Source organism: Lolium perenne, chromosome 5, assembly GCF_019359855.2.
Source record: "Lolium perenne isolate Kyuss_39 chromosome 5, Kyuss_2.0, whole genome shotgun sequence".
In the NCBI taxonomy this organism is placed as follows: domain Eukaryota; kingdom Viridiplantae; phylum Streptophyta; class Magnoliopsida; order Poales; family Poaceae; genus Lolium; species Lolium perenne.
Window position 1 is genome coordinate 26,370,708 of NC_067248.2, and position 71,243 is coordinate 26,441,950.

Genomic DNA, 71,243 nt, shown 5'->3' on the forward strand with positions numbered 1-71,243 from the left:
GTTGTTCCATGCTTGTTTTATGACAATACTTACATGTTTTGCTTGCACTTTATAATGTTTTCATGCATTTTCCGGAACTAACCTATTAACGAGATGCCACAGTGCCAGTTCCTGTTTTCTGCTGTTTTTGGTTCCAGAAAGGCTGTTCGGGCAATATTCTCGGAATTGGACGAAATCAACGCCAAACCTCCTATTTTTCCCGGAAGCATCCAGAACACCGAAGAAGAGTCGGAGAGGGGCCAGAGGGCCACCACACCCTAAGGCGGCGCGGCCAAGCCTGGGCCCGCGCCAGCCTAGGGTGAGGCGCCCCCAGGTGCCCCCCTGCACCGCCTCTTCGCCTATAAAACCCCTTTCGACCTAAAAACACCGTACCAATTGACGAAACTCTAGAAAGACTCCAGGGGCGCCGCCACCGTCGCGAAACTCCAATTCGGGGGACAGAACTCTCTGTTTCGGCACCCTGCCGGGACGGGGAAGTGCCCCCGGAAGCCATCTCCATCAACGCCACCGCCTCCGCCATGCTCCGTGAGTAGTTCCCCCATGGACTACGGGTTCTAGCAGTAGCTATGTCGGTATACTCTCCCCCATGTACTTCAATACAATGGTCTCATGAGCTGCCTTACATGATTGAGATTCATCTGATGTAATCGATGTTGTGTTTGTTGGGATCCGATGGATGATACATTATGATTAGTCTATCTATAAAGTTTGTGAAGTTATTGTTGCTGTAATCTTGTTATGCTTAATGCTTGTCACTAGGGCCCGAGTGGCATGATCTTAGATTTGAGCTCTATAATTATTGCTTTGATTGTATCTACAAGTTGTATGCACATGTCACTGTCCGGAACCAAAGGCCCCGAAGTGACAAGAATCGGGACAACCGGAGGGGATGGTAGTGATGTGAGGATCACATGTTTTCACGGAGTGTTAATGCTTTGCTCCGGTGCTCTATTAAAAGGAGTACCTTAATATCCAGTAGTTTCCCTTGAGGCCCGGCTGCCACCGGCTGGTAGGACAAAAGATGTTGTGCAAGTTTCTCATTGCGAGCACGTACGACTATATTGGAAAACATGCCTACATAATTAATAAGCCTGATGTTCTTTCTTAATGCTTTGATTCCTATCAATTGCCCAATTGTAATTTGTTCACCCAACACTTGTCACTTATTGGAGAGTTATCACTAGTGTAGATCGCTGGGAACCCCGGTCCATCTTTCATCATAATATACTTGTTCTACATGTCATTGGAAGTAGTATCAACTATTTTTCGGTGCCATTGCTCCTGTGTTACTATTACTGCTGCTGTGTTACTGTTACTACTGCTCTCATATTACTGCTACTTTCACATCACCCCTCTTACTAGTGCTTTTCCAGGTGCAGCTGAATTGACAACTCAGTTGTTAAGGCTTATAAGTATTCTTTACCTCCCCTTGTGTCGAATCAATAAATTTGGGTTATACTACCCTCGAAAACTGCCGCGATCCCCTATACTTGTGGGTTATCAAGACTGTTTTCTGGCACCGTTGCCGGGGAGGCATAGCTCTACTCATAAGTTCACCTGGGGAGTACACTCTACCACTCTCTCTGTCTTATTTTATTTTGTTTTGCTTAGTTTACTTTTGTCTAGTTTATTTGTGCTTAGTTTATTTCTGTCTAGTATTAGTTTGCGTAGTTTACTTCTGCTTAGTTTATTTTTGTCTTATTTTATTTGTCTCATATACCCAAAAATCCATAAAAATTTGAAAAACCAAAAAATTAATAACTGCTATTATGGGAGAACCAACAACCTACTTGGAGCTTATGGAATGTTATAATTGTTATAGAGAATCAAGAACTGGTAAAATAATGAGTGCTATGATAGAAAAATTGAATACAATGGCTAGAATCTTGCTTAGACGCCATGATATAAACTGTTGCTCTCAACAGGATAAACATTTTAAATTTCAATGTGGCTTTAGTGAGGAATATTTTATTAAGAGCTATAATCGGAATTGCTATATTCATTATGGGTTCGAAGAGGTAGAACAATTTGTCTTATTTATGGGAGCCTCCGAGATAGAATCCTTCATGGTTGAGAATTATGAAACTTGTGCTATTTGTAAGGACCTTAAAGATTATGTCTCTACTATCCTTAATTCTTGCATAGAATGCTACAGTAGGAATCCTTATATCCTTGATTATAAAGAGAGACACATTAATGCGCAAGAATGCACTCACAATTTGCAGGAACCGGTGGAAGAAGAAATTGATGAACTTGAAAGCTCATTGGATGAAAAAGAAGAGGAGAGCGACGAACAAAAGGAGGAAGAATGGATTAGCTACCCATGCCAACCTTCTAATGAGAGTAACTCTTTATCTCTTACACTATTTGATTGTCCTCCATGCTTACCGAAAGTGGTTGAATGTTATGTTCCTGTGGATTCTCTTGAAATAGTACCTATGAGTAAAACTTGTGAGAATAATTATGCTACTGTTATATATGATAATCCATGCTACTTTGATAAATCTTATGATAATGCTTTGTTTGTGCCTGATGTCGAAATGCATGGTACTAAAGAATTTTGCGTAGCAAATGTTTATGATAAAGCTCTAGATGATGGTCCTATGTTACTTGATACTATTAATTGTACTACTAATGAAAATGGGATTGGAGAGCTATTGACTTTATCTATGAGTCCCATATCTATTGAGATTGACCAACTACCTTGTTATATTATTAATAAAAGTAAGTTTGAAAGTTTTAATTCCACTATTCTTGAACTTGATAAAAATTATGTGTTTGGAAATCATGAAAAGTATGTTGCATGTGATAGTTATATTGTTGAGTTTGTTCATGAAGCTACTGAAAATTATTATGAGAGAGGGAAATATGGTTGTAGAAATTTGCATGGTAATGAAACACCTCTCTATGTGCTTAAAATTTTGAAGTTACACTTGTTCTATCTTCCTATGCTTGTTACTTTGCTTTTCATGAACTTGTTTATTTACAAGATTCCTTTGCATAGGAACCATGTTAGACTTAATTTTTTTTTGGATTTGCCTTTTGATGCTCTCTTTTGCTTCAAATACTATTTCTTGCGAGTGCATCATCAAAACTGCTGAGCCCATCTTAATGGCTATAAAGAAAGAACTTCTTGGGAGATAACCCATGTGTTATTTTGCTACAGTACTTTGTTTTATATTTGTATCTTGGAAGTTGTTTACTACTGTAGCAACCTCTCCTTATCTTAGTTTTGTGTTTTGTTGTGCCAAGTGAAGCCTCTAATCGAAGGTTGATGCTAGATTTGGATTTCTGCGCAGAAACAGATTTCTATCTGTCACGAATCTGGGCTCTTTTCTCTGTAGAAAAATCAGAAAAATATGCCAATTTACGTGCGTGTTCCTCAGATATGTACGCAACTTTCGTTAGTTTTGAGTTTTCTGATTTGAGCAACGGAAGTATTTCTTTTAAATTCGTCTTTACTGGCTGTTCTGTTTTGGCAGATTCTGTCTCTGTTTTTTGCATTGTCTCTTGTGGACTTTAAGCGAGCTTTTCTAGACGTAGAGAGCTGTAGCTAATGTTTTATTGAGTTCTTGCAATGTGCCACTACAGGACCAAGGTGGATTCAAATTTTTTGAGTACTAACCCCTCTAATGAAATTTATGAGAAGTTTGATGTGAAGGAAGTTTTCAAGGGTCAAGAGAGGAGGATGATATATGATCAAGAAGAGTGAAAAGTCTAAGCTTGGGGATGCCCCCGTGGTTCATCCCTGCATATTTCAAGAAGACTCAAGCGTCTAAGCTTGGGGATGCCCAAGGCATTCCCTTCTTCATCAACTTATCAGGTTCCTCCCCTGAAACTATATTTTTATTCGGTCACATCATATGTGCTTTACTTGGAGCGTCTGTGTGCTTTTATTTTTGTTTGTGTTTGAATAAATTCGGATCCTAGCAATCCTTGTTTGGGAGAGAGACATGCTCCGCTTTTTCATATGAACACTTGTTCTTCGTTTTACTTTTAAGGTTCAATGATAAAAGTTGGAAGCTACAATACTTATCTTTATTTGGTTGGAAAAAGAAAATGCCTCATATGTCTTGGATAATTTGACACTTGGCAATTGTTTTGAGCTCTCAAGTAGATTAAGTTTTTTCATGTAGTTTAAACCTATTAATGGAGAACTACTGTAGAGCTTGTTAAAATTGGTTTGCATAATTGATCTCTCTTAAGGTCTAGATATTTTCTGGTAAAAGTGTTTGAGCAACAAGGAAGACAGTGTAGAGTATTATAATGCTTGCAATATGTTCTTATGTAAGTTTTGCTGTACCGGTTTATACTTGTGCTTGCTTCAAACAACCTTGCTAGCCAAAAACCTTGTACTGAGAGGGAATGCTTCTCGTGCATCCAAAATCTTGAGCCAAAACCTATGCCATTTGTGTCCACCATACCTACCTACTGTGTGGTATTTCCTGCCATTCCAAAGTAAATTGCTTGAGTGCTACCTTTAAACAATTCAAAATGCTTCTCAATTTGTGTTAATGTTTTATAGCTCATGAGGAAGTATGTGGTGTTTATCTTTCAATCTTGTTGGGCAACTTTCACCAATGGACTAGTGGCTTCATCCGCTTATCCAATAATTTTGCAAAAAGAGCTGACAATGGGATTCCCAGTCCCAAATTAATTAACAAAAATAGACACTCCTCCATGGTATGTGATTGTTGGACGGCACCCGAAGGATTCGGTTAGCCATGGCTTGTGTAAGCAAAGGTTGGGAGGAGTGTCATCATAATAAAACTAAAATAAAAAGGCACTCCTTCATGGTATGAGATTGTTGGCAGGCACCCGAGGATTCGGTTAGCCATGGTTTGTGAAAGAAAGGTTGGAAGGAGTGCCACCCAAAAATAAAAATAATTCATGGGAGCCGCTCTTTGAAGGTTTGTCTGGCAAGGGGTTTAGAGTGCCCACTACCATTCGTTGACAACAACAAACACCTCTCAAAATTTTACTTTTTATGCTCTCTTTATGTTTTCAAAACCAAAGCTCTAGCACAAATATAGCAATCCATGCTTCCCTCTGTGAAGGGCCATTCTTTTACTTTTATGTTGAGTCAGTTTACCTACTTTCTTCCACCTTAGAAGCAAACACTTGTGTCAACTGTGCATTGATTCTTACATACTTGCGTATTTGCATTCATTATATTTCTTTATGTTGACAATATCCATGAGATATGCATGTTGAAAGTTGAAAGCAACCGCTGAAACTTTAATCTTCCTTTGTGTTGCTTCGATGCCTTTACTTTGAATTTATTGCTTTATGAGTTAACTCTTGTGCAAGACTTTTGATGCTTGTCTTGAAAGTACTCTTCATGAAAAGTTTTGCTATATGTTATCTATTTGTTAGCAACTATAGATCATTGCCTTGAGTCACTTCATTCATTTCATATGCTTTGTAATAGTATGATCAAGGTTATGTAAGTAGCATGTCACTACAGAAATTATTCTTTTTTATCGTTTACCTGCTCGGGACGAGCAGGAACTAAGCTTGGGGATGCTGATACGTCCCCGACGTATCCATAAATTTTGTTGTTCCATGCTTGTTTTATGACAATACTTACATGTTTTGCTTGCACTTTATAATGTTTTCATGCATTTTCCGGAACTAACCTATTAACGAGATGCCACAGTGCCAGTTCCTGTTTTCTGCTGTTTTTGGTTCCAGAAAGGCTGTTCGGGCAATATTCTCGGAATTGGACGAAATCAACGCCAAACCTCCTATTTTTCCCGGAAGCATCCAGAACACCGAAGAAGAGTCGGAGAGGGGCCAGAGGGCCACCACACCCTAAGGCGGTGCGACCAAGCCTGGGCCCGCGCCAGCCTAGGGTGAGGCGCCCCCAGGTGCCCCCCTGCGCCGCCTCTTCGCCTATAAAACCCCTTTCGACCTAAAAACACCGTACCAATTGACGAAACTCCAGAAAGACTCCAGGGGCGCGGCCACCGTCGCGAAACTCCAATTCGGGGGACAGAACTCTCTGTTCCGGCACCCTGCCGGGACGGGGAAGTGCCCCCGGAAGCCATCTCCATCAACGCCACCGCCTCCGCCATGCTCCGTGAGTAGTTCCCCCATGGACTACGGGTTCTAGCAGTAGCTATGTCGGTATACTCTCCCCCATGTACTTCAATACAATGGTCTCATGAGCTGCCTTACATGATTGAGATTCATCTGATGTAATCGGTGTTGTGTTTGTTGGGATCCGATGGATGATACATTATGATTAGTCTATCTATAAAGTTTGTGAAGTTATTGTTGCTGCAATCTTGTTATGCTTAATGCTTGTCACTAGGGCCCGAGTGGCATGATCTTAGATTTGAGCTCTATAATTATTGCTTAGATTGTATCTACAAGTTGTATGCACATGTCACTGTCCGGAACCAAATGCCCCGAAGTGACAAGAATCGGGACAACCGGAGGGGATGGTAGTGATGTGAGGATCACATGTTTTCACGGAGTGTTAATGCTTTGCTCCGGTGCTCTATTAAAAGGAGTACCTTAATATCCAGTAGTTTCCCTTGAGGCCCGGCTGCCACCGGCTGGTAGGACAAAAGATGTTGTGCAAGTTTCTCATTGCGAGCACGTACGACTATATTGGAAAACATGCCTACATAATTAATAAGCCTGATGTTCTTTCTTAATGCTTTGATTCCTATCAATTGCCCAATTGTAATTTGTTCACCCAACACTTGTCACTTATTGGAGAGTTACCACTAGTGTAGATCGCAGGGAACCCCGGTCCATCTTTCATCATAATATACTTGTTCTACATGTCATTGGAAGTAGTATCAACTATTTTCCGGTGCCATTGCTCCTGTGTTACTATTACTGCTGCTGTGTTACTGTTACTACTGCTCTCATATTACTGCTACTTTCACATCACCCCTGTTACTAGTGCTTTTCCAGGTGCAGCTGAATTGACAACTCAGTTGTTAAGGCTTATAAGTATTCTTTACCTCCCCTTGTGTCGAATCAATAAATTTGGGTTATACTACCCTCGAAGACTGTCGCGATCCCTTATACTTGTGGGTTATCAGTGGTGTCGGTGGAGATGCCTTCTGGGGGCAATTCCCCGTCCTAGCGGCGTGCCGGAACAGAGACTTCTGTCCCCCGAATCTTGGCTTCACGATGGCGGAGGCTCTGGAACTTTTCTCGTATCGTGGCTTATTCGTGTCGAAGTTTTAGGTCACGGGGGATCTTATAGGCGAAGAGTCGGAGTCGGAGGGGCCCTGGGGGGGCCCACACAGTAGGGGGGCGCGCCCCCACTGATGGCGTGTAACTCAGACGTTCGTTGGGAACCCCAAGAGGAAGGTATGATGCGCACAGCAGCAAGTTTTCCCTCAGAAAGAAACCAAGGTTTATCGAACCAGGAGGAGCCAAGAAGCACGTTGAAGGTTGATGGCGGCGGGATGTAGTGCGGCGCAACACCAGGGATTCCGGCGCCAACGTGGAACCTGCACAACACAACCAAAGTACTTTGCCCCAACGAAACAGTGAGGTTGTCAATCTCACCGGCTTGCTGTAACAAAGGATTAACCGTATTGTGTGGAAGATGATTGTTTGCGTAAAACAAGAAACAAAGTATTGCAGTAGATTGTATTTCAGTAAAGAGAATTGGACCGGGGTCCACAGTTCACTAGAGGTGTCTCTCCCATAAGATGAAAGCATGTTGGGTGAACAAATTACAGTCGGGCAATTGACAAATAGAGAGGGCATAACAATGCACATACATGTCATGATAAGTATAGTGAGATTTAATTGGGCATTACGACAAAGTACATAGACCGCTATCCAGCATGCATCTATGCCTAAAAAGTCCACCTTCAGGTTATCATCCGAACCCCCTCCAGTATTAAGTTGAAAACAACAGACAATTGCATTAAGTATTGCGCGTAATGTAATCAGTGACTACATCCTCGAACATAGCACCAATGTTTTATCCCTAGTGGCAACAGCACATCCATAATCTTAGAGATTTCTGTCACTTCCCCAGATTCATGGAGACATGAACCCACTATCGAGCATAAATACTCCCTCTTGGAGTTACAAGCATCTACTTGGCCAGAGCATCTACTAGTAACGGAGAGCATGCAAGATCATAAACAACACACAGACATGAATTGATAATCAACATAACAAGTATTCTCTATTCATCGGATCCCAACAAACACAACATATAGTATTACAGATAGATGATCTTGATCATGTTAGGCAGCTCACAAGATCCAACAATGAAGCACAATGAGGAGGAGACAACCATCTAGCTACTGCTATGGACCCATAGTCCAGGGGTGAACTACTCACTCATCACTCCGGAGGCGACCATGGCGGTGTAGAGTCCTCCGGGAGATGAATCCCCTCTCCGGCAGGGTGCCGGAGGAGATCTCCAGAATCCCCCGAGATGGGATTGGCGGCGGCGGCGTCTCAGTGAGGTTTTCCGTATCGTGGCTCTCGGTACTGGGGGTTTCGCGACGGAGGCTATTTGTAGGCGGAAGGGCAGGTCAAGAGGCGGCACGAGGGGCCCATACTATAGGTCGGCGCGGCCAGGGCTTGGGCCGCGCCGCCCTATAGTCTGGCCACCTCGTGGCCCCACTTCGTCTCCTCTTCGGTCTTCTGGAAGCTTCGTGGCAAAATAGGACCCTGGGCGTTGATTTCGTCCAATTCCGAGAATATTTCTTTACTAGGATTTCTGAAACCAAAAACAGCAGAAAATGGTGGCACTTCGGCATCTTGTTAATAGGTTAGTTCCAGAAAATGCACGAATATGACATAAAGTGTGCATAAAACATGTAGATATCATCAATAATGTGGCATGGAACACAAGAAATTATCGATACGTCGGAGACGTATCAGCATCCCCAAGCTTAGTTCTGCTCGTCCCGAGCAGGTAAAATGATAACAAAGATAATTTCTGGAGTGACATGCCATCATAACCTTGATCATACTATTTGTAAGCATATGTAGTGAATGCAGCGATCAAAACAATGGTAATGACATGAGTAAACAAGTGAATCATGTAGCAAAGACTTTTCATGAATAGTACTTCAAGACAAGCATCAATAAGTCTTGCATAAGAGTTAACTCATAAAGCAATAATTCAAAGTAAAGGCGTTGAAGCAACACAAAGGAAGATTAAGTTTCAGCGGTTGCTTTCAACTTGTAACATGTATATCTCATGGATAATTGTCAACATAGAGTAATATAATAAGTGCAATATGCAAGTATGTAGGAATCAATGCACAGTTCACACAAGTGTTTGCTTCTTGAGGTGGAGAGAGATAGGTGAACTGACTCAACATAAAAGTAAAAAGAATGGTCCTTCAAAGAGGAAAAGCATCGATTGCTATATTTGTGCTAGAGCTTTTATTTTGGAAACATGAAACAATTTTGTCAACGGTAGTAATAAAGCATATGAGTTATGTAAATTATATCTTACAAGTTGCAAGCCTCATGCATAGTATACTAATAGTGCCCGCACCTTGTCCTAATTAGCTTGGACTACCGGATCATCGCAATACACATGTTTTAACCAAGTGTCACAATGGGGTACCTCCATGCCGCCTGTACAAAGGTCTAAGGAGAAAGCTCGCATTTTGGATTTCTCGCTTTTGATTATTCTCAACTTAGACATCCATACCGGGACAACATGGACAACAGATAATGGACTCCTCTTTAATGCATAAGCATGTGGCAACAATTATTATTCTCATATGAGATTGAGGATATATGTCCAAAACTGAAACTTCCACCATGAATCATGGCTTTAGTTAGCGGCCCAATGTTCTTCTCTAACAATATGCATGCTTAACCATAAGGTGGTAGATCTCCCTTACTTCAGACAAGACGAACATGCATAGCAACTCACATGATATTCAACAAAGAATAGTTGATGGCGTCCCCAGAAACATGGTTATCGCACAACAAGCAACTTAATAAGAGATAAAGTGCATAAGTACATATTCAATACCACAATAGTTTTTAAGCTATTTGTCCCATGAGCTATATATTGCAAAGGTGAATGATGGAATTTTAAAGGTAGCACTCAAGCAATTTACTTTGGAATGGCGGAGAAATACCATGTAGTAGGTAGGTATGGTGGACACAAATGGCATAGTGGTTGGCTCAAGGATTTTGGATGCATGAGAAGTATTCCCTCTCGATACAAGGTTTAGGCTAGCAAGGTTATTTGAAACAAACACAAGGATGAACGGCGCAGCAAAACTCACATAAAAGACATATTGTAAACATTATAAGAATCTACACCGTCTTCCTTGTTGTTCAAACTCAATACTAGATATTATCTAGACTTTAGAGAGACCAAATATGCAAACCAAATTAGCAAGCTCTAGGTGTTTCTTCATTAATGGGTGCAAAGTATATGATGCAAGAGCTTAAACATGAGCACAACAATTGCCAAGTATCAAATTATTCAAGACATTTTAGAATTACTACATGTATCATTTTCCAATTCCAACCATATAACAATTTAACGAAGAAGAAACTTCGCCATGAATATTATGAGTAAAGCCTAAGGACATACTTGTCCATATGCTACAGCGGAGCGTGTCTCTCTCCCATACAGTGAATGCTAGGATCCATTTTATTCAGACAAAACAAAAACAAAAACAAACCGACGCTCCAAGCAAAGCACATAAGATGTGACGGAATAAAAATATAGTTTCAGGGGAGGAACCTGATAATGTTGTCGATGAAGAAGGGGATGCCTTGGGCATCCCCAAGCTTAGACGCTTGAGTCTTCTTAGAATATGCAGGGGTGAACCACCGGGGCATCCCCAAGCTTAGAGCTTTCACTCTCCTTGATCATATTGCATCATACTCCTCTCTTGATCCTTGAAAACTTCCTCCACACCAAACTCGAAACAACTCATAGAGGGTTAGTGCACAATAAAAATTAACATGTTCAGAGGTGACACAATCATTCTTAACACTTCTGAACATTGCATAAAGCTACTGGACATTAATGGATCAAACAAATTCATCCAACATAGCAAAAGAGGCAATGCGAAATAAAAGGCAGAATCTGTCAAAACAGAACAGTTCGTATTGACGAATTTTAAAATGGCACCAGACTTGCTCAAATGAAAATGCCCAAATTGAATGAAAGTTGCGTACATATCTGAGGATCATGCACGTAAATTGGCATATTTTTCTGAGCTACCTACAGGGAGGCAGGTCGAAATTCGTGACAGCAAAGAAATCTGAAACTGCGCAGTAATCCAAATCTAGTATGAACTTTTCTATCAACGACTTTACTTGGCACAATAAAACACAAAACTAAGATAAGGAGAGGTTGTTACAGTAGTAAACAACTTCCAAGACACAAAATAAAAACAAAGTACTGAAGTAAAAACATGGGTTGTCTCCCATAAGCGCTTTTCTTTAACGCCTTTCAGCTAGGCGCAGAAAGTGTAAATCAAGTAACATCAAGAGACGAAGCATCAACATCATAATTTGTTCTAATAATAGAATCATAAGGTAACTTCATTCTCTTTCTAGGGAAGTGTTCCATACCTTTCTTGAGAGGAAATTGATATTTAATATTACCTTCCTTCATATCAATAGTAGCACCAACGGTTCGAAGAAAAGGTCTTCCCAATATAATGGGGCAAGATGCATTGCATTCAATATCCAAGACAACAAAATCAACGGGGACAAGGTTATTGTTAACCATAATATGAACATTATCAACTCTTCCCAAAGGTTTCTTTTTAGCATTATCAGCGAGATTAACATCCAAATAACAATTTTTCAATGGTGGCAAGTCAAGCATATCATAGACTTTCTTAGGCATCACAGAAATACTTGCACCAAGATCACATAAAGCATTACAATCAAAATCACTGACCCTCATTTTAATGATGGGTTCCCAACCATCCTCTAACTTTCTAGGAATAGAAGTTTCAAGTTTTAGTTTCTCTTCTCTAGCTTTTATGAGAGCATTTGTAATATGTTTTGTGAAAGCCAAGTTTATAGCACTAACATTAGGACTTTTAGCAAGTTTTTGCAAGAACTTTATAACTTCAGAGATGTGGCAATCATCAAAATCTAAATCATTATGAGCTACAGCAATGGGATCATCATCCCCAAGGTTGGAAAAAATTTCAGCAGTTTTATCACAAGCAGTTTCAGCAGTTTTAGCAATTTCAGGTAATTTTGCGCGCTTTGCACTAGGAGTAGAAACATTACCAACACCAATTATTTTACCATTGTTAGTAGGAGATGCAGCAACATGTGAGGAATCAACATTACTTGTGGTGGTAATAGTCCAAACTTTAGCTACATTTTTCTCTTTAGCTAGTTTTTCATTTTCTTCTCTATCCCACCTAGCACGCAATTCAGCCATTAATCTTATATTCTCATTAATTCTAACTTGGATCGCATTTGCTGTAGTAACAATTTTATTTTCAATGTCCCTATTAGGCATAACTTTTGATTTCAAAAGATCAACATCAGAGGCAAGACTATCAACCTTAGAAGCGAGAATATCAATTTTATTGAGTTTTTCCTCAACAGATTTGTTAAAGGCAGTTTGTGTACTAATAAATTCTTTAAGCATAGCTTCAAGTCCAGGGGGTGTATTCCTATTATTATTGTAAGAATTCCCATAAGAATTAGCATAACCGTTACCATTATTATAAGGATATGGCCTATAGTTATTACTAGAATTGTTCCGATAAGCATTGTTGTTGAAATTATTATTTTTAATGAAGTTTACATCAACATGTTTTTCTTGGGCAACCAATGAAGCTAATGGAACATTATTAGGATCAACATTAGTCCTATCATTCACAAGCATGGACATAATAGCATCAATCTTATCATTCAAGGAAGAGGATTCTTCAACAGAATTTACCTTCTTACCTTGTGGAGCTCTTTCCGTGTGCCATTCAGAGTAATTAATCATCATATTATCAAGGAGCTTTGTTGCTTCACCAAGAGTGATGGACATAAAGGTACCTCCAGCAGCTGAATCCAATAAGTTCCGCGAAGAAAAATTCAGTCCTGCATAAAAGGTTTGGATGATCATCCAAGTAGTCAGTCCATGGGTTGGGCAATTTTTAACCAGAGATTTCATTCTTTCCCATGCTTGTGCAACATGTTCAGTATCTAATTGTTTAAAATTCATTATGCTACTCCTCAAAGATATAATTTTAGCAGGGGGATAATATCTACCAATAAAAGCATCCTTGCATTTAGTCCATGAATCAATACTATTCTTAGGCAGAGATAGCAACCAATCTTTAGCTCTTCCTCTTAATGAGAAAGGGAACAATTTTAGTTTTATAATGTCACCATGTACATCTTTATATTTTTGCATTTCACACAATTCAACAAAATTATTGAGATGGGCAGCAGCATCATCAGAACTAATACCAGAAAATTGCTCTCGCATAACAAGATTCAGTAAAGCAGGTTTAATTTCAAAGAATTCTGCTGTAGTAGCAGGTGGAGCAATAGGTGTGCATAAGAAATCATTATTATTTGTGGTTGTGAAGTCACACAACTTAGTATTTTCAGGAGTATTCATTTTAGCAACAGTAAATAAAGCAAACTAGATAAAGTAAATGCAAGTAACTATTTTTTGTGTGTTTTTGATATAGCAAACGAGATAGCAAATAAAGTAAAACTAGCAACTAATTTTTTTTGTATTTTGATATAGTGCAGCAAACAAAGTAGTAAATAAAATAAAGCAAGACTAAAACAAAGTAAAGAGATTGGGAAGTGGAGACTCCCCTTGCAGCGTGTCTTGATCTCACCGGCAACGGCGCCAGAAAAAGAGCTTGATGGCGTGTAACTCACACGTTCGTTGGGAACCCCAAGAGGAAGGTATGATGCGCACAACAGCAAGTTTTCCCTCAGAAAGAAACCAAGGTTTATCGAACCAGGAGGAGCCAAGAAGCACGTTGAAGGTTGATGGCGGCGGGATGTAGTGCGGCGCAACACCAGGGATTCCGGCGCCAACGTGGAACCTGCACAACACAACCAAAGTACTTTGCCCCAACGAAACAGTGAGGTTGTCAATCTCACCGGCTTGCTGTAACAAAGGATTAACCGTATTGTGTGGAAGATGATTGTTTGCAGAAAACAGTAAAACAGTATTGCAGTAGATTGTATTTCAGTAAAGAGAATTGGACCGGGGTCCACAGTTCACTAGAGGTGTCTCTCCCATAAGATGAAAGCATGTTGGGTGAACAAATTACAGTCGGGCAATTGACAAATAGAGAGGGCATAACAATGCACATACATGTCATGATAAGTATAGTGAGATTTAATTGGGCATTACGACAAAGTACATAGACCGCTATCCAGCATGCATCTATGCCTAAAAAGTCCACCTTCAGGTTATCATCCGAACCCCCTCCAGTATTAAGTTGAAAACAACAGACAATTGCATTAAGTATTGCGCGTAATGTAATCAGTGACTACATCCTCGAACATAGCACCAATGTTTTATCCCTAGTGGCAACAGCACATCCATAATCTTAGAGATTTCTGTCACTTCCCCAGATTCACGGAGACATGAACCCACTATCGAGCATAAATACTCCCTCTTGGAGTTACAAGCATCTACTTGGCCAGAGCATCTACTAGTAACGGAGAGCATGCAAGATCATAAACAACACATAGACATGAATTGATAATCAACATAACAAGTATTCTCTATTCATCGGATCCCAACAAACACAACATATAGTATTACAGATAGATGATCTTGATCATGTTAGGCAGCTCACAAGATCCAACAATGAAGCACAATGAGGAGAAGACAACCATCTAGCTACTGCTATGGACCCATAGTCCAGGGGTGAACTACTCACTCATCACTCCGGAGGCGACCATGGCGGTGTAGAGTCCTCCGGGAGATGAATCCCCTCTCCGGCAGGGTGCCGGAGGAGATCTCCAGAATCCCCCGAGATGGGATTGGCGGCGGCGGCGTCTCGATGGGTTTTCCGTATCGTGGCTCTCGGTACTGGGGGTTTCGCGACGGAGGCTATTTGTAGGCGGAAGGGCAGGTCAAGAGGCGGCACGAGGGGCCCACACTATAGGTCGGCGCGGCCAGGGCATGGGCCGCGCCGCCCTATAGTCTGGCCACCTCGTGGCCCCACTTCGTCTCCTCTTCGGTCTTCTGGAAGCTTCGTGGCAAAATAGGACCCTGGGCGTTTATTTCGTCCAATTCCGAGAATATTTCTTTACTAGGATTTCTGAAACCAAAAACAGCAGAAAACAGCAGCTGGCACTTCGGCATCTTGTTAATAGGTTAGTTCCAGAAAATGCACGAATATGACATAAAGTGTGCATAAAACATGTAGATATCATCAATAATGTGGCATGGAACACAAGAAATTATCGATACGTCGGAGACGTATCACCCACCTCTGGCCGCGCCGCCATGTTGTGTGGGGGCCCTGGGCCTCCCCTCTGGTCCCTCTTCGGTGCTCTGGAAGCTTCCGTGAAATATAAGATCGTGGGCCTTGATTTCATCCAATTCCAAGAATATTTCCTGTGTAAGATTTCTAGAACCAAAAACAGCAGAAAACAGGAACTGGCACTTCGACATCTCGTCAATAGGTTAGTTCCGGAAAATGCATCAAAACGATATAAAGTGTGAGCAAAACATGTAGGTATTGTCATAAAACTAGCATGGAACATCAGAAATTATAGATACGTTGGAGACGTATCAAGTACTTAATGCAATTGTCTGTTGTTTGCAACTTAATACTGGAAGTGGCGTGGATGCTAACCCGAAGGTGTACTTTTTAGGCATAGATGCATGCTGGATAGCGGTCTATGTTCTTTGTCGTAATGCCCTAAGTAAATCTCATAGTAGTCATCATGATATGTATGTGCATTGTTATGCCCTCTCTATTTGTCAATTGCCCAACTGTAATTTGTTCACCCAACATCTTATTTATCTTATTGGAGAGACACCACTAGTGAACTGTGGACTCCGTTCCATTCTTTTACATTTGAAATACAACCTACTGCAATCATTGTTCTCTATTGTTCTTTGCAAGCAAACATCATTCTCCACACCATACGTTTAATCCTTTGTTTACAGCAAGCCGGTGAGATTGACAACCTCACTGTTAAGTTGGGGCAAAGTATTTTGATTGTGTTGTGCAGATTCCACGTTGGCACCGGAATCCCTGGTGCTGCGCCGCACTACACTCCGTCACCAACAACCTTCACGTGCCCTTCATCTCCTACTGGTTCGATAAACCTTGGTTTCTTACTGAGGGAAAACTTGCTGCTGTACGCATCACACCTTCCTCTTGGGGTTTCCAACGGACGTGTGCTTTATCGTCACAAGGAGCTACCTTCTGGCACCGTTGCAAGCACGTCAACTGCACGCCAGCACTAACCTCTCTGATGTCATCAGAGGAGTAGGAGCTGAATTACAATTCTCCATATTGACTCGATGAAGAAGGTCAAGTGCATACTTCCGCTGAGTCAATGTCACGCCCCTTGAATTGTATGATGCTTCTAATCCAAGAAAATAATCCAGCTTGCCCATATCCTTAATGGGAAACGAAGCAGCAAGAGCATGCACCAAGCGATCCACCGCCTCAGATGTAGAGCCAGAGATAACAATGTCGTCAACATAAACCAGCATGTTAATCTCAACACCATCTTGAGAGAAGATAAACAGAGATGTATCGGCCTTGGACGCCGAAAAACCAAGCTCATACAAATGCTGACTCAGACGAGCATACAAGGCACGTGGCGACTGCTTCAGACCATAAATAGACCGCTGGAGCTTGCATACATGTGAAGGGTATCGTGCATCCTCAAAACCTGGGGGCTGCTGCATATAAACATATTCATTCAGAAAACCATGAAGAAAGGCATTGCTAACATCAACTTGACGAAGGAACCTGCCGCGAGATACTGCAAGAGAGAGCACAAGACGGACTGTCGCGGGCTTCACAACCGGACTAAATGTTTCACCATAGTCGATGCCATGCTGCTGAATGAAACCACGCGCGACCAAACGGGCCTTGTGTTTGTCAATGCTACTATCAGGACGGTGTTTAGTTTTAAAAATCCACTTACTGCCAACAAGGTTAACTCCAGGAGGGCGCGGGACCAATTTCCACGTGCCTGTCTGTGTGAGTGCAGCGAACTCATCTGCCAGAATCGTGAATAGTCATCGACAAAGCTAACATAATACTTGTACCCCCCCTGAAGAAGCACGCGCTGGACCCCAAACATCAGTGTGTATCAACTCAAGAGGCATAGTAGTAACATGAGATGACAAAGAATAAGGCAACTGATGACTTTTAGCACGCTGACAAGCATCACACACAAGAGATAAATTGTCTGACGATGAACAGGGGAGTTCATTTGTTCTAATGATGGATTGAACTACATTATTGGATGGATGACCGAGGAGTTGGTGCCATTGTGATGGGGTGACCTTGACACTAGCGAAGGCATGGCGAGTGGAGGCTGACGTCGCTTTGGCGAATGGGATAGGATAGAGCCCTCCATGACTTCTACCTTGCAGGACGATTCTCCTCGTGACCTTGTCCTTTACAAAGAAAGCATGACGGTGAAATTCAACGAACACGTCATTATTGGAAACAAGGCGAAAAACGGAAAGGAGATTTTTGCTAATGTAAGGGACACGGAGAATGTTTTTAAGATGAAGTGATGAACCAGCTAGATTCGAATAGCCAATATGCGAAATTGACAGACCTGAGCCATTTGCCACTTGCACTTGATCCTTGCCACCATATCGTTCATAGAACTGAAGGCGCTCAAGTTCACTCGTCAGGTGGTCAGTGGCACCGCTGTCCAGGTGCCACTGAGGATTGCCGCCACCACTAGTCGAGGCTGCGTTGCCGGAGCGCTGGTTGGTGAAGTTGTTGTTGGCGCGTTGGTCCTCCGCAGCACGACGGCAATCGGTGGCAAGGTGCCCCCAATAGCCGCAATAGTCACAGCGTGGACGCCAGCGCTGGCGTCCTCCTCCGCCGTTGCGTCCACCTCCGCCGCGACCACCGGTGCGACCGTTGCGGCCACCGCCGCCGTTCCCGCCTCCACGGTTGTCGAAGGTGTTGCCGCCTCCATAGGCGTTGTTACCCCCGTAGGAGTTTTGCCCCCTGTAGGGGTTGTGCCCCCCGTAGGGGTTGCCCCCGCCATTGGGGCGATATGCACCCGGAGCGGGCTGTGCGTAGTAGTCTGGCGCACGAGGGCGATGATCGGCCGGAGGTGCTGGTCTTGAGGCGGCGTTGGCCGACGAGGTCCATCCTTTGACTTGGGCCTGCTGCGCCTGGAGTGCCTCGAAGGAGAGGATGTGAGCATAGAAATCAACATAGGGCACAGACTTTTTACCAACGGTGAGTGATGCTGCGATGCCGTTGTACGCGGAGCCAAGTCCGGTGATGATGTAATCGACGAGGTCGTCGTCGGAGATGGGTGAGCCGGCGGCGGCCGTGGAGTCCGCCAGAGACTTCATCATGTGCATGTATTCAGCTGCGGATCGATCCTCCTTCCGCAGGCTCTGAAGTTGACGTCGGATATTCCGGACGTTGGCGCGGCTGTGGGCGCCGAACATGGCGTGAACGGATGTCCACGCTGCGGCCGCCGTCTTGCAGCCAATCAGCTGGCACGAGATGGATGGCTCCATAGCTCCGAGAAGAAAGCCCAGAACCTTCTGATCCTGAGTCCACCAGTGGTGGTAAGCGGAGTTAGGGATGGTCACCGCCTTGTCTCCCTCCCCCGTGGTGATCTCCTTCGCCGGCGCGGGCTTGGTCCCATCGAGATGACCGTGAAGATCGGCGCCGGAGAGGTTGGGCAGGAGGAGGCCCTTCCACAGCAGGAAGTTGCCATGGTCGAGACGAACGGGAACGGAGAGCGAGATCGCGGCAGGAGTTGAGGCCGTCGATGAAGAGGTGAGGGCGCCGAGGTCCGTCGTCGTGAGTGCAGGCGACGACATGATGATGCCGCGGAGAGGTGCTCGCGGTGAGAGTGGAGCGGAGGCAGGCTCCGATCGGATCTACAGCCGCGCGACGCGGAGAGGTGCTCGCGGCGGCGGCGCTCTGATACCAAGATAAACGAAGTGGTTTTAGGGTTTGCGTGGGGTGAACAGCCCTCACGTCTTTCCACTATATATAAGGATCAGTACAGGTACAATATACGTATACACATATTTGTACAATAGGCTAGACTACTTAACATGTTGTTGCAGCGAGAGACTGAGCAGGGAGGATATGTTTTGCTTTGATGTGTGTGCTTGCTACGGATAATGATTTCTAGCTTGATTATGTGAGGGAATTGGTGCAGTCAACATGATGCTTCGCTGATTGTTGTTAGTTGCTCCATTTTATTTTGTACAAAAGGCCCAACCAGTACTTCTGAAACTATGACGCGATTGGAGCCGTTCATTTATGCTGCTACTGCTCCTTTGATTTGCTCCTATGAATTGACTACATGATCGGGATTACCTCTACATTTTTCCATAAAGGGAATATATTAGTATCAATAAGATATACATTACACCCAGCCTCTGCAACAACGCACCACCCTAATGGCACTACGGATGCACACAGTCAAAAAAAAGGAAAAAGAAAACTTAGAAACGAAAGTCCCGCTACAGTATCTCGGGCCTAACAACAGCAATACATCCACCGCCAAAACAACACCTGATTTACAGACTTTCCAAAAAATGACGCCTCCAAGAAGGGAACAGTGCTCAAACACCGTCGTCGCCTGATCAAAGATCTTAGGTTTTCACCCTGAAGATAGTCCCCGCTCTCAAAACAATGCCTCCACCAAGGCCATTGCCAGGCACAACCAGTTAAGGCCAGACCTTGGGTTTTCACCCTCAAAGGTAGGACTCTGCACTTCACCTGTGTCGTCGCCCCCACTTTCATACCGCTGCTGTGAAGCCCGGAATACCAAGCAAGTCTCTCAACAGCGCGAAGACTTGAACCTCCCTTAGCTAGTCCTACCATCTGGCCTTCATGAAATTCTCTTCTTCCGACTTTCTTCATGGATCCATAGTCACTTGATGTCAACACAGAAAAGAGCTTCGCGCCGCTCCCTCCAGAACCAAACGGTCGGAATAAAAGCATGGGTGCGCACGACCGAATACCTTCGATCCAGCAAACTCCAGGCAAAGCACTGTTACATTGCCGGCGGAGCCTTCCAGAACTCAACCCCCCGGGCAGATCACGAGTCCAGGCCTCCGGTAGGTCCTCCTCTTCACGCACGAGAGGCCCTAGGACCGCCGCCTTTATACAGGTCAGACCCCCACGTCGGCGACCATCCTGGGCTGGCCAATCCAACCCTCCACCGGCGACACCATCGCCGGCTTCCATGCCCCTCCATCTCACCGTCGGATCGCGGTGATAGATCAAAAGATCCACCACCACCAACCGCAGGCCGACCCTCTCCGGCGTAGAAGAGAGCCACCTCCTCCGTCGAACCCAAGGCTGATGTCCCGGGCGCCCTCGTGACGCGGAAGAAGCCCGAGATCGCCTCCACGCACCGACGAGAGGCGGCGGGGGGGGGGGAGGGGGGCAGGGCATGGCACAGACCAAGGGCCTGGCCGCCGCCCACCACCAGCCCCTGCCGGTGTGCCGCGGGTGTAAGCCTACGGGGGGAGAGGGGGAAGACCGCAGCGCAAGAGCCTCCCCCCGCCCATCACCATCTGTGCCGGCCGCCGCCGCGTACGTCGAGGAGGGGAGAGCCCGTCCGCCGTCCTCCACGTCGGCGAGGAGAGGCCCCCGCCGCCGCCACGCACCGAGGGTCTTTGCCCCGGCGGCGCTACCGGCGGTGGCGGTTAGGGTTGGGGAGGGGCCGGGAGAGGAGGGGTCGGAAGAGGAGCCCTCAGTATTCAAAAACCTCTACATACATGTATGCAATTAATTTCTAATTAAAGAAAAAAGTAATTAGGAGTCAAGAATACCCCGTGATCCATTAATGCTATTGTATCATGGGCCGGGCCATATGTACGTCAAGGCTTACGTGATATACCAACAACAACAAGAGCCTGGGTTGCATCGACCGTCACGTCCAATATATTCATGTTTAGTCCCACCTCACTTAATTACATGGAACGACACCGATTCATATACGGTTGAACGTCAAGCCAGCTCGGGAATAAACAAGCAGAAACACCAATGTATGGTTTGAACATATGGTTGCCCAATTAAGGTGTGAGCTACTCCGACGGAACAGATTCTGGGCTACTCATCCTGCATGAGTAAAGAAGGGATTATGGCGGTAATTAAACAGGGGTATTAGACGAGCTTTGCCTGATCTGCGTGGTGCATAATTGAAGGAGGAAGTACCAACAATTGCCATTGGTATCCAAAGCTCGTGAAGGATTTGAGATTAAAGGATGGGACACCGTTGGTCGGGTGTGCGTGCACGCCTGCTGATGGAACATTTCCCCAGATTGCCATATCGCCAAAGTCCGCCGAACAAAAAATGGAAATGGTATCTTATCAATTTTTGTGGCAATATTGTTTCTCTTTTTGGACTCAGCCACGAAGGATCCATCTAAACCAATTAGCAAACTCTTGCTTTGATTTTATGGGGTACCTTTCAAGTGTACCAAAAAGTCATTTCTTAGTAAATAATCAAATACTGAATAATTCATTTCTAATAGATACTCTAATCCAAAAAAAAATTGGATACCATAGTTCCCGCTACTGCCCTCATAGGATACTTATCAAAAGCTCAATTCTGTACTGGATCAGACCATCCTATTAGTAAACCCATTTGGAGTGCGTGCACCCCTGCTGATCAAACATTTCCCCAGATTGCCATATCGCCAAAGTCTACCGATCGGCTAAACCTTACATTTTACATATTAATAATATGGAAGACGCGCCTACCTGCTTTTTAATCTTTGTTTATAATTTAATCTTTTTATTTTTATTTACTTCGCGTTTTGAGTGTATTCAAAGTCAATCTTTACAAAGTTTGACTAAAAATATGAGAAAAATATATCAATCATAATACTAAATACATATAATACAAAATTATGTTTATGCCAATTCAAATACACTAATTTTATTTTGGAGAATATTATAATTTTAGTTAATATTTGCCAAAGTTTAGAAATATTAACCTTGACCAAACCTAGAACGCGAAGTAATTGTGCATCATGTTACAGAAGTCTATTAAATTTCTATTCTACTATGCAATATGCTTTTTGAAGATGTGATACAAAGCTCCTGTAAAATTCTCAAAAGTTCATTTTTGATAATGGCAAAATAGAAATAAAAATTATCGCAAATACCTGGATTTTTTTCTCCAATATACTTGTTCCATATGATCTGACTAAACATTCAATAAAAATCAACCCGGTGCAACGCACGGGCATATTTCCTAGTAAGCGACATATAATGCCTAGGCTATTTTTTCTTTCTGGATATGTCATTATTTGAATGAGCTTGTGCATAAAATCTATTTTCCTTTCTGGCACAAGACGTGAATCCGACTACTCTATCGCCGCACATATTATTAGCTTTGCATGTATGACTTTATCACGTCCCTAAAACGGGACCGGGACATATTTGTATCTACTATATGCGATATTGTGTTTACATGTTAACTTTCAATTCAACCATAAATATCTAAAACCAATGGTTGCAATTTTTTCAGATGATGTGGATTAATGTGGTGTCTCTATTAGCAAATTCGTATTATGCTTTTAGTATATATAATAGAAATATAGATGGTTTCGCTGAATTTAAAATTATGCCCTACAGAGCGGTCCAACATCTTTTTCCAGACCGAGATAATTACAAAAAAAGACCACCACATTTTAAGCATGTGTAAATAAAAGCCACCACCTTACGTTAGAGTTTCAAAAACCCACCACTTCAGCGCTAACACGTAGCAGGTAACACTGATTCACCAATAACATTGGTTTAATAACCAGGATCCTGCTTGCAGGATGACATGGCACACGGTAATGGTGGAGGCGTACAAACGTTAGAGACTTCTGATTTAACTAGTAAAAATGTCCATGCGTTGCACTGGATGAGAAAAATCACTTCTTTCTTTAAAAATAGTCGGTACAATCCAAATATTGCAACAAAGTCGATCGATCCACCTAGAATAATTTTATTTTCTATAAAGGTGAATACCATGCAGCAAAAATTGCTCAAAATGGAGAACTTACCTGGGATTGAGTGGTTAAGAGGGTGGTTGTACCCCAGTCCACCAAAGGTCAAATCCCAGGTTTGACACTTCGATGTCTCATAAAGACGAAATATTATTTCAATGGTAGGCGATGTTTTCGTTGACAGCGAGACGTCTGTGGTTTTTCGTCTCTTTATTTATTTTCTTTTGCTTATAAGCTTCACAGTGTTTTTCAGTCTTTCCTGTTTTTTTCATTGGTCATCAATGCACACCGCTTTTTATCGCATTTCCTTATTTTTACCTTGCCGTGACTTGACTCTTGAAATTATGATCCCGATCACTTGTCTACAGGTGAAGTTGCATAGCGTAAGTATCAAACCTGAATAATATAAATGATAAATCTAACCATGAAGTCGCGTCAGCGACGCTGCGTCGTTATCGACGTCATACCATGTACTACCTCCGTTTCAAGGAATAAGGCGCCCTCGTTTTACGAGCTTTTTGTTTGACCAAGAATTACTTCAAATAGATAAAGATTATTTGTATGAAATTAATATCATTAAAAAGTGCTTTTCAATACGAATCCAACGATACTAAATACATATAATATAATCAAGATTTTGTTGCTCAATTTTTATGGTCAAAGTTCGTCTTGGAATACGCGTGCACCTTATTCCTTGAAACCGAGGTAGTACCTAGCAAGCGGATGCTACTGTCTTCTTTAGACGAAAGGGGCCAGTGTCTTCTTATTTGATCTGATTTGAAATAGGCTAGTGATACTCCGCTTAGCTTTCACTATGGGAGAGCTCCAGTATGCCGACGGCCGCCAGCCGTCGGCACAGCAAGGAAGGCCGTCGGCACAGGCTGTGCCGACGGTGACCGTCGGCGTAGCTTCGTCGGTATAGTTCCGGTCGGGGACTGCCCGATCACCGTCGGCACAGACTGGCCGTCGGCATAGATTGTTGTGCCGACGGTTATACCGTCGGCATAGTATTTCAAAATTTTCAATTTCTTTTTTGAAAAAAGATTAAAAATATTTTTTTAAAAAAATATATTTTTTTATTTTTTTTCAATTTTCTTCTTATTCTTTTTTACTTGTTAATCTTTCACAATCACACTTACAGTTAGTACATCTAATCTTAGGTCAAATTGCACTTGTATTCAAACTTCCCAGTTGGTCACCCATCCTCACACTACTCCGCCTCAAAGACGCTTAACTTCTTGGTTCTCTTCGGATGAGCTTCCATGAAAGAAATGACGCCCTTGTTGTTAATACTACCATATCAATCATATTAACCCTTTGACCGTGCTGCCACATCTCTATATTTTTGAATTCTAAACAATTACTTAAGTAAACAACAATGAATATATATAAATAATAATAATATAGAATTTGAAAAACAATTAAATGATTTAATTTTTGTCTTTTTTATTTAATATTGAATAATTAATATCAGTAAATACGAATTTGGCAAATAATATGTCTAAATTGATCAGAAAAATAAGAGGAATACAAATATGACATCCATATCATATTTTGAACCTACAATTTAATTTACCCAAAAATCATGAGCAATAGATCAAGTACCTCTAGTTTAAATCTGGTTAACTTTATCGAAAATGAGGTGGGAAACGGCCTCGGCATGGCATAGTTTTCCGAAATGAGGTCATATTTGGCACGTGTGTGGGTCCTAGGATGGGAAGCAAGACCCCGGGTGCGGATTTCTAATCTGACACACGGGCGACCATCGTTTCATTTTTAGCGTGCCCAAACGGTTTTTATTTGTGAAGCAGCTACATGGGGCACATTTTAATATGACGTGAAACCTCCGTGCGATCATAGTAGACCACCTACGCACCACCTATCACATGACATGTGCACGCATTAGCTTTTTGGGAACCCATGCGGTTTCCGGCGGTGTCCCGCCGAATCCGCTGGAAACTGACCGGATTTGAACTAGGGCTCAACTATCCGTCGCTCCAAAAATTCCGGAAAAAATGTTTTTAGTTCTACGACGCATCATTATATGTTCTAATTTTTGTCCATTTAGTTTTTTCGCGAATGGGTGCACCCGCACGCCCGGTACGGCGATACCGCATGTCCTGGGGGGCTGTTTTGGCCAGATGGCAATTTGAACGAAGTCAAAAAATCTCACGGAGCCGCGTGGCGTCATTTTATATGTCATAGTAACTATTCCGTTTGTCAAAACTGGGATGTGGCAATTATTTTGGAAAACCCTTCACGAAAAGAGCTATCACATCCGGAGTTCTATGGATTTCAGGGGAAATGAGGTGGGAAACGGCCTCGGCATGGCATAGTTTCCCGAAACAAGGTCATATTTGGCACGTTTGTGGGCCCTAGGATGGAAAGCGAGACCCCGGGTGCGGATTTCTAATCCGACCCACGGGCGACCATCTTTTCATTTTTAGCGTGCCCAAACGGTTTTTATTTGTGAAGCAGCTACATGGGGCACATTTTAGTATGACATGAAACCTCCGTGTGGTGATAGTAGACCACCTACGCACCACCTATCACACGACATGTGCACGCATTAGCTTTTTGGGAACTCATGCGGCTTTCGGCGGTGTCTCGCCGAATCCGCTGGAAACTGACCGGATTTGAACTAGGGCTCAACTATCCGTCGCTCCAGAAATTCCGGAAAAAATGTTTTTAGTTCTACGACGCATCATTATATGTGCTATTTTTTGTCCGTTTAGTTTTGTCGCGAATGGGTGCACCCGCACGCCCGGTACGGCGATACCGCATGTCCTGGGGGGGTGTTTTGGCCAGATGGCAATTTGAACGAAGTCAAAAAATCTCACGGAGCCGCGTGGCGTCATTTTATATGTCATAGTAACTATTCCGTTTGTCAAAACTGGGATGTGGCAATTATTTTGGAAAACCCTTCACGAAAAGAGCTATCATGTCTGGAGTTCTATGGATTTCAGGGGAAATGAGGTGGGAACGGCCTCGACGTGGCATAATTTTCTGAAACGAGGTCATATTTGGCACGTGTGTGGGCCCTAGGATGGTAAGCAATACCCTGGACGCGGATTTCTAATCCGACCCACGAGCGACCATTTTTTCATTTTTGGCGTGTGTGAAAGCCATGAAACCTCGAACATTATAGCTCATTTATAAGAAAATTTATTTAGGTATTTGAAATATTCCATTTTTGATATTTTTCTATGATAGATCTTGTTTTTCTGCAAAATTTGATATATTATACTTATTTTTCTCAGTTAGAATGATTTAGTTATGCTTTTTTGAAGACTGCCGTTGAGTAATAGGAAAAAGCTATGCCGACGGTTTAACCATCGGCACAGTTCTGTAGTGGAAAAAAAAAAGAAAAAAAATATTGTGCCGACGGCCAGACTGGTCCTGTGCCGACGGCCAGAGCTGTGCCGACGGTGACCGTCGGCACCTTCAGCCTGTACCGACGGCCAATTTAACGCCGACGGTCATCCTCGTCGCCGCGCTCCGGAGGCTACTGTGCCGACGGCCCCGACATTTGGCCGTCGGCACATCGCCTGGCCGTCGGCGTACGTCAATTCTCCCGTAGTGTTTGCATGCTGGTAATCAGTCCATTGCCCGCTACTATTCAGTTTAGGATGGCATGCTGGAAATCAGTCGGCATTTGGTTTCCTATTTCCTGTAATCCTGTTCCTGCCATTGCATGCTAAATTGCAGCATCATGTCATTGACATCGCTATGTCGTATGTACACTGATTATTAGAAGACTTCTAACGATTCTGTTAATCGGGAGAAGGACGGGCTATTGATCGGGCGACGGACGCGTTCTCCTTCGGCGTGTGAAAACCTTCAGAAACAATGTTCATGTTTTGATTAGAGAATCTGATTAGTTGTTGCGCTGATACCTTTGCTGCCACGGCCGAGATCGGGAGGACCTAGTCGATTCCTGCACTGCGCCGGCCTCCTCCCTCTCTTGGCCAGCTCCCTCTGACAATTCCCTGCTACCTCTCCTGGCGGGGCATGGAAGGAGCTCCCTTTCCCGAACTGATCATCTGCTGCCTCCTGCACCCCGCCGCCGACGGGCCATTGGGCTGGTACTCCTCCGGCTGCAGACACGAGACGGAGAGACGCACCCTGCGAAGCACTGCGGTGCAAAAACGCGGCCGAGCAGCGTCTTCCCGGTCCGGGAAGACCAACTTATAAGATTGATTCTCGTCTGGGCGAGCCGACGAGCAAGAATCTCTTAGGGATCTTGGCCCGAGCGCGGTGTGCTTGTGGGGATTCTTGAGGAAATCGATGACCTCCTACAGGTCGAGTTTGGCTTGGTCGACGACGGAGACATCCCGGAAGCTTACCCGGTTTCTGGACGCGGCGAAGAAACGCTCGGCCGGGATCGGTAGCGTGCAGCGATGAGGATTTTTCTCCTCGTTTCCTGCCATGCAGAGGATCGTTCTGCTCGTTTATACATAGCCGAACTTCCATGGGAAATAGAAATCGAGTTCGGATAGAACTGAGACGTGCGTGTACCATGATACCTCCCTTTGGCCTAAAGAACGGACGAAAAAACAGCAACTAACCAGAAGAAACGGACGTACACAATACCGACCAAACTCTCCCATCAATCGACTTGTGCAGAAGGAAATCACCAGGCCTTGCCACTCGTGCCGAAGGAAACCAAACACGACCGCGGTTTTCGCTATAGTGGAATTCTCGCTCCTGCGTTCAAAAGGACTCCTGAGATTGGGGATGATGCGTCTGTGTGCCTGTCCCTGCGCATACCGTAACTTGGATGGACTACGTGGTTTTGAATGGAGAGTTAGGTGGCGATGGGGAGGGCGACCTCTTCCCACCCGCTGCAGTCGGCAGATCATGGGGCTGTACGGACTATTGGGCTGGGCCCGTCTATTTTTCTTTACTGAGGTGTAAAAATTCTCTCAGGTGTGTAAGGGCATCTCCAACGCGGCGATCCAACCGGACGCGCTGGGTCATCCGTTTTGGACCGTTTGGGCTGCGCGAACATCCAGACAGCGGCCCACGTTCGCGTATCCGTTTGGTCGAACGCTGCGCCCAATGCGCGGACGCATCGCAAATGTGAAGAAAATCAAAAACAAAGTAAAAATGTAAACCGAAATTTGATTAAGCATATGCCCTATTTTGGGCAAATTTGTACATCCTATTTTGGGAAAATAAACTACCAAAAGAAGGTCTCTATATGGGCTTTAAAATAAAAAAGAATATTAAAACCCTCTATTAGGGTTTGAGGAGGACGAGGTGGCCGCGGGTACGCCGCCTAGTCCTTGTGGCCCTCGTCGTAGTCGGTGTCGACGACGTCCCCGGGCGGCGAGGCGTTGTTGTGGCTCGACCGCGCCGAGGACAACGGCCACGGCGACCACAGGGCCTCCTGCCAGGCCGAGTACGGGTCTGGAGCCGGCCGCTGCTCCACCATAGCAGCCCAGAGCTGCGCCTCCTCCCTGAGGCGCCGCTCCCTCTCCTGCCACGTGAGGCGCCTGGCCTTCTGGCGCCTCTCCTGCTCCGCGAGGCGCCTGGCCTCCTAGCGCATCTCCTCCTCGCGGCGGAGCATGGCCTCCTCGCGCCGCCGCTCCGCTGCCTCCTCCCGGCGGACCTGCTCGAGCAGCTCCTAGGCCTCGGCGTCCTCAACCGCCTGCCGGGCCTCCTCCTCCATCGCGGAGGTGCGAATGGCCGCCGTGAGATGCGGCCACTTCGCCTCCTCCTCTGCCGCGGACAGCGCCAGAGCGGCGCGCAGGTCCGGGTCTTCTTCCTCCTCCGACTTCGGCAGCAGCATCGGCGCGGGTTGCGCCAATGCCGCGCCGACGCGGGCGGCCTCTCCGATGTGGAGACCGCCACGGTTTCCTCTGGCTCGCAGCGCCGACGGAGGACGGTGGCTGCTGCTGGCCGCACCGTCGTTGGCGCCGGGAGCAAACACCCTCTTCTTCGGGGCCATGGCGGCGGTTGCGCGTGCGTGCGGAACCATCGAGCAGAGTGGAGTGGGGAGTGGACTTGACAGGGACAGATCCCTTCCAGTCCACATTTAATATGGCACCTGCTCCCACCGACAGCTGGGCACAAGGGGGACGAGCAGGCGAGCGCGACCAGATGCCGCGTGCCATCCGCGGCCACGCAAACCTAGCCCAGATTTGGACCAGGTTTGCATCGTCCCGGACACCGCGGCCATCCGCATTTGCGATGCGGGGCTGCGTTGGGCCGCGGATTTGTCCGGTTGGACCCATCCGGACGCACGAGCGCGGGATGGGTCGCCGCGTTGGAGATGCCCTCTCAAATATTTAACTGTAGTATAAAACTAGTTAGGTTTGATGAACGAAAATCAACAGTGGCCATTCATTTGAGGGTACCACAAAAGAACTCATTAAGCTTCATTAATGTCACTCCGATCCTAAATCCTGACGCAAGGATTCAGAAAAAAAAAACATCAACCATGTTTCAGCAGTGACATTGAGCTATAATATGTTGTAGAATGACTACAGAAGTTGCCGCTCTCAATTTAGTTAGTGACCGATGTCCCTGGTTGTCTGTGTGTTCCAAAGAGATCATCGTCACCGGCCGTTGGCACTGCTTAAGACCAGCGTCCCAAAACTCAAAGGATTTGTCGGCGGTCCATAGGTTGCAACAGGCATCCTTGCCGGCAGGCTCGGCAATGGCGCTTCGAATCGCAAAACGTTCACAGCTTGCCTGATGGACGGCCTCATGCCGCGATCGGGATGCGCGCACCAGAGTCCGACGACCAGAACATACTCCATTTCCCGATCATCCAACTCGCCCCTAAGCCGCTCGTCGGCGGCACCAACGATCCCTCCACCGCCATATAAGTCCCACACCCATTGAACCAGGTGGACGACATCACCATTTTTGTGGACCACCGCAGGGCGCCGCCCGCAGGCAACCTCGAGGAGGAGGACCCCGAAGCTGTAGATGTCTGACTCCACGCTCGCTCTGCCGGACAGCATGCTCTCTGGATCGAAGTACCCCAATGTACCGGCCAAGCCAGTCGTGTAAGATCTTCTGCCGTCATTGATAAGCCTCGCGAGACCAAAGTCGCCAAGCTTGGCGGTGAACGAGGAGTCTAGCATGATGTTGCTTGGCTTGATGTCTCTGTGAACCACGCGTTGCTCCATGTCCTGGTGTAAATATAGAAGTGCTGAACCTACGCCGAGCACGATCTCATACCTGAAAAATGTCAAAAGTATCACAATAGAGTGAGGAAATGCAAGAGTCTCACAAGAAACGCTAAATTCATGCATGATTATGTGGAGTGGAACTAGCTTACGAAATGCATACCTAACTGGCCATGCCAGCACGCAGTCTGGTTTGTGCAAATGAGTGTCAAGGCTGCCATTATGCATCAACTCGTAGACCAAGAGCAGCTCGTCGCCGCCATGGCACCATCCTACGGGAAAAAGTCTCACTGCCGTGCGCGCCTCTTTGCCGTGTGCCTTTTCGACCCTTTGCCGTGTGGCAGTTCTTTGCCGTGCGCCGCGCGCACGGCAATGACAGCTTTGCCGTGCAGCAGGGGAACGACGCACGGCAAACAAAAGGCGCACGGCAAAGATACAGCTCGGCACTCGGCAAAGCATACCCGCACGGTAAAGCAGCCAGATGGCGCACGGCAAAGTAACCCCCCACGGCAAAGAGGCCACGAAGGCGCACGGCAAAGCCGCGGGCACGGCAACGATTCCTTTGCCGTGCGTGGCAACCCTTTGCCGTGCGTTTTTGCACGGCACAGAGGGCAGTTTCATTTCTTTCCCCTCTTTTGTAGTATTCATATTTATATTAATACTTATATTTGTTGTAAAATTAGTTTTTACTTTTTGTACACTATTTGTTAGTGTTACTTAATACAATCTGTATACCGATAAAACAAGTAATCTACATCTTCATCGACCCCTCCCCCCAACATATCAGGGTTTCGGAGCAAATTAACGGGGGTTCGGTGTCTGCTAAGTGTTATCGCCCCCACATATTTGGTGCAATTTCTTGCAGCTTTACACCTTACACGACACTTCCAAACATATTCTAGGTCCACATGAAAGTTTGGCTGGGATTCAAGTGCTCCGGAGGTCTCTCCCCCCCCCCCCAAAAGAGCGGTCTATATATGGGCCCCGGCGGTCTACCCCCCCTAGATTTCTCCGTGCGAGGTTCCACCAATGTACTTTTTCATAGGTTTAGTTTTGTTTAGACCATATACACATGGAAAGCTAGGTTTGGCACACTTTGGCACATTATAGCCACTCGTTACCCGCAGCGGGACAATTCAGCCTACAAGTCGAGGAATCTTCCAAGTGTTATCGTCTGAAAGAGAGGAATGCCACACATGGGAGCTATGCCTTGCACCATTTGGTGAATCACACCTTCCAACACACTTTGACACATATCCTGGGTCCACATGGAAGTTTTGGTGGCATTCCGGTGCTCCGGCGGTCGTTCCCCCCGATAACGGCGGTCTACGTGCCTCGGGGGGTCTACCCCCCCTAGATTTCTCCGTGCGAGGTTCCACCAATGTACTTTTTCATAGGTTTAGTTTTGTTTAGACCATATACACATGGAAAGCTAGGTTTGGCACACTTTGGCACATTATAGCCACTCGTTACCCGCAGCGGGACACTTCAGCCTACAAGTCGAGGAATCTTCCAAGTGTTATCGTCTGAAAGAGAGGAATGCCACACATGGGAGCTATGCCTTGCACCATTTGGTGAATCACACCTTCCAACACACTTTGACACATATCCTGGGTCCACATGGAAGTTTTGGTGGCATTCCGGTGCTCCGGCGGTCGTTCCCCCCCGAAAACGGCGGTCTGCGTGCCTCGGGGGGTCTACCCCCCTAGATTTCACCGCGCGAGGTTCCACCAAGGTACTTTTTGATAGGTTTAGTTTTGTTTAGGACATATACACATGGAAAGCTAGGTTTGACACACTTTGGCACACTATAGCCACCGGTATACCCGCAGCGGGACACTTCAGCCTACAGGTCGAGGAATCTTCCAAGTGTTATCGCCTGAAAGAGAGGAATCTCACACATGGGAGCTATGCCGTGCACCATTTGGTGAATCACACCTTCCAACACACTTTCACACATATCCTGGGTCCACATGCAAGTGTTGGTGGCATTCCGGTGCTCCGGCGGTAGTTCCCCCCCGAAAATGGCGGTCTACGTGCCTCGGGGGGTCTACCCCCCTAGATTTCACCGCGCGAGGTTCCACCAACATACTTTTTGATAGGTTTGGTTTTGGTTAGGCCATATACACATGTAAAGGTAGGTTTGGCACACTTTGGCACACTATAGCCACCGGTATGCCCACAGCGGGACACTTCAGCCTACAAGTCGAGGAATCTTCCAAGTGTTATCGTCTGAAAGAGAGGAATACCACACATGGGAGCAATGCCTTGCACCATTTGGTGAATCACACCTTCCAACACACTTTGACACATATCCTAGGTCCACATGCAAGTGTTGGTGGCATTCCGGTGCTCCGGCGATAGTTCCCCCCTGAAAACGGCGGTCTGCGTGCCTCGGGGGGGTCTACCCCCCTAGATTTCACCGCGCGAGGTTCCACCAACATACTTTTTGATAGGTTTGGTTTTGGTTAGGCCATATACACATGTAAAGGTAGGTTTGGCACCATTTGGCACATTATAGCCTCCGGTATACCCACAGCGGGACACTTCAGCCTACAAGAGGAATCTTCCAAGTGCTGTCTCCCGAAAGAGAGGAATCTCACACATGGGAGCAATGCCTTGCACCATTTGGTGAATCACACCTTCCAACACACTTTCACACATATCCTAGGTCCACATGCAAGTTTTGGTGGCATTCCGGTGCTCCGGCGGTCGTTTCCCCCCGATAACGGCGGTCTGCGTGCCTCGGGGGGTCTACCCCCCTAGATTTCTCCGCGGGAGGTTCCACCAACATACTTTTTGATAGGTTTAGTTTTGTTTAGGCCATATACACATGTAAAGGTAGGTTTGGCACACTTTGTCACATTGTAGCCACCGGTATACCCGCAGCGGGACACTTCAGCCTACAAGTCGAGGAATCTTCCAAGTGCTGTCGCCCGAAAGAGAGGAATCTCACACATGGGAGCAATGCCTTGCACCATTTGGTGAATCACACCTTCCAACACACTTTCACACATATCCTAGGTCCACATGCAAGTGTTGGTGGCATTCCGGTGCTCCGGCGGTCGTTCCCCCCCGATAACGGCGGTCTGCGTGCCTCGGGGGGTCTACCCCCCTAGATTTCTCCGCGGGAGGTTCCACCAACATACTTTTTGATAGGTTTAGTTTTGTTTAGGCCATATACACATGGAAAGCTAGGTTTGGCACACTTTGGCACATTGTAGCCACCGGTATACCCGCAGCGGGACACTTCAGCCTGCAAGTCGAGGAATCTTCCAAGTGTTATCGCCCGAAAGAGAGGAATGTCACACATGGGAGCAATGCCTTGCACCATTTGGTGAATCACACCTTCCACCACACTTTCACACATATGCTAGGTCCACATGCAAGTTTTGGTGGTATTCCGGTGCTCCGGCGGTCGTTCTCTCCCGATAACAGCGGTCTGCGTGCCTCGGGGGGTCTACCCCCCTAGATTTCTCCGCGGGAGGTTCCACCAACATACTTTTTGATAGGTTTAGTTTTTTTTAGGCCATATACACATGGAAAGCTAGGTCTGACACACTTTGGCACATTGTAGCCACCGGTATACCCGCAGCGGGACACTTCAGCCTACAAGTCGAGGAATCTTCCAAGTGTTATCGCCCGAAAGAGAGGAATGTCACACATGGGAGCAATGCCTTGCACCATTTGGTGAATCACACCTTCCACCACACTTTCACACATATGCTAGGTCCACATGCTAGTTTTGGTGGTATTCCGGTGCTCCGGCGGTCGTTCTCTCCCGATAACGGCGGTCTGCGTGCCTCGGGGGGTCTACCCCCCTAGATTTCTCCGCGGGAGGTTCCACCAACATACTTTTTGATAGGTTTAGTTTTGTTTAGGCCATATACACATGGAAAGCTAGGTCTGACACACTTTGGCACATTGTAGCCACCGGTATACCCGCAGCGGGACACTTCAGCCTACAAGTCGAGGAATCTTCCAAGTGCTATCGCCCGAAAGAGAGGAATGTCACACATGGGAGCAATGCCTTGCACCATTTGGTGAATCACACCTTCCACCACACTTTCACACATATCCTAGGTCCACATGCAAGTTTTGGTGGCATTCCGGTGCTCCGGCGGTCGTTCTCTCCCGATAACGGCGGTCTGCGTGCCTCGGGGGGTCTACCCCCCTAGATTTCTCCGCGGGAGGTTCCACCAACATACTTTTTGATAGATTTAGTTTTGTTTAGGCCATATACACATGGAAAGCTAGGTCTGACACACTTTGGCACATTGTAGCCACCGGTATACCCGCAGCGGGACACTTCAGCCTACAAGTCGAGGAATCTTCCAAGTGCTATCGCCCGAAAGAGAGGAATGTCACACATGGGAGCAATGCCTTGCACCATTTGGTGAATCACACCTTCCACCACACTTTCACACATATCCTAGGTCCACATGCAAGTTTTGGTGGCATTCCGGTGCTCCGGCGGTCGTTCTCTCCCGATAACGGCGGTCTGCGTGCCTCGGGGGGTCTACCCCCCTAGATTTCTCCGCGGGAGGTTCCACCAACATACTTTTTGATAGGTTTAGTTTTGTTTAGGCCATATACACATGGAAAGCTAGGTTTGGCACACTTTGGCACATTGTAGCCACCGGTATACCCGCAGCGGGACACTTCAGCCTACAAGTCGAGGAATCTTCCAAGTGCTGTCGCCCGAAAGAGAGGAATCTCACACATGGGAGCAATGCCTTGCACCATTTGGTGAATCACACATTCCACCACACTTTCACACATATCCTAGGTCCACATGCAAGTGTTGGTGGTATTCCGGTGCTCCGGCGGTCGTTCCCCCCCCGATAACGGCGGTCTGCGTGCCTCGGGGAGTCTACCCCCCTAGATTTCTCCGCGGGAGGTTCCACCAACATACTTTTTGATAGGTTTAGTTTTGTTTAGGCCATATACACATGGAAAGCTAGGTCTGGCACACTTTGGCACATTGTAGCCACCGGTATACCCGCAGCGGGACACTTCAGCCTACAAGTCGAGGAATCTTCCAAGTGTTATCGCCCGAAAGAGAGGAATCTCACACATGGGAGCTATGCCTTGCACCATTTGGTGAATCACACCTTCCAACACACTTTCACACATATCGTAGGTCCACATGCAAGTTTTGGTGGTATTCCGGTGCTCCGGCGTTCGTTCCCCCCCGATAACGGCGGTATGCGTGCCTCGGGGGTCTACCCCCCCTAGATAAAATACAGGTTAAAATACAGGTTTCATATAATTTTGAAATAGATTTGAATCTTGAAATGATGAAGAAAAAAAATTATTGTACCAAAGCGCACGGCAAAGTTGATTTTGCACGGCAAAGATCTCTTTGCCGTGTACAAGTGCACGGCAAAGGTGGTGCACACCGCAAAGAGCTCTTTGCCGTGCACAGGCGCACGACAAAGGTGGCGCACACGGCAAAGAGCTCTTTGCCGTGCATAGGCGCACGGCAAAGGCCATCCTCACGGCAAAGAGCCAATCATAAGCTAGCTCGACCGGCCAGCCAATCTGAGCCACACACACACTCGCACGCGCCTCGCTCGGCCCCGGCCTGCTGCCCCCCGCGCGCGCCGCCGCCTCGCCATCACGCCGCCGCCCCGCCACCTCGCCGCCGCCCCGCCGCCTCGCCGCCGTGCCTCCTGGCCACCGCCCCTCCCGCGCCTCGTAGCCTCCACCGCCTCGCTCGGCCCCGGCCTGCTGCCCCCGCGCACGCCGCCGCCTCGCCATCACGCCGCCGCCCCGCCACCTCGCCGCCGCCCGCCGCCTCGCCGCCGTGCCTCCCGGCCACCGCCCCTCCCGCGCCTCGCAGCCTCCACCGCCTCGCCGCCGACGCGCTTCGACGCGCGCGCCTCCAGGCCACCTCCTCCCGTCGCGCCTCCACCGCCTCGCCGCCCCGCTTGCCGACCCCTCCTCCCACCGTCCCGCGGCCACCACCTCGGCAGCGTCCTCCTCCCACCTTGCCAGATCCCCTCCTCCGGCTCGCCGGCAGATCGAGTACGTGCGCCCCGGCCCCGATTTCGTCCCTGCATATATTAGTGTAGGACTTAGTTAGGACCCGGCCTGCAGCTTAGTTTAGGATTTAGTGTATTTAGGATTGATTGGATTTAGTGTAGTTTAGTTCATGATTTGGTGTAGGAGTTTTAAAATTGGATTTAGTGTAGGATTTTTTAAAATAGTATTTAGTGTAGGATTTTTAAGAATAGGTTAAAAATAGGCCAATGTAGGAAAAAAGATAATGTGCTGCAAGCAAATTATAAGTAATAGTTGTAAAAAAAAATTGTGTTCGCTTCCATTAGTAATTCATTTTCTCACTATGCAGGCGATGCTTCGAGGTGGACACGGGGGTCGGTGCCACGAGGGTCTCTGAGGGGGCGTCTCGGATCTTCTTCGAGGTGGACACGGGGGGCGGCGTCGCGGGGGTCTTTGAGGGGGCGTCCCGGATCTTCTTCGCCGATTCGCTCACGCGTCAAGGGTAAAAATCTCGCCCCTATGTACCTAGGTTTTTTTTTTGGGTCTAGATCACCAAGTATGTCGCGTTACCTAGGCGTCTCTTCCCGACCGTAAGGGTTACGCAGATAAATATGCATTAGTGGTCTCGCATATTATGAAGCGTAACTCTTACGGCATTTATCGGGACAGTCGGCGGATGCGTAGTTGGGTACGTTCTCCCTACTCTACCCCGATCCGAGTCAGGATTTCGGCAGCGCCTCCCCGTTGTTCTCCGGATGCACACCCCTCTCGGCTTTTTGGCGAGACGTGTATCGGGAGAGCAGCGGGGAGGTGCTGCCGAAATCCTGACTCGGATCAGGGTAGAGCAGGGAGAACGTACTCAATCTACGGATCCGGCGGCTGCTAGGAGCCCACCTAGTAGAGATTCAGGTTGATGCATGCGTAAAAAAGGAAAAATTAAAATGCGGATCATGTTTAATATAAATTCTAAGTTTGTCTGTTTTGGTGCTGGTTAGAGGATGGATAATCGTGACTGGATGTACGATGGCAGAATTGGTCCGTGGAAATATACTGAGGAATGGGGAGAAAAGACCAAGCAGTTCGTGGACAGGGCGTTTGACATCCCTAGCAAACCCAGAACAGTTTTTTGCCCTTGTAGTAAGTGCAACAACCAAAAAACACAGGACAAGGAAACTATGAGTCTTCACCTGATCAAGTCTGGGTTCAAACCGTCCTACAAGATTTGGACTTTTCATGGAGAAAAGGCGAAGAAACGTGCTAGGAAGGAGGTGCGGCAGATTCAGCCTACGAGAGAATATGATACTGGGTTTGATAGGTGCCTAGAGAACTTGGCTAATGGTAATGTGCCTGAAAGCCCTCATGTAGAGGCGGAGACATCTAGGGATGCGGAGACAAGTGAGGAGCCGGAGGAAAACACAAAGAAGTATTACGAGGCTTTGTTTGCTTCGCAGAAACCCCTACACGTAAATACAGATGTTACCCAACTAGATGCCATCGCTCGCCTTTTGGCCTTTAAGTGCCACAGGAATCTGTGCAGAGATGGGTTCGATGAACTTCTGGTCCTCGTTGGCAGCATTCTGCCGAAAGGGCACCTCTTGCCGCAAAACTTCTACTATTCGAAAAAATTGCTCAGTGACCTCAAGATGTCATCTCAGCAGATACACGCTTGTCCAAAGGGATGCATGCTATTCAGAGAGGAGCATGCTAACATAAACTATTGCATCCATTGCAATAGCTCAAGGTACTTTGAGGTTGACACCAATGGTGATGGTCAGAAGAGGCAGACCACGGTTGCCAAGAATATCCTCCGCTATCTTCCAGTCCTACCGAGGATCCAGCGGCTCTTCATGACCGAGGATACTGCCCAGCAGATGAGGTGGGCTGTAGAAGGGATCAGACCAGACAGTGGCAAGATGATACATCCGTCGGATGGTACTGCATGGAAGAACTTTGTCAAGAAATATCCCCTGAAAGCCGGTGACCCGAGGAGCGTAGCAATTGCGATATCAACCGATGGGTTCAATCCATATGGTATGTCGGCTGCGGTATACAGTTGTTGGCCAGTGTTTGTTATTCCCCTGAACCTACCCCCTGGCGTCTGCACGAGATCAGAGTACATTTTTGTGTCGATGATAATCCCAGGACCGAAATACCCGGGTAAGAACATGAACGTGTATCTGGAACCACTGATTGATGACTTGCTTCTTGGGTGGGAAGATCGCGGGATCCGAACTTATGACGCGGCAAAGAAGGAACACTTCGATATGTATGTCTGGTACCACACGTCTCTGCATGACTTGCCAGCACGTGCTTTGTTCTGCGGGTGGTGTACACATGGGAAGTGGCCTTGTCCGGAGTGCAGGCAAGCCGTGACTTTCTTCTGGCTAAACAAGGGTGGCAAGTATTCCTGCTTTGATGAAGCTCGATAGTTCCTTTAGCAGAGTCATGAATACAGGAGTGATGTAAAGAGCTTCAAAAAAGGCCGCGTTGTCCATGCACCGAAGCCAATTCCGAAGACCGGACAGGAAACCAAGGCCGAGTTAGACGCTCTCCAGCCTAACCCTGATGGGAATGGTTTCTTGGGATATGGGGAGACACACCAATGGACCCACAAGCCGTGCTTCTGGAAGCTTCCTTACTTTGAGTTTCTCGAGCTCCCGCATAACATTGATGTAATGCACACCGAGAAGAATATCAGTGAAGCCATTTGGAGCACCATAGTGGACACTGAGAAGACGAAGGATAACATAAAGGCTCGAATTGACCAAGAAAAGTTGTGCGATAGGCCAGAGTTGAACATGAAGCCACCTCAAGGTGCCAAAAAAACTTGGACTAAGCCACACGCTCCGTTCTGCCTCACAAAGGCCCAAAAAAGGGAGGTCTTCCAATGGATGAAGGACTCCTTGTTTTTCCCTGATGGGTTGGCAGCCAACTGGATGAGGGGTCTTAACATTGAAACGTTGCGAGTACAAGGACTGAAGAGTCATGACTACCACGTATGGATTGAGCGGATAATGCCGGTGATGATTCGAGGCTATGTCCCTGAGAAGACTTGGCGAGTGCTAGCGAGGTTGAGTTATTTCTTCCGCCAGATTTGTGCTAGGGAGTTAGACACTGAAGTGATTGAGAAGCTGGATGAACAGGCACCCATGTTGCTTTGCGATCTAGAGAAGATCTTTCCTCCAGCGTTCTTTAATCCGATGCAACATATGATCCTCCACCTCGCGAAGGAATGCTTAAAGGGGGGGCCGAATTGGGGCCGTTGGCAGTTTGGTCCCGAGAGAGAAACACAAAAGCTTCGTCAGATGACTGGCAATAAATGCAAGATCGAAGCATCCATAGCCGAGGCAGTCCTGAACGTGGAGGTGGCAAACTTCACCACTAAGCACTATGATCCCAACATTCCCACAAAGCACAACCCGGTCCTCCGTTACAATGCCGCCAACAATGAAGATGTACCCAAGCTTAGCATCTTCATAGGGCTTGGCGGCAAGTCAAGTGGCTCGAAGCCGTACACAACGAATTTACATGAGCGGGAGTTGATCCACTCATATGTCTTGAACACCATGGTGGAAGTGAAGCCGTACATCAAGTAAGTGCTAACCATTTAGTTATTTGCAAACATTCATCGTATGTTCGTGGCTAACTCTTCCTCCGTTCACTGTTGTAGACAATTCACGACTAAATATTGGAGGTATACCCACAGGGATCCTACCTCGGAAGAATCCAAGGAAATTTTCGATAAGGGCGGCGGTCACGGTTTCAGTAGCTGGTTCTGTGGTTTGGTACTATCCTATCCAAATTTGTTTGTACACTGTCGACATTTCGGCCGACATTTCTTGTTCTAAACTTGTCGTCCTAATCTTGTAGGCAAGAACTGACAAAGACATGAATCCCTTGCTACGAAAAATTGCTAGGGGCTTCAACCATTCCGTCGACTCGTTCAATTCTTATGACGTGAATGGGTATCGCTTCCAGACCCATCAATACACAACAAGCCGTCCAAACAAGAAGACAATAAATAGCGGGGTGGTATGTCAAGGTGATGATGGACTCCATTACTATGGAAGAGTCGAGGGTATATACGAGCTGAATTACGGGTTTGACAAAGGGCTAAATCCCGTCGTATTCAAATGCCATTGGTTCGACCCACGCCGCGTGAGACGGGATCCTGAAATTGGATTGGTCGAAGTGGAAAGAAGCTCTGTTTATAAGGGAGAGGACGTGTACATTTTGGCCACCCAAGCCTTCCAAGTATTCTATCTCCCGTACGCGTGCCGAAACCTGACCAAACGTCTACATGGATGGGATGTTGTGATGATGGTTCCTTCACGCATTAGGCCACCCCCGCCAAACAAGGATGATTACCGCCGCGTAGACCCCTCAACAAGGAGTGTTGATTTTTATCAAGAAGAAGGGCTCCCCGGTCATTTCACTATCGACTTGTCGGCCGTTGTTGATAACATGGTCGTAGACGATGAGCAAGAAGAAGATGCGGTTATGGAGGAAGACAATGAAGAATATGAAGCTGAGGATGTGTGTGCCGTAGAAGACCTAAGTTTGCTCGAGGCGTTCAAAGCAGGCATTGACCTAGGTCCAAATGGACCACCTCCAGGTTTCATCGATGATTATTGGTTCGCTGAGCCTGATGATGATGAAACATGTGGTCCGATTACGGATGTCGACAACGGCTACTGATCTATGTAGTTGTAATTGTGAGGCTATCCTATGTAATAAACTATGTGCTATGTAGTTGTAATTGTGAGGCTATCCTATGTACTGAACTATGTGCTATTTGTAATAAACTATGTGCTATGTAGTTGTAATTGTGAGGCTATCCTATGTACTGAACTATGTGCTATTTGTAATAAACTATGTGCTATGTAGTTGTAATTGTGAGGCTATCCTATATACTGAACTATGTGCTATTTGTAATAAACTATGATCTATGTACTGAACTATGTGCTATTTATTGTTGATTTCACTAATATTCATCTGTTTACATTGCATACTAATAAACCACTCTTTTCATTGTGTTTGCAGGTGATTGAAACATGCCGCCAAGAAAAAGAAAGGGAGGTTTCAAAAAGAAGATCAAGGCCGTGGCTGAGCTTGTGGGACTTTCGAGTGGTTCATCGTCGCAGACACGTCCTCCTAGTGCTCCTCCTAGCCCTCCACCACGGAGGAAGAATGCCCAGCCACGGCGACTTCGTACCCCTTCTCCTAGTCCTCCCCCAGCCGAGGATGATGACGAGGAGCAGTGGGGTGGGGAGGACGAGGAGGACGGTGAGGAGCACGGTGGGCAGGATGAGGAGGATGGTGGGGAGGACGGTGGGGAGGACGGTGGGGAGGACGGTGGGGAGGAGCTCGAGGAGGATGAGGGGTTGGGGGGTTTGCCGCAGGAGCTAAACAAAGACCTAGCTTGGTATCCGCCCGAGGAGGAGGAGTACGTTGCAGCCGAGGAGAGGCTGGAACCACGGGACAAGAAGCCGTATAAGCGCGGGATTACGAAACTCCCCAAGCTAAAAACTTGGGCCTTCCGTGATGTTGTTCTCGTGCCCGCTGGAAAGAGGTACATGCTGATTTTGGCATTCCATTATTGAAATTTTTATCATTATACAATATTTTTATCACATGCATACTGATTTTGGCAATTCGTTGTGCAGCATGTTCAAGTATGGTGATCCGAGGAGGCTGCCGACACGTGAGTACTCGAACATCCTTGGAGGCCTAATTAGGAAGCATTTCCCTGGGATTGTCAATCTCCCTAGTGGTGGCCGCGATGTGGCTTGGACTTGGAAGCACTACAGCTACGCGGAAGATCCTAGCGGCAAGTGCGCCAACATGCAAGAGCGGGTTGTCCGCCACTTCTGGGTACGTGACTTTTGACTTCTTAGCATTCAAACACTTCTTGACTACCAATAGTTGCTCTAATTCCTCTTGTTTTACCTATGTGCATGGTTGCAGAAATACTTCACGAGGGCTGAGGGCAAGGAAATTGCGTGCGACATTATCTTACACGAGTTGTGCAGGGTGAGGGTGACTGGCATGCACTACGAGGCACGTGTCCAGTGCGTCCGCGACTGGCACGCCGAGCGCAAAGTTTGGATGAGTAAGGCTGATTGTCGGGATACGCTCATGGCACCGTGGCAGTACCTGCAGGTATTAGCATCGATGTGTTCTTTACTTCCGCATTTTCATGAAGTTTATGTTCTAATAATGGGTCTATCTTGTGTATGTAGAACCCTCCTCAGTACGTCGGGGAAGACAAGGCGTGCTTTCTTGCGATGGTCATATGGTGGACATCCGCCGAGTACGCCCGGAAGCACGAGGAGGGCAAGCAGAAGCGTTTAGAGATGGGAGGTGGATCACATGTCCTGGGCAGCAAGAACTTGGCCCTTACCTTGCAGCAAGAGGTGAGCAAATGGTTTCTTCATTCTTTCGTTTCATGTTATTGTTAGCCCCGCAAGGGTGTCCCTCTTCACTTACTTGCATGTACTCTTTTGCAGGAAGTGAAGACAGGCGTGACACCAAACTTGTTTGGCCTTTTCCAAAAGTCCAAGACCAGGAGGGAGCCGCATCCTGAAACGGGGTCCGTGTGGGTCAACGGGCTAGCGGAGGCCCAGTGTGGCGCGTACCGCTCGAAGTTCAAGGCCAAGCACGGCGAAGACGCCGACCCAACCACCGAAGACTTTGACGTTGAGGTTGCGGTGCTTGCGGGACAAGGCAAGAAGGGTGGCCGCCTATGGATTGCTGACGGGTTAGTCGACCCAACGACCATTCCATCTCTACGCCAGATCCGTCGTGGGCGTACGAGCGAGCAGCCTCGGGTAGAGACCCGCCCACGGGCTTCGGACCTAGCTGTGGAGAAGTTACGGGTAAGTTCTTCGTCGATCCTCTACGCTTCATTACATGTTTTCCATTGCAATGTTACTGACATCGCGGCAACACAACGTAGGCGGAGATGGAAGAAAGGGAACGGAGGCACCAAGAGGAGCAGATGCAGATGCAGCAGCAGCTTAGGGAGAACATGCAGATGCAGCAGCAGATGTTGCAGCAGATGCAACAACAGCAGCAGATGTTCCAGCAGATGTTCATGAACCAGGCCGTGCTGACTTCCCCACCGGGGAGTAGTGGTCCTAGCACGTCGTGTCCTCCTATGTTCCCACATTTTGTAAGTGGTTAACTTAATATCTCCGTCTCAATCTTGTTTGTTGTCTAACCGAACTTTGGATATTGCAGATCCCCACGCCCGATCCGGCTGTGATGGCGCTCCTCCAGCAAGCGCCAAGTCAGAGCCCGCTGACACCTGGCTTGACCGTCAACAATACGGGCATCATCCGGAGCCTGCAGCAGTTTCTAGGTGAGTTCTCCTACACTTGTAATTCTTCCATACCATGTCACTTGTGAACTTTAGCCATTCAACCATGTCAATTTTAGCCATTATGTTCAATTTTAGCTATTCCATGTTAATTTTAGCCATTCCATGTCATTCTTAGCCATTATGTTAAATTTTAGCCATTTCATGTCAATTCTAGCGATTATGTTCAATTATAGCGATTCCATGTCAATTCTAGTTCTTCCATGTCAATTCTAGTTCTTACATGTCAATTTTAGCCATTCCATGTCATTCTTAGCCATTATGTTGAATTTTAGCCATTTCTTGTCTATTCTAGCGATTATGTTCAATTTTAGCCATTCAATGTCAATTCTAGTTCTTCCATATCAATTCTAGTTCTTACATGTCAATTTTAGCCATTGCATGCCACTTATGCATCTATATATGAACTCGTAGGAGGACAAGGAGATGGAGGACAAGGAGGTGGAGAAGGACAAGGAAGTGGAGGACAAGGAAGTGGCGAAGGTTGACGTTGCTTGTATGAACTTTGTTGTGTGAGCTTGGAGCATTCTATGTATGAATTTGTTGTTGGACTACTTTGTTGTTGGTGGACTTTGTTGTTGTTGGACTTTGTTGTTGGACTATTGTATGGACTTTGTTGGACTATTAGCGGTTGAACTTTGTTGTTGATGATGTGCAAATGTCTATATATTGTGCTATATATGTATCTGGAAATATATATCTATTTTGTGAATTATATGTGCAGGGATTAAATGGAAACAGCAAAAACCTGGAATTTTTTCAGCACCTTTACCGTGCACATGCACACGGCAAAGAGAAAGCCGCACGGCAAAGGGTGCCTATGCTGCCCCCTGGTGTTGCTGTAGGATGCTTTGCCGTGTGGCTTGGAGTGGAGGCACACGGCAAAGCCAAGTGTTTGCCGTGCGGCTTGGCGCGGAGGCGCACGGCAAAGTAGGGGGCACGGCAAAGACGCCCAGCGCACGGCAAAGCAAATCGCACGGCAAAGGCAGGCGCAGCGCACGGCAAAGCTAGGTCGCACGGCAAAGCCTTTGCCGTGCGATTTTCCCTCGACGCACGGCAAAGACGTCTTTGCCGGCCGGATCGTTGCCGTGTGTTCTTTGCCGTGCAAGGCCGCATGGCAAAGCCTTTGCCGAGAGGATTTGGGCCTTTGCCGTGTGATATTGGCGCACGGCAAAGAACAGTTCTCCCGTATCCAATGAGCTGCACGAGGTTCCGATGCCTGAGCCGACTAATGATGCTCACCTCGGAGACGAACTCCTTCCAGCCCTGTCGAGAGGTCTCAGACACCCTCTTGATGGCCACTTCACGGTTCATGTCGCTCAGGAATCCTCGATACACTGATCCAAAGCCTCCTTTTCCGAGCGCCCTGTCGTCGGAGTAGTTATCAGTGGCGACAGTGAGTTCGTCGTAGTAAAATCGTCGGGGGGCACCGGCTCCTTGGTCAAGCTCGTCCTCCACGAGTTCTCCACGGAAGAGTCTCGCATGTTTAGGTATTTTTTTGTCTGTTTTCATGGCGTTGCTTCTCCCCCGGCGGTGGAGGAAGAAGCAAACCGCGATGCTGGCGGAAAGTAGGAAGGTTCCGCATGCGGCAGCCACACCAGTGGACACTTGTAGTTTGCGGCCTTCCCAGCTCGAGGCACCTTTTTCATGTTATGGAAAATATGAAACAGATAATGAGGAACATTGACGCATTTTTAACGGCCGAGAAAACCAAATACTCCCCTGTTTTCTAAAACAAAAACGCCTTGAACTGGTGAGCACTGATTACTGACCTTGTGGCCGGCAACCGGCGCCGTCGATGAAGCCGTCGCCCTCGAACCCCTCCATGCATCAGCACCGGAACACCTCCTGCCCCGTCGGCGCAGTGAACTGGGTGCAGTTGGCGCTGGGAGAACAGCGGCACCGACCCTGCACCCACCAGTCCAGCCTCAGCAAGCCCAGCAGTAACCCGGGCGTCGGTTCATCCTGGTAGCTCATCGACGAGACAAGCCCGACGCACTCCGAGCTGAGCACCTCATGCTTTCTCAGAAAATGGCGGCCGCTGGAGTCGCTGGGCGGAAGAGACACGATGCAGCGGATGGACTCGTTGGCGGAGCAGTGGGACGAGCTCCTGCTCATGTTGCTGGCAGGTGGGTTGCTGCTGCAGTCGCTGATGATGCGGGCACCCTGAGCTACTGGGCTGCATGAGCTAACGACGAGGGTGTTCCCGGAGCTGGGCGCGTAGTTGTCCGAGAAGAGCGCCCCGACGGTCGCGTTGAACGCGCGGGAGCAGTCGGGGATCAGCTCGAGGATGATCCCCCGCGCCGTGACATTACGCACGTGCAGTCCCAGCTCGCGCGCGTCCCCGAGCCACGCGACGTCGTCGTCGCAGCCGAGACGTATCGTGCAGCCGCTGGAGAAGCCGAACGGGTAGGGGAGTTTCATGCTCCCGCAGCTACGCTCGCAGCTACCGTCGCCGCCGCCACCCGCTCCAGCAGCTCGGCTTGCCGCGTGCAGCAGGACCACCACCATTGCCGCCAGGGGCAGCACTGTCGTGCCCCGCATATCACACGGAGACTTTTTTTTTGCGGGTATGAGCCATGGCAAGCAAGTCAAGCGAGCTGCAGTTGGCCGGGCCGGGTGGTGGTGTCCACTTACCCATTGGGTTCACGCAGCCCCTGTTGTTGCTTTCCATTGTGACTTGCTTGGTGCTGGAACGCAGAGCCGTCGTCGTCCTCCGGCTCATCCACACCAGTTCCAGCACACCCAGACGCGCTCAACCTACGCATAGTCGCATATGCATACTGCCCGGCCGTACGAAGCACGGTAAGTTAGGCTTGGTTGACGAAGACTCAGTCGGCAAGTTTATTCGGCCGGCATCAATAATATTGTTCGGAAAACGTCGGAGTCACGTCCACATCGAGGACCATGGAAGCATTTCCCTGTGACACGGGAAAAAATTTAATCGATGCCTCGAAAATAAATTCATAAATCTAAGAAACAACCATACCACACAAATTTTCCTTGAAACTATACCATCTGGTGCTACGAAATCACAAGGATTGATATATAAGAACGAGAATATAAATTACCAAATGGATGTATTTATTCTGGATTGATGTCAGTTGTTTCCAAGAATTCTACCAAACAACGATATAATAGTTCATACTACCTAGAGTCCCAAGATAACGACACGATAGCTCAATAAAAGATGAGAGACAAAACGATAAGATCAACTCGGCAGAGATATTTTGACTGCCGTGCAATGTAGGGGGGAGGGGGGGGGGGAGGGGGGGATAAAGTTGCCGAGACTGGAAGAGCTGACCCGGCGGGCATCTCTCCAGCGGGCCGACGCATTTCGGACGTCCGAAATGTCCGTTTGCGCCGGCCCGCGGACGCGTTGTGGGTCAGGGCGACCGTTTGCGTCGGGGGTAGCTCCAGCGGTGCGGACACATATTTTATCCCGGGACAGCGTCAAGGTCGCTAATGGCGTTTTACGTCCCGTCGAGGACTGCCGCCGGCGATTAACTGTTCCCGCGCGGCGACGATCGTTCCCGCGCACGCCCAATACATTGGCAAGTTTCGCCGGCGGTTCGCGCGCGCGGGAAACGCCCTGCGCGCCAACGCCGTTTCCCGCCCCGCCGTGGCTATATATGGTGGACACCGGCGGGGGCGACGGGCACAGCTCAAGCTACCATCCATCCATGGCCGACCACATGAATTGGGAGCACGTTGTTCACATGTGCCGCCAGCTCCACCCGGAGGAGGAGGAAGACGAGGTAGCCGCCGCCGGCGTTGAGGCGCAGCAGCTGGACCTGGAGGTGGTGGCAGCGGAGGCGGAGGTCGCGGAGGCGGAGGCGGCAGAGCGCGCGGAAGGGCGCCTCGCGGCGACCAGAGCGGAGATCGCCAACGCCATGGCCGAGCTCGCCGACGCCAGGGCCGAGCTCGCGGAGGCGCGGGCGGCCATCGCGGCCCCTCCGGCCGACGCCGTCATCCACGACATCGCGGACGACGACGTCCCCGTGCCCATGCGCTTCGAGTGCGCCGGTGACCAGCTTGTTCTGCTTGCGTCCTTCGAGTCCCTGGCTGGGGACGCCCAACGCCGTCAGGCTTGGCTGGCGGAGGAGGAAGCCCACAGCTATGCGATGGCCATGGCTGGGGGGTTAATGTGCTCCGACCTGGACTCGCTCCAGCGTAGGGGCCCTTCTCCCGCGCGGGTCGAGCAGGAGAACCGGGAGCTGGAGGTCGCCATCGCCGCCAGGGACGAAGCTGTGGCGGCGGCGGCTAGGGGCAGGGCCCGCTTCGTCGCCGACGTGGCGGCGATCCAGGCGGCGGTCCAGGCGGAGGAGGACGCGGCGGCGGCGGCGGTCCAGGCGGCAGCGGAGGAGGAGGCCCGGGCGGCGGCAACGGTCCAGGCGGCGGCAGAGGAGGAGGAGGCCCGGGCGACGGCGAAGGCGGCGGCTACCAAGGTGGCCGTTGCGACGGTGACGACCCTGTGGGACAGCTCCCTGGCCGAGGCCCTCGAACGCCGCAGGCGGCAGGACGAGATGTCCGTTCGCCGGCGTGCGTGGCGCGCGGAGTGCAAGAAGCGCTCCCGCTTCGACGACGGCGCCGGCCCATCCGGCGGCCAGTAGTAGGGCGCGTGACTGCGAGTAACCGAGGCCGGTGTAGGCCGCGCGACGGCGAGTAGGTACGGCCGTTGTAGTTTTAGGTTAACTCGACTAACCATCTCTGTAAAGATGATCCTTTTGGCCAATCAATAATAATGAAAAAATCTTTTGCTTACCTAGTCACTATCGACCGGGCCCGGATGTACCCAACGCGGACATTTTTCGCGACCGCCGAGCGTCCGCGGAGACGCAAATTTGGCGCATATTTGGACCAGGTTTGCGTCTCCGCGGACGGCCCGGTCACTTTGCGTCGCCCCGCTGGAACAGGCCCCAGACGCATTTCCGATCACGGCGGACGAAAACGGTCGCTCAGCGACCGTTTGCGTCGCGCCGTTGGAGATGGCCTAACGCGCGAGCATCACATCGCCGGCACCATGCCAGATGGCCTGACACTGCAGCAGCAGAGCCACTCGATCAACAAGAGTTGCTGCATCCGGAAATTCAGGGCACGCCAGATATATGAACACTAGCTCCCATATGAACAATAAAATGATGTCTCCAATAGGAAGAAAATAAGCTTAAATCGTCTGAATCCAACAAAATACAAGAGTTGCTGCACATATAACGGATCGAATTTCATCTGAATCCAACAAAAATGAATGCAACCATGTCATCATGGTCGATTGCTGGAAAAAAGTCCTACATGATCAAGTTGCATACAATATTATTATTTTTGAAACGGAGGCAAAAGCTTTGCCTCAATCTATTAATCAAGAAGAAGTTTTTGGACAAGATAGTCCTTACAAAGCGGTATTAAACCGCGGTACAACGGGATTACTCTCCCGGCAAAATATCCCTAAGATGTTTTTCCTCCCGCGGAAGCCCACAAACGGGCTTCACGTTTAACATTTTGAAGAATAACCACATGTGGGGCATGCTTGTTGCGAAAGACCCTCGCATTCCTCTCGTTCCAAATTTCCCAAAGGACAAGCAAGGAGATGGAGGCCACGGCTTTGCGACTAGGACCGACATTGGTGGTCAAAAAATCCCACCAAGACTTGATAGAGAGACCCGCCCATTGGCTTGGTTGCAAGTTGGGAAGGCCAAGCCAATCCCGCATGGAGCACCAAAGTCGCACGGCGAACCGGCAATGGATGAAAAGATGATTGACCGACTCCGTCACTTGCTTGCATAGGGGACACAACGCGCAATTTGGCCACCCCCTCTTTTGAAGCCGGTCGGCGGTCCAAATCCTATTTTGAGTGAGAAGCCATGCGAAGAACTTGACCTTAGGAGGTGCCCAAACCTTCCACACCGACTTGTGAAGGGAGGAGAAAGTGGAGCCCAAGAATTGCAAATGATAGGCCGACTTGGCCGAGTATTGGCCATTGGCCGTAAGCTTCCAAGAAATATCATCGGGGGCCTCATCATGAAGATGCACGTCTTGTAGTTTTATCCATAAAGCCACAAATTGTGTAAGATGGTCCATGGTGAAGCTTTCATCAAGGTTGATCATGCGCACCCAAGCATTATCTTCTAATGCTTTTTTGGCATTCCAAGCTTTCCTTTTCGAAGAAGCAAAGATGAACGGAGCCAAGTCGATGGGCTTGCTCCCATCAAGCCAAGGGGCCTCCCAAAAAGGGGTCTTGCGACCATCACCAATGTTAATGGTGGTTGCGGCGTAGAAAATTTCCATGTCATCTTTGGAGCATGGGTTTTTAGAGCCCGCCCAAAATTTAGAACTATCTTTCCACTCGAGCCAAGGCCAACGAAGACGAAGGGCCGTGGCAAATTTCTCCAAGTTCATGACACCAAGCCCTCCAAGCTTCTTGGGGCGGCACACCGTTTCCCAATTTACTTTGCATTTGGCTCCGGTCGTTGTATCCTTAGCCGACCAAAGGAAGGCCCTCTCGATTTTGTTGATGAAACTTATAGTGCACAGCGGTAGGACAAGAGGTGTGAGTTAGTAGGTGGCTTGCGAAGTGATGACAGATCTAACGAGCTCCGTGCGTCCGGCCATGGTGATATACTTTCCTCCCCATGTTGGTAGTTTCCCGGAGCATTTGTCTTCAAGATGTTGGAAATCCACCCTCTTAAGTTGCCAAACCGACAGCGGAAGGCCGAGGTATTTCAAGGGGAAGGATGTTTTAGTAGCCGGGATGCCCTCAAGGATGTCGTCAAGGTTAAACCCATCACACCGGATAGGCACGACGGAGCTCTTTTGGAAATTAGTGCAAAGACCGGTGACCTCTCCAAAGCTCTCAAGAATTTTAGCTAGGTTGATGATGTCCTCACGAAGGGGAGCAACAAAGACCGCCGCATCGTCCGCGTAAAGGGATGTGCGCAAAATGTTTCCTCGCCCACGAAGTTTGTGAAGAAGGCCATGACGGGTAGCACCTTCAAGGATCTTGGCCAAAGGGTCAATGGCAAGCACGAAGAGAAGCGGAGAGAGCGGATCTCCTTGCCGAAGCCCACGCCCATGCACAATGGGGTATCCGGCGATGCCATTGAGTAGCACCCAGGAGGAAGACGTGGTGAGCAACGCGGTGATCCAATTGCGAAATCTGCTCGGAAAGCCCCGTCTTTGGAGAAGGTCAACAATGAATTCCCAACAGACGGAGTCGAAGGCCTTGCGAATATCGAGCTTGAAGAGGAGCGCCGGTGTTTTGTTCTTGTGGAAGCGTTTGGCGAGGTTTCGCACATAGAGGAAGTTGTCGTGAATGGTCCTCTTCTTGATGAAAGCACTTTGGGCATTGGAGACGAGGTCGTTCATCAAAGGGCTTAAACGGAGAGCAAGCACTTTAGCAATGATCTTGGCGATAGCATGTATGAGGCTAATAGGGCGGTAATCCGAGATATCCTCCGCCCCCTCCTTCTTTGGCAAAAGGGCGATGTTGGCGGAGTTAAGCCAATGAAAATTTGCCACATGAAGGTTCCCAAAGTCATTTACCACCTTCATCAAATCGTTCTTAATGATGTCCCAACACTTCTTGAAGAAGAGCCCGGTGAACCCATCCGGCCCGGGAGCCTTGTCACCGGGCATTTGATTTATTGCCTCTTTGACCTCATCCTCGGTAATGGGGTTCCCAAGATCGTAACTTTGACCGCATACATTATTTTCAAGTACCTCAGATTTCGTAATAGCGTGGTTCACTTCAAGCATGTATATATAAAGTAGCTCCATTAGTTACAAGTAGTACTTCAAATTTTCTGTAACGAACCTAAATGCCAAGATTGGCGATCATCTATTCAACTTTGTTTCGAGATGAATGGGTCATGCTGGCATCCCCGTTGCTGATGCCGCCGGTATTCTCCAGAGAACCAAAAGAGTCATCTGCCAGTGGGGGCCTGATGTAGGCTGGGACCGGCATTTTCGCCGGGAGGCTCGGTAGTGGCGTCTCCAATCGCAGAACGCTGACGGCCTGCCTGATGGACGGCCTTAGGCTGGGGTCAGGGTGCCCACACCAGAGCCCGACCATCATGACACGCTCCATCTCCAGCCGCACATCCGCTGCCTCGAGGATGGCCCCTTGGCCGTATGCCTCCCAAACCCACTGCACCAGGTGGATGACATCTCCCTCGTCGCCTCGGGCTACAGCAGGCCTTCGGCAGCAGGCGATTTCTAACAGTACGACCCCAAAGCTGTACACGTCGGACTCCATGCTGGCCATGCCTGAGAGAATGCACCTTGGGTCCATGTACCCGAGCGTCCCAGCTGCGCCCGTCGTGAGTGAGCCCCGGCCATCGCACAGAAACCTTGCCAGGCCGAAGTCACCGAGCTTGGCTTTGAAGTACGCGTCCAGCATGATATTGCTCGGCTTGATGTCCCTGTGGACGACACACTGCTCCATCTCCTGATGCAGATACAGCAGCGCGGAGCCAAGGCCAAGCGCGACCTCATACCTAACTGTCCATGGCAGCAGGTAGTCTGGCTTGTACAAGTGAGCGTCTAGGCTGCCGTTGGGCATCAGTTCATAGACGAGCAGGAGATCATCATCATTGCCACCGTTGAACCATCCAAGGAGCTGCACAAGATTTTTATGTCGGAGCTGGCTAATTATCTTCACCTCATAAACAAACTCCTTCCAGCCCTGGCGGGAGCTCTTGGACACTTTCTTTACGGCGATATGGAGGTTTGCATCGGTGATGAACCCCCGGAAAACGGACCCGAAGCCTCCTTCACCTAGCTTGTTCCCGCTGGAGAAGCAGTCGGTGGCAACTGCAAGCTCATGGTATGTGATGAAAGAGTTGAGTCTCTCAACTCCGTAGCTAGCTACTTACTTCTTTAGTTGTTTCTCACAACACACGTGATACACAGTGTTTGGCCTCGGACTGTTTCACACAGCCGAGCTTTTCTTCTCTCTGTATACTCTTCTCTCTCACCTAGAACACACACGCACACACTGACCAAGGAAGAAGAAGGCTTTGCCATGGTTCTCTCCCTTGGCACTCATAGAGGCTACATCTTTTGCTCAGCCCTCACGGCCTCAACTTTTTCATTAACTCAACCTCAACAATTTATACATGTCTTGTGAATTACCTGGCCACCACTTAGCCGGCCACTAACTCCACTACTAACTCCAACCACTAACACACTAGCTACATGCACGTCATGCTCAGCACGACCCGGCCAACACAGCACACATGCAGCAACTACTGATCACCGATTCACTCGGCTAAACAGCCCTGCAAATCGCTGGCTCCAGGACTGGTTCACGCAGGGTTGTCATGCTCCACTTCTGCGTACAAGGCCGCTTCACACGACGTTGCTGCTTCACACAGTATCATGGCATCACGCCTTACACACTGGCCGCCACACACGGCCAGCTCGGCATCTCGCCTCCTGTACGCACAAGTGTAGTTTCACCTGCCTCCAAGTACCTAGAAACTAACTAGCTATATGCATGAAGGAAAACAAAGTAATTCCGATACATATGACAAGATTAGTTCTAACATGTGAATCGCCTGGGCCCATTCCCTTTCTCCAGGTCGTCTCGATATACCCTTTTGCCGCAGAAGTAGGCGACCTCCTTCAACATGTACCGTACAAATAAGCCAATCAAGTAGAGCACGAGCGCTACTGCACCAAGGACAAGGCCCACGATGCCACTTTGCGTCGCCGCCGCCGTCGTCGTTTTTGGCGCTCCTCACTGCGGTCTGACTCCTCGGCCGCCATCCTCCTCTCATAAGTCTCGCTGTACCGCTCCCTCTTTAGCTGCCAAGCCTTAGGCTCTTCGGTGATTATGTAGTAAGACAGGTAGCAACTGTATCCCTTGATTTCACCTCTGCTGTTGTTTGGAAACAATCGCGGCAGCTGATCCGTGAATTTGGAAGAGGCATCGCGTGCACTCGCTTGCCGGCAGGTCCCTTGTGCACTGCACCACCCCGTACATCCATTGTGCATCGTTGAACCCTTGATTGTCCTCGGCAACCCGCCAAGCCGCTAGCCCGGCCCTCTCCGTGAGCCGACGAAGAAGCTCGAGCCTTGTTCGACTCATGCCAGCAGTATCAACGACAAGTGTGTCTTCAGCATCAGGGATTTGTTGCACCTAGTTCACGATGGCAAGGTCGGCGACAGAGAAGAACGACTCATTGGAGTAACGGAGGGTGCAGGCACCATAGACAGCGCGAACCGTTCGGCTGTGCGGGCACAACTTCCTGATTCCCTCGGGCGCATGGATAAGGCAGTCCAGGCACGCAGAGTCCACTACGGGAGAGACGCCGTGGGCCGACGGCCAACCTATGTGCCGACGGCCAAATGTCGGGGCCGTCGGCACAGAAGCGCTCGTCGACCGGCGACGGAGCTGACCGTCGGCGCACAGTCACCGTCGGCACACAGCTGGCTACACCGACGGCCACCGTCGGCGCAAAATGGACCGTCAGCACAGGAAGCTGGCGCCCGAAGGTCACCGTCGGCACAGACACGACTGTCGGTACACGCGCTGACAGGCGGGCCCAGCCGTTAAACTGTCACGGCGCCGTCTGCATTGTGCCGACGGTGGCCCTCGGCGCAACGGTGGCCGTCGGCACAGGGACTGATTGCTGGGTCCCTCTTATGCTGTGCCGACGGTGACCCACGACACAACTAAGGCCGTCGGCACAGACTAATATGCACATTTTTTGTTTTTTCATTTTTTTTGCATCAAAGAGATAATTATTACCCATATAATTATTAATCCCAATCATTTTTTAATTTGCATCAAAGAGATAATTATGCCGGCATCTCACTGCTATTTTGGCGAACCCCTTTGCGGGAAACCTATATATATGTATAAGGGCGGTATAGATCCCCCGCCGGGACCCCGGTCTAGGGTTTTCTCAGAAATCGAGGATCGGAGAGTGATTTGAGATGGTTTTATATCCAATGCTCCCCCCCCAGGTGTGTCCGGCTTCTCGGACATGGGGTTCTACACTTAGGCAGATTCTGGATGTATTGGGGGAACTCGCTCGGAGGTGAACCGGAGAAAACCTTGAGATCATATGGGACGATCCTTGTTACCACATGTACCTATGACCTAACCAAACTCAAATGGAGGCATATGCCCACCGGGAGACCCCCGATGGGATGCAGTCAAAGGGGTTGACCGCGCGGTCAACAGAACTAGGGTTTCGCCAGAAATCGAGCCTCGGAGGGGGTGAATGGCCCCAAAACTTGTGTGTGTAGACATGGCATGCACAAAAGTGATACATTTAAGAACTTAAGACCCACACACGATACAAAACACTTAAATAACTAGACCCACACACATACCAAAGCGCTTAAATAACTAGACCCACACACGAACCGAAACACTTAAAGAACTAGACCCACACACAGGAACCAAAACACTTAAAGAAACTACACCCACACACAGGAACCAAAACACTTAAAGAACTAGACCCACACACAAACCAAAACAAATTTAAAGAACTACACCCACACACGAACAAAGCACTTAACACTGGGTCGACGCATGACCCGCTAGACACACTAACTCGACACACACACATATTAATCAGAGAAGTCGAAATCTTCATCCTCGCTGGGGGTGTCCTCTGAAGCGGTGGTTGTGAGGTTCCACGACCACCGTTCATCATTCTCCCCCCATGTCGATGCCTCTCCTTTGGCGTACTCTGCTTCAACATCGGCCTTCCTCTGCCGCTTTCCCGCCCTCCTCTCTCTCCTGTACGTCTGCTTGTCCTTCCAGAATGCGCGCATTGCCTCGACGTCTCCCGGATGGTCTCTGCGCCACTGTGCCATGAACTGCTCGTCCGCCTCGGTGGTATCAATCCAGGAAGTTCATTTCGTGGCGCGGCCGGCCAAACCTCCAAGCCGCAACGTCGTATGCGCGGGCAGCAGCCTCCTTCGTGTAGAAGGTGCCGAGCCACACACGCGTACCACCGGCGGTGATTTCAGCCGCGAAATGTCCCGCAGGCCGCAGGCGAACGCCGATGAAGCCCGTGTTGCTACGGCGATGAGAAGCCATCTCAGCGGCAGCTCAGCTCAGAGGATTTTGTGGTTCTATTGGATGAGAGAAGTGATGAAGGGAGAAATGTTGTTGGTGCTGTTAGTGGAGAAGGCATGGCTATATATAGGCCGACGAGGGGCTGAAACGGCGGGAAAACTTGGCGGGAGAGAATAGGCGGGAAAGGGTGGGCGGGAAAACTTGGCAGGAAATCATGGCGGGAAAAAAAGGCGGGAGAGAAGGAGCGAGAAAGGGTGGGCGGTAAAAAAGGGCGGGAGAGAAGCAGCGGGAAAGGGTGGGCGGGAAAAAAAGGGCAGGGGGTTCCTACACTTAGGCAGATTCTGCATGTATAGGGGGAACTCCCTCGGAGGTGAACCAGAGAGAACCTTGGGATCATATGAGATGATCCTTATTTCCACATGTACCTATGACCTAACCAAGCTCAAACGTAGGCATACGCCCACTGGGGGACCCCCGATGGGATGCAGTCAAAGGGGTAGACGGCGCGGTCAACAGAACTAGGGTTTCGTCAGAAATCGAGCATCGGATCTAGGGAATGGCCCCAAAACTTGTGTGTGTCCACATGGCATGCACAAAAGTGATTTGAGATGGTTCTATATCCAATGCTACCCACTCCGGGTGTGTCCGGCTTCTCGGACAGGGGGTTCCTACACTTAGGCAGATTCTGCATGTATAGGGGGGAACTCCCTCGGAGGTGAACCGGAGAGAACCTTGGGATCATATGGGATGATCCTTGTTTCCACATGTACCTATGACCTAACCAAGCTCAAACGTAGGCATACGCCCACCGGGGGACCCCCGATGGGATGCAATCAAAGGGGTAGACGGCGCGGTCAACAGAACTAGGGTTTCGTCAGAAATCGAGCATCGGATCTAGGGAATGGCCCCAAAACTTGTGTGTGTCCACATGGCATGCACAAAAGTGATTTGAGATGGTTCTATATCCAATGCTACCCCCTCCGGGTGTGTTCGGCTTCTCGGACAGGGGGTTCCTACACTTAGGCAGATTCTGCATGTATAGGGGGGAACTCCCTCGGAGGTGAACCGGAGAGAACCTTGGGATCATATGGGATGATCCTTGTTTCCACATGTACCTATGACCTAACCAAGCTCAAACATAGGCATAAGCCCACCGTCAGGGTGGGCATAAAAACCGTGAAACCGAAAACCGAACCGAAACCAAAACCGAACTAACCGAAATCTCGGTTTTTTCCATTAATCGCTATTTTTTCGGTTTCCATTTATACTAACCGAATTAAATTTGGTAGAATTCGGTTTTTAGCCCCACCAACCGAACAAGACCGAATAGACCGAATTGAGTAACCTACCATAAATTTGTGCATAAACCGATCATTCCATAGAAGCGCAATTGCGTTTGATGTTGCAAAAATTGTTCATTCAATGTATGACTTTGGTCTTTGATGTACTAGATTTTTCTGAATATAACGTGAAGCCTGCATAATAGAACCCGTCGCTCGAAGTCTTAGCTACCCCTTTTAATCGCTCACGAGTGATGCACCTGTATCACGAGTGCCGCAGCCTACCAAATAGCATCCCTCCACGATTGGTGCTCATTGTTGATTTCTTGCGCAGTTGATGCTTTTTGTGTTGATATGTCAATCACTATTTGCTTTCTTCGGTGATGCCTACTATTTGTTCAAGTGAGTAGGTTCATTCGGTTTTAACCGAAAACCGAACCGAATTTGTCGGTTAACCGAATCTTCGGTTTCCTAAATTTTCATGCCAATTTCGGTTACCATTTTTGAAAACCGAATTTATTCAAAAACCGTAAAAACCGAACCGAAATTTCGGTTAAAACCGAATGCCCACCCTGAGCCCACCGGGGGACCCCCGATGGGATGCAGTCAAAGGGGTAGACGGCGCGGTCAACAGAACTAGGGTTTCGTCAGAAATCGAGCATCGGATCTAGGGAATGGCCCCAAAACTTGTGTGTGTCCACATGGCATGCACAAAAGTGATTTGAGATGGTTCTATATCCAATGCTACCCCCTCCGGGTGTGTCCGGCTTCTCGGACAGGGGGTTCCTAAACTTAGGCAGATTCTGCATGTATAGGGGGGAACTCCCTCGGAGGTGAACCGGAGAGAACCTTGGGATCATATGGTATGATCCTTGTTTCCACATGTACCTATGACCTAACCAAGCTCAAACGTAGGCATACGCCCACCGGGGGACCCCCGATGGGATGCAGTCAAAGGGGTAGACGGCGCGGTCAACAGAATTAGGGTTTCGTCAGAAATCTAGCATCGGATCTAGGGAATGGCCCCAAAACTTGTGTGTGTACACATGGCATGCACAAAAGTGATTTGAGATGGTTCTATATCCAATGCTACCCCCTCCGGGTGTGTCCGGCTTCTCGGACAGGGGGTTCCTACACTTAGGCAGATTTTGCATGTATAGGGGGGAACTCCCTCGGAGGTGAACCGGAGAGAACCTTGGGACCATATGGGATGATCCTTGTTTCCACATGTACCTATGACCTAACCAAGCTCAAACGTAGGAATACTCCCACCGGGGGACCCCCGATGGGATGCAGTCAAAGGGGTAGACGGCGCGGTCAACATAACTAGGGTTTCGTCAGAAATCGAGCATCAGATCTAGGGAATGGCCCCAAAACTTGTGTGTGTCCACATGGCATGCACAAAAGTGATTTGAGATGGTTCTATATCCAATGCTACCCCCTCCGGGTGTGTCCGGCTTCTCGGACAGGGGGTTCCTACACTTAGGCAGATTCTGCATGTATAGGGGGGAACTCCCTCGGAGGTGAACCGGAGAGAACCTTGGGATCATATGGGATGATCCTTATTTCCACATGTACCTATGACCTAACCAAGCTCAAACATAGGCATACGCCCACCGGGGGACCCCCGATGGGATGCAGTCAAAGGGGTAGACGGCGCGGTCAACAGAACTAGGGTTTCGTCAGAAATCAAGCATCGGATCTAGGGAATGGCCCCAAAACTTGTGTGTGTCCACATGGCATGCACAAAAGTGATTTGAGATGGTTCTATATCCAATGCTACCCCCTCCGGGTGTGTCCGGCTTCTCGGACAGGGGTTCCTACACTTAGGCAGATTCTACATGTATAGGGGGGAACTCCCTCGGAGGTGAACCGGAGAGAACCTTGGGATCATATGGGATGATCCTTGTTTCCACATGTACCTATGAACTAACCAAGCTCAAACGTAGGCATACACCCACCGGGGGACCTCCGATGGGATGCAGTCAAAGGGGTAGACGGCGCGGTCAACAGAACTAGGGTTTCGTTAGAAATCGAGCATCGGATCTAGGGAATGGCCCCAAAACTTGTGTGTGTCCATATGGCATGCACAAAAGTGATTTGAGATGGTTCTATATCCAATGCTACCCCCTCCGGGTGTGTCCGGCTTCTCGGACAGGGGGTTCCTACATTTAGGCAGATTCTACATGTATAGGGGGGAACTCCCTCGGAGGTGAACCGGAGAGAACCTTGGGATCATATGGGATGATCCTTGTTTCCACATGTACCTATGACCTAACCAAGCTCAAACGTAGGCATACACCCACCGGGGGACCCCCGATGGGATGCAGTCAAAGGGGTAGACGGCGCGGTCAACAGAACTAGGGTTTCGTCAGAAATCGAGCATCGGATCTAGGGAATGGCCCCAAAACTTGTGTGTGTCCACATGGCATGCACAAAAGTGATTTGAGATGGTTCTATATCCAATGCTACCCCCTCCGTGTGTGACCGCCTTCTCGGACACGGGTGTCCTACACTTAGGCAGATTCTGCATGTATAGGGGGGAACTCCCTCGGAGGTGAACCGGAGAGAACCTTGGGATCATATGGGATGATCCTTGTTTCCACATGTACCTATGACCTAACCAAGCTCAAACGTAGGCATACGCCCACCGAGGGACCCCCGATGGGATGCAATCAAAGGGGTAGACGGCGCGGTCAACAGAACTAGGGTTTCGTCAGAAATCGAGCATCGGATCTAGGGAATGGCTCCAAAACTTGTGTGTGTCCACATGGCATGCACAAAAGTGATTTGAGATGGTTCTATATCCAATGCTACCCCCTCCGGGTGTGTCCGGCTTCTCGGACAGGGGGTTCCTACACTTAGGCAGATTCTGCATGTATAGGGGGGAACTCCCTCGGAGGTGAACCGGAGAGAACCTTGGGATCATATGGGATGATCCTTTTTTCCACATGTACCTATGACCTAACCAAGCTCAAACGTAGGCATACGCCCACCGGGGGACCCCCGATGGGATGCAATCAAAGGGGTAGACGGCGCGGTCAACAGAACTAGGGTTTCGTCAGAAATCGAGCATCGGATCTAGGGAATGGCCCCAAAACTTGTGTGTGTCCACATGGCATGCACAAAAGTGATTTGAGATGGTTCTATATCCAATGCTACCCCCTCCGGGTGTGTTCGGCTTCTCGGACAGGGGGTTCCTACACTTAGGCAGATTCTGCATGTATAGGGGGGAACTCCCTCGGAGGTGAACCGGAGAGAACCTTGGGATCATATGGGATGATCCTTGTTTCCACATGTACCTATGACCTAACCAAGCTCAAACATAGGCATAAGCCCGCCGGGGGACCCCCGATGGGATGCAGTCGAAGGGGTAGACGGCGCGGTCAACAGAACTAGGGTTTCGTCAGAAATCGAGCATCGGATCTAGGGAATGGCCCCAAAACTTGTGTGTGTCCACATGGCATGCACAAAAGTGATTTGAGATGGTTCTATATCCAATGCTACCCCCTCCGGGTGTGTCCGGCTTCTCGGACAGGGGGTTCCTAAACTTAGGCAGATTCTGCATGTATAGGGGGGAACTCCCTCGGAGGTGAACCGGAGAGAACCTTGGGATCATATGGTATGATCCTTGTTTCCACATGTACCTATGACCTAACCAAGCTCAAATGTAGGCATACGCCCACCGGGGGACCCCCGATGGGATGCAGTCAAAGGGGTAGACGGCGCGGTCAACAGAATTAGGGTTTCGTCAGAAATCTAGCATCGGATCTAGGGAATGGCCCCAAAATTTGTGTGTGTACGCATGGCATGCACAAAAGTGATTTGAGATGGTTCTATATCCAATGCTACCCCCTCCGGGTGTGTTCGGCTTCTCGGACAGGGGGTTCCTACACTTAGGCAGATTCTGCATATATAGGGGGGAACTCCCTCGGAGGTGAACCGGAGAGAACCTTGGGATCATATGGGATGATCCTTGTTTCCATATTTACCTATGACCTAACCAAGCTCAAAACATAGGCATAAGCCCACCGGGGGACCCCCGATGGGATGCAGTCAAAGGGGTAGACGGCGCGGTCAACAGAACTAGGGTTTCGTCAGAAATCGAGCATCGGATCTAGGGAATGGCCCCAAAACTTGTGTGTGTCCACATGGCATGCACAAAAGTGATTTGAGATGGTTCTATATCCAATGCTACCCCCTCCGGGTGTGTCCGGCTTCTCGGACAGGGGGTTCCTAAACTTAGGCAGATTCTGCATGTATAGGGGGGAACTCCCTCGGAGGTGAACCGGAGAGAACCTTGGGATCATATGGTATGATCCTTGTTTCCACATGTACCTATGACCTAACCAAGCTCAAACATAGGCATACACCCACCGGGGGACCCCCGATGGGATGCAGTCAAAGGGGTAGATGGCGCGGTCAACAAAATTAGGGTTTCGTCAGAAATCTAGCATCGGATCTAGGGAATGGCCCCAAAACTTGTGTGTGTACACATGGCATGCACAAAAGTGATTTGAGATGGTTCTATTTCCAATGCTACCCCCTCCGGGTGTGTCCGGCTTCTCGGACAGGGGGTTCCTACACTTAGGCAGATTCTGCATGTATAGGGGGGAACTCCCTCGGAGGTGAACCAGAGAGAACCTTGGGACCATATGGGATGATCCTTGTTTCCACATGTACCTATGACCTAACCAAGCTCAAACGTAGGAATACTCCCACCGGGGGACCCCCGATGGGATGCAGTCAAAGGGGTAGACGGCGCGGTCAACAGAACTAGGGTTTCGTCAGAAATCGAGCATCAGATCTACGGAATGGCCCCAAAACTTGTGTGTGTCCACATGGCATGCACAAAAGTGATTTGAGATGGTTCTATATCCAATGCTACCCCCTCCGGGTGTGTCCGGCTTCTCGGACAGGGGGTTCCTACACTTAGGCAGATTCTGCATGTATAGGGGGGAACTCCCTCGGAGGTGAACCGGAGAGAACCTTGGGATCATATGGGATGATCCTTATTTCCACATGTACCTATGACCTAACCAAGCTCAAACGTAGGCATACGCCCACCGGGGGACCCCCGATGGGATGCAGTCAAAGGGGTAGACGGCGCGGTCAACAGAACTAGGGTTTCGTCAGAAATCAAGCATCAGATCTAGGGAATGGCCCCAAAACTTGTGTGTGTCCACATGGCATGCACAAAAGTGATTTGAGATTGTTCTATATCCAATGCTACCCCTTCCGGGTGTGTCCGGCTTCTCGGACAGGGGTTCCTACACTTAGGCAGATTCTGCATGTATAGGGGGGAACTCCCTCGGAGGTGAACCGGAGAGAACCTTGGGATCATATGGGATGATCCTTGTTTCCACATGTACCTATGACCTAACCAAGCTCAAACGTAGGCATAAGACAACCGGGGGACCCCCGATGGGATGCAGTCAAAGGGGTAGACGGTGCGGTCAATAGAACTAGGGTTTCGTCAGAAATCGAGCATCGGATCTAGGGAATGGCCCCAAAACTTGTGTGTGTCCATATGGCATGCACAAAAGTGATTTGAGATGGTTATATATCCAATGCTACCCCCTCCGGGTGTGTCCGGCTTCTCGGACAGGGGGTTCCTACACTTAAGCAGATTCTACATGTATAGGGGGGAACTCCCTCGGAGGTGAACCGGAGAGAACCTTGGGATCATATGGGATGATCCTTGTTTCCACATGTACCTATGACCTAACCAAGCTCAAACGTAGGCATATACCCACCGGGGGTGTCGTGGTTTCGTCACGGCATATGCCATAGGGTGGCTAATCGAAGGTGGTTCCTGAGAGATCTCACGGTGGTATCCGGATGCGGGTATGGGGACGAGCGACACGGCGACGTACCCAGGTTCGAGGCCCTCCGATGGAGGTAACACCTCTACTCCTGCTAGAGTGTATATGATGATCACACAATACAATGATGCTCCTAGAGCTGTGTCCGGCTGCTCCTGGGAGGCTAAGGGAGACGATGGTCTCTCTCTCTGGGCAGCGCTAAGGGTGGAATGAAATGAGAATGATCGATCCCCTGCACGAGAGGGGGTAGTGCGGCTTATATAGGCACCGGCACTTTACATATAAGACCCTATAGTTTACTGGCCGGCTTGGCCGACTTCGGCTTCCGCTCCTTCCCGAGGCAGTGACGTCAGGAGCCGTTGAGGCCTCATGGCCTGTCCCATCCGGCTGCCAAGGTCAGCGGCATGGAGAGGAGGTGTCCCTGTCGCCGTCAGCCACTGTAGCCAGTACGGATCGTCGTAGGCCATGATGGCCTGTCCGGCGCGTGGCACTATTGCTCCACAGTGCCCCGCGCTTTACGGAAGATGAAGTCAGCGTGGACTTTGGGAACCCGGATCACCAACCCGGCTCCTTCTAGTGCAAGTCCCGCCAGCCTCGAGTCGGTCTGAGGTACAAACCCCTAGTCGGATATGGCTTGTAGAAGCCGGCCCAGCTACAGCATTGGCGGCCGTAGCCAGGCCGACTAGGACCTAGAGCCAGCCGGCTTCCGGACCAGCCGGCCACGGCGCCAGCCGGCTGCTCCTCAGCCGGCCTTTGCCGTGAGCCGGCCAGCGGCAAGCCGGCTGCTCCGCGTCCATTGCCCTACCCGGGGTCTTCCCCCCGACATTAGCCCCCGAAGCTGGCAAGGTCCTGCGTTTAGAAGGACCTAGGCAGGTTTTCCTGGCTTCTCGAATGTTCTTGACGGCACTTGGAGGGGCCGACTGAGAATTTCCATTCAGCCGGCTGCGCCCTCATCCGGCTCGCTTCGGCCGGCTACTTCTAGCCGGCCACTATTTACACTTATGCAGCTTTTGATTTCTCGCAAGTTTTGGTGGTGTCTCCGTCTTGCTGGATGACTTTTGGTCCGAGTTGAGCTTATTGTCCGGCTCCGGCTTGCGGCGCGCCGGAGTCTCGACCGCCTCGGGTCCTGCACCCGACTTGACCGGTCTGACGCCTGGGTTCTGCCGCCGGTTCGTCTGGTCACATCAATGTCCCTACGGATTCGGTGCGGTCGTGGGCGACGTGGTGTGGCGGTTTCCAGTAACGGCAGCGGTCGTGGGGGGAGTTAATGCGCAGAAGATCCGGGCGACGTGGCCACGATCGCCACTTGGAGGCCAACCGTCCGCCGCGGTCGGCTATAAATGCCACGGGGGAGGGTACCGAGGCGGCCACTTGCCTCACTTCGTCTTCCTCACGCTCCCGCTCCCCTCGCTCTCTCCTTCGCGCTCGAGCCCGTTGCTGCTCCGGCGAACGTCTTCCACTGGCGAATTCCGGTGAACACATCTCCGCCGATCCGCCGCCGCTACTCCGATGAGCCAGCGCCACGGGGCCCCGCGTTTCAACGGAGCGTCCTCCGCCGCCATCGTCGCCGCCGCCGTCGCAAGGCTCTTCTTCGCCCTTCCGCCTTTTGTGGTCCTCCTCTTCTTCTTCCTCGACGATAGCCTCCGCCAGCGGATCATGGAGGGGATCCTACATGAAGGATGACGACATCGAGCGGCTGGTGCGGCTCCGCCGGATCCCGTCGTCGGTGGTCACGCGGGCGCCCGGCGAGGAGACGGAGCCCGAGCCGCAGCCCGGCGAGCGCGTCGTCTTCGGCGCGCACCTCGATCGCGGGCTGGGCCTGCCGGCATCCACCTTCTTCCGCCGGTTCCTCGACAACTTTGGCCTGCAGCCGCACCATCTGCCAGCCAACGCCTGCATCCTCCTCAGCTGCTACGTGGCTTTCATGGAGGCCTACGCCGGCTTGTGGCCGGATATCGACTTCTGGAGCCGGCTGTTCTACCTCAAGGCGCAGACCACTGAGGGCCGCCTGCGGGCCTGCGGCGCCGCCTCGATCTACACCCGGCCCGGTACGCCCTTCCCCAAAATTCCGACCGTTGACTCGGTGAAGAATTGGCAGATGTCGTTCTTCTACGTGCGCAACGAGGGCCAGCTCGTCGACCGGATCAACCTTCCGGAGTTCAACCCGGCTCCTCCAGTCGGCCGGATCAACTAGAGCTACAACGCCCGCACGACGGACCCGGACGCTGAGGTGAATCAGCTCTGGGACTTCCTGGGGGCGGCCGTCGCGAACGGGCTGACCGCCGAGGACCTCCTCTGCACCATCGCCGAGCGCCGGGTGCTGCCGCTCCAAATGCGCACCCACAAAATCGGGCACATGTCCGGCCGGTTTGACCCGAACCGGACGTCCAAGGCGCTGCTCTCCAAGGCCCAGGTTGCCCACCGGGTGAACAACATCAACAAGTCGAACATGCCGGAGGAGTGGAACTACGGGCTGGCGCCCCACGACAGGGACCACCAACCCGAGCTGGTAAGCTTTATGTTTTCGCCGACTTCCGGCTTGCGGCTGCGAGGCCGACTTCTTTTTTCTTCTGCCGACTTCCGGCTTGTTGTTTGCTCATGTTCTGTTTTTTCTAGCTTTTCGACCGCCAAAACGTCGAGGATGGCGACCCGGCGACGAGGAGATGGACGCCGGATCACGCTGATCCGGCTGACCAAGCCGGCGACCAGGCTGGCGACGACGACCTGCTGCAGGCGCCTGACCTAGGCGGCCAGGGGGAGCACAATCCGCCCCCTTCATCGGAGCAGCAGGAGGACGAGGAGCCGGCAACGTCCGCCACGGGGCCAATCCCCGCCGTGCCCCTGCGCGCGAGGCCGCCAAGCGCCACGGCGACTTCGGCGCCCAAGGGGAAGAAGCGGGCCAGCGACCTCCGCTCGACTGCCGCCTTGGAGGCGAAGGCGAAGAAACTCCGCCGGCAGCAGCCGAAGAAGGTTCCGGAGCAAGCCGGGTGAGCTCTCTTTCTCTTTTGCGTTTGATTCCTTTTCTTTCCTTACTCTCTATGCTTATCTTCTCCTTGTTTGTCCGGCTAGGGCCCCTATCAAGTTTGCCCAGGGTGGCGGCTCCCGGCAGACTCCGCGCGTCGTGTCGCCACTTCCTCGACAAAGGAGGGAGTCGACGCCGCAGCGTCCATCGCGCGCACCTACGCCGCCGCCGCCTGCTGGTACTCCGCCTCCCGCAGGGGCGCCTTCCTTCGCCGTGCCGCTGGCCTCAGCGCCTGATCGCGGCACGCGGGTCGAGCCGACGCGCCAGCCGACGCTGGACGACATGTTCCCGCGCCGGACTCGTCTTCGGACCCAGCCGCTGGGCCGGCCGGCATGCCGCCTTCGACCGGAGCCGGAGCCGGCAGGGCCGCACCGCCGCGACCGAGCCGGAGCCGGCAGGGCTGCACCGCCCGCGACCGGAGCCGGAGCCAGGCCAAGCGTGGTGGTGCCGGATGAGAGCCCGGAGGGGCACCTCGGGCGCCGGAGACGGCTGCGCCGACTGGGCCATCTGCTTCGCCCGAAGCGCCGCCACCACCGGAGCCGACGACGGGGGAGCCGGCCAGGCAGGAGCCGGCAAGGGATGAGCCGGTGCGCACGGAGGGCGCCGACTCGCGCGCGCTGGTGAGGACGGGAGCCCCATCGGCGCCGCAGCAGGGCCTGCACGTGGCCAAGGGCGCTCTGCTTCTGCATGTGCCGTCCGCCTCCGACTCCAGCCTTGGCTCGGCTGGCACTATGGAGCAGGCGTGGCTCCGCGCCGACTCCTATGAGGTGACCAGCCGGGAGGGGAACCCCGGCCAAGCATCGGTGGAGATGTTCTTCTCCAGCCTGCAGGCCAACCTCAAGGCTAGGGCTGCCGAGGCCGCGGCCAACCTCGCCAAGGTGGAGGAAGCTAGCAAGGTAAGCTTCATCTGTTTTTCGATTTGGTTATCATCCTGGTAGCCCTCCTAGGCGTGGGCCGGCTGTTTGGAGCCGGTCCGGGTTTCGCCTAGCATACTGATTTTCTTTTTTCCTTAGGCTGTGGCGGATCGGCGCACCAATCTGTACCACCGCGCCGTGACCCACTACCACAAGGCCAAGCTGGACCGGGCCGACTTGGCTCGCGAGCTGGAGGCCGTCAAGGGTAAGATCTTGCTTCTTCCGACTCGATGTCTTCTTTCTTTTTAGTCTTGGTTGGCTGACGTTTCTTTCCGGCTGCCTTGCAGTTGAAGCCGCCAAGGTCCCGGGGCTGGAGGCGGATCTCCGGGCTGCTCGCGCCCAGTGCGCCGAGAGCGAGGAGGTGGGTCGATCTGCAGCCGCCAAGCTCAATGTGGCTGAGCAAGAGCTGACGCGGCTGCGCCGGCTCGAGCAGAACCACCTCACTGAGCTTGCCTCCCTTAGGACGGCGGAGAAGGAGAAGGTGGATGATCTGAGCCGGCGGCTGACTGAGGTGGAGAAGCAGTGGCTTGCGCTTCAGGAGGAGGTCACCACCAAGACCAAGGAGCTGTCGGCCACCGCCAAACGCTGGGTGGACGAGATTGGCGCGCTCGACCGTGGCTTGTCGGGTGAGTGCACTTCATTGTTCCCTTCCCTTTGCCGGCTTTCGGCTGTCGGCTGCCGGCTTTCGTTGGCAGCCGGCGGCAGAAACTTCTGATTTCTTCGCTATCTCCCTCTTTGGGCTGGGGGCAGTCGGTTCTTGCCGGCTGCCGCCAGGCTTTTCCTTTTGTCTTAGGACTTCGAAAATTTGCATTTTTCAGCTTATTTCGGCTTCGATGATTTCTGACTTGCTTCTTCTTGTAGCGGCCTTCCCGGAAACGCAGGATGCGGCGCTAGCCGCCATTGGCGTTGCACGCGAGACCAGGAGGCGGGCGACTGGCGAGGGCAGCTCGGAGTACTTCACCATGGAGGACTATACGGCGTCCATGGCTGCCCGCGTCGAGCCCATCACCAAGCTTGGCTGGGAGCTCCGGAAGGCGGCTGAGGAGCTGGTCCCGATGCTGTGGCCCGGGGAGGCGGCGCCGCAAGATATCTCCAACCTCACCTCCTTGATGGAGCGGGTGCCGGATCGCTTCCTCGACTGGAAGGAGTCTGCCACGCGCGCTGGTGCCGACATGGCGCTGTCCTTTGTCCTCTCCTGGTACAACGAGGTGGACCTAGAGCAGCTCGAGTATCGGCGAGCCGGCGTGGAGGACAAGCTCCCGGCCGAACACAAGACCGCCCGGCTTGCCCGAGCCAGCGCCATCGCCGACTTCGTCGACAAGGGCCTCTTCGTCGCGGACCCGAACCCTCAATCTGATGAGGAGTACGAGATGGACGATGAGGAGGCGGAAGACGCGCCTGGAGACGACCCGGCAGCCGGCTCCGCTGACGCTCCTCCGGCTGGTCCTTCTTCAGCTGCCGCTTAGATTACCTGTCTCTTTTGCTGCTTTTGCCAAGACAATTTATTAAATCCCCGGGATGCCGGGTGCATATGTATGGATATTATCGTCCTTTCATTATGTCACACTTTAATGTGTTTGTTAATCATTTGTGTGCCGAGTTGCTTTCTTTCGACTTGTTCGCTTTTTCCCATCCGCCCCACTCTTTGGCTGTGCTCTTGCCGGTCGTACGTCCGACTTGCGATCCGTCGCCGGATCAAGAGCGGGCCGCTGGGTGAGGCCGACAGTACTTCAGTCGAACGAGCTGAATTCGGCAATCCGGCACTTTTATGAAAAGTTGCAAGTCAACTCGCTTTTACTCTTTCCCTTAGTCGTTTTTCGCGTGCCGGCTCCCTAGGCCTTGCTCCCGCCAGCCGGACAGCCGGGTTGCGGTCTGTAGCTGGATCGGAAGCCGGCTGTCGGAAACCGGATCACGTTACTGAGCCGACCGCGTGAGAGGGTTCAAGCCAATTGGCGAAACAAAGTAGAGTACACGAAAAAACTTGTCGGAAACGGCGCTCTTGGCGCGTGCTTTTTCATAGCTCACAAAAGGGATACAAGGGATACATACATTCCTGCTCTCATGTGTAAAATGGGCGGAGTAAGTTGACATTCCAGGGACGTTTAGTCTCCTCGTCAGCCTTGTCCGGCTTGTTTTTCTTAGCCTCTTGGGCATCTATGAGATAGTAGGAATCATTGCCTACTGCCTTGCTCACGATGAAGGGACCCTCCCATGGGGATGACAGTTTATGCTGTCCGGCTGTCCGCTGGATCAGCCGGAGCACTAGGTCTCCTTCTCGGAATGCTAAGGGCTGGACCTTCCGGCTGTGAGAGCGTCGGAGGCTCTGCTGGTAGATAGTGGATCTGGACGCAGCCAGCAGCCGGGCCTCTTCGACCAGGTCAACTCCATCTTCGCGAGCTTCTTTGGCTTCGGCTTCTGTGTAGAGCTTGATCCTTGGCGCGTCATGCTCGATATCAGTTGGCAAGACGGCTTCGGCCCCGTATACGAGGAAAAATGGTGTGAAGCCGACTGAGCGGTTCGTCGTTGTGCGCAGGCTCCATAGCACATTGGGCAGTTCTTCAATCCAGCAGCCGGCTGCTCGCTCAAGCGGCTCCACCAGCCAGGGCCGGATGCCGGCTAGGACTAAGCCGTTAGCCTTTTCCACTTGTCCGTTGGACTCTGGGTGCGCCACAGAAGATAGGGCCATCCGGATCCCCATTTCCCCGCAATAGCGAGAGAAGATGCCTTGGGAGAAGTTGCTGCCGTTGTCGGTGATGATGCTGTGGGGGTAGCCGAATCTCACAATAATTTCCTTGAGGAATGTGACGGCCGTGGAGCCATCCAGCTTCTTGATTGTCTTGGCTTCGATCCACTTGGTGAATTTGTCGATCATCACCAAGAGATGTGTCATGCCGCCTCGCGCCGTTCTGAATGGACCCACCATATCCAAGCCCCATACGGCAAATGGCCATGTGATGGGGATGGTTTTCAAGGCAGAAGCCGGCTGGTGTCTCTTCTTTGCAAAGCGCTGACAGCCGTTGCACTTCTTCACCAATTCTTCTGCGTCTCTGAGCGCAGTCGGCCAGTAAAAGCCATGCCGGAAGGCTTTGGCCACTATGGCCCTGGATGAGGCGTGATGTCCGCACTCTCCTTGATGGATTTCCCGTAGGAGTTCAATCCCTTCAGCCGGCTCGATGCACCGTTGGAACACCCCACTTACGCTGCGTTTGTACAGCTGGTGGTTGATGATTGTGTAGGCTTTGGCCCTTCTCTCAATCTGCCTGGCCTGGACTCTATCATCAGGCAGCACACCGTCGGTGAGGTAGGAGAGGAATTCTTGTGCCCATGAAGGTACGCATCTTATCTCGAATACGCTGACCAACAGGGCCTCCTGCGTGGGAGCTTCCGGATTCGACTGCATGGTCGCCGGGTTCGGCTTGCTAGCCGGCGGGTTCGGCTTGCTAGCCCCCGAGTTTGGCGATGAAGCCCCCGGGTTGGACTGAGAAGTCCCCGGGTTCGGCATGGTAGCCGGCGGGTTCGGCTTGTTAGCCCCCGACTTGGGCGATGAAGCCCCCGGGTTCGGCTGAGCAGCCCCCGGGTCAGCCGGCACGAATATTGAATCCGAGTCCGGTGACGGTATAATGGATGGCTTCTTGAGGACCGCCAAGGCGATGCCCAGCGGAATGGCTTGCCGGGATGAGCCAATCTTGGACAAGGCGTCAGCCGCCTCGTTGTTTACTCGTGGCACATGGTGGAATTCGCAGCCGTCAAAGAAGCCGGATAGCTGCTGGACATAGAAGCGGTATGAGGCCATGTTGGCGTCCTTCGCGTCCCAGTCGCCAGATGCTTGTTGTATGACCAAGTCGGAGTCGCCGAAGCAGAGTATGCGACACACGCCAATCTCCTTGGCCAGCTTCAGCCCATGAATGAGCGCTTCATACTCCGCCACATTGTTGGATGCGGCGAAGTGGATCTGCAGGACGTAGTCCAGCCGGTCTCCCTTGGGAGAGGTGATGACGATGCCGGCTCCCAAGCCGTTGCGCATCTTCGAGCCGTCAAAGTGCATCTTCCAGTGTGTGGAATCCGGCACAGGCGGCAGGTACTGCATCTCAGCCCAGTCGACGAAGAAGTCCGCGAGGATCTGCGACTTGATGGCTGTGCGTGGCTCGTAGAGGATGGTGTGGGCGGCTAGCTCCAGGGCCCACTTGGCAACCCGGCCGTTGGCATCCTTGCTGCCGATGATTTCCGCCAAGGGCGCTGTGGCAACCACCTTGATGGGGTGCTCTTGGAAGTAGTGCTTGAGCTTCTTGGCCGCCATGTAGACGCCGTAGGTGACCTTCTGGTAGTGGGGGTAGTTTTGCTTCGACTGGGAGAGCACCTCGCTAAGGTAATAGACTGGGCGCTGAACCAGCTGCTCCCTGCCGGCTTCTTTGCGCTCCACCACCAGGACAACGCTAACCACTCGGTGGTGGCTGCAATATACAACAGCATCGGCTCCATTGAAGCCGGCGTTGCAAGGATTGGCGCGG

At 50.1% G+C, this 71,243-nt stretch overlaps 4 protein-coding genes across 4 annotated transcripts; 1 reads left to right on the forward strand and 3 right to left on the reverse strand.

Annotated features, from left to right (window-relative positions):
• Positions 1 to 29,478: 29,478 nt before the first annotated feature.
• Positions 29,479 to 30,574, reverse strand: LOC127298709 (L-type lectin-domain containing receptor kinase IX.1-like). Its single transcript, XM_051328550.2, has 2 exons — positions 30,437 to 30,574; positions 29,479 to 30,325 (listed from the first exon to the last, which is right to left on the reverse strand). Exons 1-2 carry the CDS (start codon positions 30,499 to 30,501, stop codon positions 29,695 to 29,697), a joined length of 696 nt encoding a protein of 231 aa, XP_051184510.2. The 5' UTR covers positions 30,502 to 30,574; the 3' UTR covers positions 29,479 to 29,694.
• Positions 30,575 to 42,297: 11,723 nt separating this feature from the next.
• LOC127298710 (uncharacterized) lies at positions 42,298 to 44,282 on the forward strand. Its single transcript, XM_051328551.2, has 6 exons — positions 42,298 to 42,441; positions 42,522 to 42,695; positions 42,789 to 43,157; positions 43,238 to 43,453; positions 43,522 to 43,642; positions 44,075 to 44,282. Exons 1-6 carry the CDS (start codon positions 42,328 to 42,330, stop codon positions 44,146 to 44,148), a joined length of 1,068 nt encoding a protein of 355 aa, XP_051184511.1. The 5' UTR covers positions 42,298 to 42,327; the 3' UTR covers positions 44,149 to 44,282.
• Positions 44,283 to 44,833: 551 nt separating this feature from the next.
• On the reverse strand, positions 44,834 to 46,282 carry LOC139830978 (wall-associated receptor kinase-like 14). Its single transcript, XM_071819784.1, has 2 exons — positions 45,433 to 46,282; positions 44,834 to 45,300 (listed from the first exon to the last, which is right to left on the reverse strand). Exon 1 carries the CDS (start codon positions 46,202 to 46,204, stop codon positions 45,491 to 45,493), a length of 714 nt encoding a protein of 237 aa, XP_071675885.1. The 5' UTR covers positions 46,205 to 46,282; the 3' UTR covers positions 44,834 to 45,300; positions 45,433 to 45,490.
• A 5,100-nt stretch (positions 46,283 to 51,382) lies between these two features.
• Positions 51,383 to 53,288, reverse strand: LOC127303145 (L-type lectin-domain containing receptor kinase IX.1-like). The gene is made up of 2 exons (XM_071820712.1): positions 53,204 to 53,288; positions 51,383 to 52,468 (listed from the first exon to the last, which is right to left on the reverse strand). Exons 1-2 carry the CDS (start codon positions 53,286 to 53,288, stop codon positions 51,495 to 51,497), a joined length of 1,059 nt encoding a protein of 352 aa, XP_071676813.1. The 3' UTR covers positions 51,383 to 51,494.
• Between the last annotated feature and the right edge of the window lie 17,955 nt (positions 53,289 to 71,243).

Coding starts and splice junctions, on each gene's coding strand:
- LOC127298709 (XM_051328550.2), bottom strand. CDS start 30,501: ATGCATAATGGCAGCCTTGACACTCATTTGCACAAACCAGACTGCGTG. Junction 30,326..30,436: donor GTGCTGGCATGGCCAGTTAG/GTATGCATTTCG, acceptor GACATTTTTCAG/GTATGAGATCGTGCTCGGCG.
- LOC127298710 (XM_051328551.2), top strand. CDS start 42,328: ATGCACTACGAGGCACGTGTCCAGTGCGTCCGCGACTGGCACGCCGAG. Junction 42,696..42,788: donor CCCTTACCTTGCAGCAAGAG/GTGAGCAAATGG, acceptor ACTCTTTTGCAG/GAAGTGAAGACAGGCGTGAC. Junction 43,643..44,074: donor GAGCCTGCAGCAGTTTCTAG/GTGAGTTCTCCT, acceptor ATGAACTCGTAG/GAGGACAAGGAGATGGAGGA.
- LOC139830978 (XM_071819784.1), bottom strand. CDS start 46,204: ATGCGGGGCACGACAGTGCTGCCCCTGGCGGCAATGGTGGTGGTCCTG.
- LOC127303145 (XM_071820712.1), bottom strand. CDS start 53,288: ATGTTGAAGGAGGTCGCCTACTTCTGCGGCAAAAGGGTATATCGAGAC. Junction 52,469..53,203: donor TGGGCCCAGGCGATTCACAT/GTTAGAACTAAT, acceptor ATGAGCTTGCAG/TTGCCACCGACTGCTTCTCC.